The following is a 72,089-nucleotide window of genomic DNA, read 5'->3' as shown; positions in this document are numbered from 1 at the left end:
AACTGTCAGAAGGTTTACAGTGGAGGGATGTGTTGCTAGTGCTTGTCAGTTTTGTAGATCACTTCTTTAAAATGACAGATGTCATTGGCATCTCCTACACCTGCACTTCACTAGCCTCTTTTTAATTCAACACATTTATCTTGACACATCACAAAACATAATTTCTTTCTTTAGCATAATCAACCAAATATACATCAGGACAGACAACAATTAAAAAACTCTGAAAGACCTAGTGCAACAATGGCTTTGTCTCCCCATATATGTCACCTTGTTTTGCAGTGACTACTGCAAAACAAGTACCTGCCTTTATGTTAAGTGTTTTTGCCCACAGAACCAGAGCAGCCCCAGTTTCCTCCGAGGCACATCTCTTACACAAGATTGTCTAACAGAGTCAGTGTGTGGCTGCTGGAAAAACCCAAAATGCAAATAGCTCACCACAGGTAGACAAGTCCCACAGCGCAGTCAAGAGCATCAAGAAACTACAAGAATTCACTTAGGCAATCTCATGCTTTATTCAAGAATTACAAAACACATTATGTAACCTGCTCCTTTGTGTTGTATTATAGGTCAGCTTCCCCTTAAGATCTTTCTGTCAATGCTGTCCAGGTGGTTAAATGACACTTAAAGAGAAATATTTGTATCCCAGATGTTACATAAAACATGTTTTATAAGATGTGCTCTTGTCCCTGCTGTGTCCTGTGATATGCAACACTTGATTCTACTGTGATGGATGTGGCTCTGACAGCTCCAGGTGAGCATGGGGCATAAAAAACAAAAACAAAACAAAACAAAAAAAAAAAAAACATTTGAAAAAAACTATATTTGCACTAACAGCTACAACAACTGTAGCTGTGTTTTTGCTGTGAATACAACTTAAAATATTTGTCTATTGGATTATGTTCCAAAAACAAGCAGGTGACATGACTGGAGCATGTTACTGTCAAGAGGCCAACATGCTCACAGTAAGGACATGTGCTTTTAAAGCAATGAAAATCCCTGTAATTGAATAAATGCAGCATGGCTACGTTTAATGTCATACCATGGAACATTCAAGGAATTCAAGCAATAACATCTATAAGGAAGGAAAAAAAATATTTACATTGACATATGAGGAATTGATTTGGAAAAACAGATAACTGCCACTGAAAAAAGTAATCAGAGGCTTGCAGTTTAATCTTAGAATAGCAATGTTTTCAAATGTATTTTTCTGGTATCAAAATATTATTCCATCTCTGCTTGATAAAACCCAGTAGATATCATATTCATTGAAAATACTTGCAGAAGGTGGTAACAAAACAAAAAATACTTTTTTGGCAATTTTTCAGAACAGAGATATCTGTTTTTGCAATTGAACTCTTCATATTATTCCTTTTACCCTTTTCATTTAGGTTAACTGCACTTCCCTGGCAGTTATATATTTGGTGCTTGCAGTGTAGTTTCCCAGGCATCTGTCCTTGTAGTGACACACAGACAAGGTTAAACCAAAGGCAAACTAACAACAAGCAATAAACCTAGTGTCTGTACTGTTTATTCCTCATGCACCAAAGCCATGTGAACCTGCCAGTGCAGCCTATACTCTGCTCACCGTCCATCTGGCACAAGAACATAGCCGAGCTCCACAGCACCACTAAACCTTCACTAAACCTCACATTCTGCACAATATTTACCCTGAAATGCAAGAGCGGTCACTTCAAAAACCTACACAGAAAAAGACACAAACTTGAAGCAAAACTGTTGCGTTATTTTGTTATCTGTATACTTGAAACCTGTGTGAAGAGGAGTCAAACATGTCAGATAAGCTGTAGTGCTATAATAAGATTTAATTTTATGTTTTAAGTTTCGTTACACATAGAGGCTTTTGTAGGTTGATGCACTTCTAGATCCTTTTGAGTCTAAACATCAAGGTTTGGACAGAAATATGGCAACTCTCACCTAATTAATAAGAATTAAACTAAACACAGCAAATTCAAAAGTGTTAAATTCATGGTGTTGGTGTTGCTGTGAGTAAAGTGAAGAAAATCCAGATGTGTTTCAACATAGTAAAGAGTTATTTCAACTATGACAGTGCTGTAAATTAAGTTTTGAAATATCTTAGTAGCATCTTTCTACTTATAATTCATTCACTTTGGAAAGTGTAGTTTTAACTCATTTTATTGTGGACGCCATATGACATGGTAAAAGTGTTTCAAATTAATAATAAACAAGTTGCATTAACACTCTCGAATTTGCTGTGTACTGACATTTTTGTTGAAATCCAAGGTAACAAGATGTATTTAATGATAATATTTGCTGGTAATATTTTATAAAATGGTATTAAACTTGGCTACCTCCGAGAAGACAAGCAGGTTGCACCATCAAATTAAATTAAAGGCCAGATCTATGGAGAGGCCACCCCACTGACAGTAAGAATGTTCCTCAATGTATTTCTATAGACATTATATAGATATTTTTGTAGAATGTTGTAGAATATTTTTTGTTATATCTCCATGGAGACAAGCAGGTGGTGGACCCTTCACCCTTCAAAGTTACAACAGAGCATCTTCAAGAAAAACTTTTTGAGAATATATTTTTTTTTAATTACAAATTTTGAAATAGAATATATTGCTGAAGAAAACTTAAACGATAATGCTGAAACTAATTTATGCCATAAAAACCATAAAGTAGAATTACCCACAAAAACTATTGTGTAAATATGGTTAAAAAACACAAACTCTAAGAAAGCTCTCCCCTCAAAACTATAACATATAATATATTAAATGATAAGTTAATATAGTATTTATCATGACAGGCTTTTGGTATTGCTTTGGTTCTACTTGGTGATTTATCAACATGTGAGGGCCATGCCAGGATCTTAGTTTGAAAATTGGATTGTGCCATGTTTTGACCCTTTCGTGTTCAATAACATTCTTCTTTAATCTCACGTAACGACAGTAAATTTAAAAAAAATGGCCAGAGACAAGGTGAGAGATGAGGGTGGAAAAGTACAAGGCAGATTATTATTCCCCAGTTGGCTTCACTGCTGTGTATGTGATTGTAAATCCTCTGCTGTTCTCAGTAACACCAGGATTACCACAGCCGGACCTGATCCTAACATCTGTCTGACTCACAGTTCCCCTACATACGAGTGCAGTACAATCCAATGTCACCTGCTATGTATTACATAATTTAATTTCATGGATTTTGATGGAAAACAATAAAAAAAAGGACAGAGAAGGGCGCACTGAGAAGGAATCAACAATATGAATTCAAATCACTCATCTCCCTGTCAAACAGTCGCTCCAGCACAACAGATTAATACCAAGGTAATCCACTAGCATATGGCGTGTAAAATTGCTGCTGCTAAAACGTCAAAGTTACCTTGTACTTGATGTCACTTATTGGATTTCCTCGCACTGTGAGAGTCTAAATGTCAATGGATTATGACAATTCAAAAGGGAAGGAATGTAGGTATTACAGGATATTAAAAGGCAGTTTACACAGAAACAGACAGACCTGTTTTTATATGGTCAGTATGAGATTTGTTTAATTCTAATGGTTTTGCAATGATTCATTATAACTACCTGCAGCCCCCAAAATACCAAAATGAGCATAAAATAACAAATGACTCATATTTTAAAGGCCTGTGTAGATTTACCCAGAGCTTACGTCATTTAGAATAGAATTAAAAGTGCACTATATAATAGTTGGGAGGGAATTTGTTAAATATCATAAGGATTTTGCACTTCTGGAAAAGTTTTAGATTTTTGGCAGGGTGTTAGGTATGGGCCTAATGTTTTTAAAAATCCATGGATACAAGTTGGGGTGCACCCCCTAGTGGCTGGTATATATGAAATTCATGAAATGTGGCTGTCTTTATCTATTCTAATGGGGGGCTCACATTCACCCAATTTGAAAACCCCTGTTGTAGAGTCCATTGCAAAATGTAATAGTCACCAAATTCTATCAGGGTACCTCCCCCTTGCTTAGCAGGGGAGGAGGGTTTAAAAGTGGGTGCCGCCGGGTCTTGCGTGGTGGCTCCAGCCGGACCTGCCCAAGGCAAAGTACCAGGGAGGCTCCAGGAGCACAGCCTGACTAATCTGACCCAGGGAAGGCTCCCTGTCTCTTGGTGTAGAACCAGGAGTGGCCCCTGGAGCATCTCTGGTGCTCTGACCCCAGGGGCTCAGCTTGATTAGTCTAACCCCAGGAAAGCTCACTGCCCCTGGGTAGAGAACCAGGACTCTCCAGCACCACAGCCAGAGTACAAGGCTCCCTGTCTCTGGGAATAGCACCAGGCTCTAACCCTGCCAGTCTGATTGTAAGTGATGCAAGTCACCACCACACAATCTGTTCAGCCTCCAGCCCTCTTGGAGGAAATACAGGAGCCTCACCAGACTCACTAACAGCTTCATCCACCAGGCTGTTAGGATGCTGAACTCTCTCCCCTCTATAACCACCAGGCTGCCAGGAAGCAGGAATCTGCATCTCCCTAAAGAACTTAATAACAATAATAACAAGTTAACAATAAACTTTTTGAATTGAATTGACTAGTCTAACCTAAAGGAAGCTCACTATTCATGGGTAGAGGACCAGGAGTCTCACCCCGCCAGAAGGTTGGGGTTAACCCGCTGGAGCCAGAGTACCAGAGAGGTTCCAGGGGCCCAGCCTGACTAGTCTGACCCAGGGAAGGCTCACTGTCTCTGGGTGTAACACATGGAGTACTCTGGCACCATGGACCAGGACAATGGTCCTTTGGCTCACCACATGTAATCTTTGACAATATAGTTAAAGGTTAAACACAGGTATTTAGTAGATATTTTTTATCCAAAGCAAATTGGCCCCACAGCAGAGAGATGCTCCACTGCTCCAACACGCCCACATAGTGACCTGTCCAATCAACAAAGAAAAGCACCTTTAGAGGTAAAACTATGGGTCTAAGGTCCTGAGTAATATATAAATGTGACTTTTTCAGAAATAAAGACAGTTTATTGTAGTTAAAAATGACTATGATAATAGATTTTACATAAAAATTTACTAAAAATAAGAATATATCAGCATTGATATCCTTAGTAGAAAATTAAAGTAAAGTAGAAAAATTACATGATACAACAATTTAAGACTAAAGGAAGCGGATATATATATATAACGTTTTCTCTTTTTGGCAGGGGCCATTTTGGATTTTATGCACACCGGCCACTAGGGGGCGCACCCCAACTTGTATCCATGGATTTTTGAAAACCTTAGGCCCATACCTAACACCCTGCCAAAAATTAAAAACTTTTCCAGAAGTGCACGATTTTCATGAATTCCCCCCTGACTATAAGCCTTTCCTTTGCCTGTGATGTTCCACGGTATATGACATTTCACTTGTCTATTGTTTATTCAGTTTTAAGTGTTTCCATTGTCTTAATTGTTAGCAGGGTCGCCTCACCACAGATCAGACCTGCAATGTGGTCATCTGCTTGTCTCCATGGAGATAAATAACTTTAAAGGAATTTTGGACATAGGGCCTCATGTTCTAGTGAACCAGAGTGTTGGAGACATGTGAAGGCACTTTTTAAATTATTCCATCCAGTCCTTGTATCTGTAGAGGTCGCTGGTCACTGGTAGTGCGTGTCAATGGCCATAGTTATCCTGCCACTAAAAACAGTCTTACTCACTCCACAAAGCACCTGGAGCAATACAATTATTATGCCAGACTATCAATGTAAACATCTGTGTTGATAGAATAATGTTTGAAATAAAACTAACCTTGCGTCACGTGAATCGTGGCATGTTGCGGGACAATTTTCTCAAATATCTGCCACTGCCAAGCTTTTTATCAAGAAGTACAAATCACTGCTGCTGCTCAGACATAAATCCTTCAAATGCAAGGCTGGTTTTATGTCTAAAATTATTCTATCGACACAGACATTTACACCAATAGTCTAACATTATAATTGTTTTGCTTCGGGTGCTTTGTGGAGTGAGTAAGACTGTTTTTAGTGGCAGGCTAACTATGGCCATTGACATGCGCTAGCCTAGCACCAGCGACCTCTGCAAATACAAGGCCTGGATGGACTATTTAAAAAAGTGTCTCCATACGTCTCCAACACTCTGGCTCACTAGGAAATGAGGTCCTATGTCTAAAATTCTGAACTGTCCCTTTAACGCCATACTAGCATACTGTGGAATATTCCAGGAAAAGCAAAAACAGCTACAATTCTCCATGGAAACAAGCTGCTGAAAGGGATTCTGCCTCAGAAAATTTCAATTGTTCAGTTACACTTTTGTATTAGTTTGTAACAGTTAATCACAATAGTTATATTCATTTTATGGGTAATTGTTGCATATGCATATTAGACTGCTGCCCCGCGGCCCGGCCCCGGATAAGCGGAAGAAAATGGATGGATGGATGTTGCATATGCTGATGCTGACCTTCATATTTCTTGAGTCAGTTTTGCTAAGAAACTCACACAACTGTACAGGCTTACACAACTGCACATTGTAGCGAGACAGCCTGATCAAAATGTAATGTAATTCATGTAAAATGTGGACTATATTTAAGTGCCCCTGCAGAGTGCGCCTCGTTAGCTGCTGTAGATTCGGTACATGGTCGCCCTGGATATTGCTGAGATGTGATTTCAAACCAAAGACACAAAGACTTCATATTGTGCTTTGATCACCATGGTTTTGTTACCTCCTGCAAACCGAATAAGCAACATCCCAAAATGTGCTGAATGTGCTCCTATTGGACCATTTAGTGAAAGACTGGAAGGTCACAAGAAAGATACATTTCAGATATGCAGGTTAAAACAAAGTATAGTGCATTTCCCTGTGTTTTAGATAACCCTAGGATGTTCAGTAATGTTTATTCTTTGTTTTTGTGATTTTTTTTTATTTTTTACTCATCATATTCCAGAAGTTGCTGTGCACACCACCATCATTCAGGTTGTGCTATTTTGTATAGGGCTGCTGCTCTTGTCAGCAAATAAGTTCAATACTGGCTATAAAGAAGTTTTAAAGCCCCCTAGAGAATCCCACAGCTTACTTGTTGATGCATGAACGCTGAACATTTTACACAAAGGAACTGCTTTATGTCATATTTAAGCAGCAGTAGCTCAGTTGATATAGTGTTTGTTCTCACGTCATTATCATCACTGGTTGAGCAATCAGATCCACTGACCCACAGGTTGGCGGCGCTATTCCAGCTCCCACAGATGGATGCTGTCTTTGTGTCCTTGGGAAAGACACTTAACCCATCTCGCTCCCAGTGTTTGTGTACATTGATGTGAGTATCAATGGGTGAGTGGTTCCTCAATGTAAAGGTCCTTGAGTGCTCTGAAGGTAGAAAAGCTCCAAAATAAATCCAGCCCTACAACACTGAAGAGCCAAGCCCAGATATATATATATATATATATATAGTAGTTGGGTGATCAGGATTGAGACCAGGATTAGATCGGAACTGAGACCGTCACCAGGATCGAGACCAGGGCAAGACTAGAACTGAGACTAGGACTGAGATTGGGACCAGACCAGGACGGAATACACTGGAATGCATGTTTTCTTGTGCGTGAGTATTATGGGGCTAGTTTGATGCCATACAACAGCCACGTGTGCTGGCAACACTGACAAGAAAAGAAAAAGCTAATAAAAAAATGTAAACAAATAAGAAAAAATGTGAAAACAAGGCAGAAGCCATTATAATATTTCTTTTGTTGTTGTTGTTTGTTTATGCTGTCTGAAATCACCTCTGATCATGGCTTTAGCAGCATCTATTTGACCATTGAATGCAGACAGTCTGATTTAAGATTAACCCCAATCCTCAGACTTCCATGAAATGTCAATATATTTCCAAGCTGTTCCAAGCTAAGATTTGAGCCATCCTGGCAGACTTGCAATAAAATGTACTGCCAAGTCCATACACTTGACACCAAAAACCAAACCAAAAATATTCATACATTTGTGCTAAGGGAGACCTCTGTGAAACATTATAGTTCTGATCGATGTCCAAAAGATAAGTTACATCTCAACAACACCAGTACTATTGTGGGAAAATGAATACAAGCTATTATGAATGAGGTCAGGTTGTAACAATGTTTTTGTGCTGTCCCTATCAAACATACCATCAAACAGCAACCCCTCAGGCTCAGGTCAGCAGATCAGAGTCTCCTCACCATCCCCAAAAGACCACGTGTTTCTGCTGTGCTAAGACTTGGATTGAGCTCTCACTGATCATCAGACAGACTGACTCCCATCCTTTTTTCAATCTACTCTCAAACCCTTTTTTTCTTTAGCTCAGTTTGAAAGGTTGACATATACTGTCTGTTTTGTCTCATGTTTCAGTGTTTTATAGCAGCTTTAAATTTGTGTAAAGCATATTGGTTTACTGTATTGTTTTCCTCTATAAATAAAATTGGATTGCATTAGAAATAAATGAACAAATGAATAAATAAAACTGTATTTTCCACCTCATTTGTACCCAATTTGTTGTTACCAATCACAGTCTTTTTCCATTGCAACTCTCCCCCCAATAGCAGAGCCATCGGCCTCTTCAACCTCTCCATCTTTTTTTCCAAATTCAGATCTACACTGAAGAAAGGGTCACTGGATTTGCATTTAAAAAAATATATGGAATGCGGCTACATGAAATAAAATTATGTTTAGGCTTTGAAACTTATTTCGATCCCCTCTACACTTATTTTTCTCATAATATGAACTTCACTTTTTCATGTTGATGAAATTTTATCAAATCATGATGAATACGCAGATTTAGGCAAGGCAAGTTTATTTGTACAGCACAATTCCTACCCAAAGTAATTCAATGTGCTTTACAGAATAAGAAATACATTAAAATCATAATAAAAACATAAATAATCATGAAGATTAAAATTAAAAAAGAGAGACATAAATTGGAGAGAAGAGTGCGGAATGAAAACCTTTCAGTCATATGCACAGTTAAACAGAAATGTTTTGAGCCTGGATTTAAACAGCATCACAGAAGAGTCTGTCTCACATGTTCAGGAAGACTGTTCCAGGTTTTAGCTGCATGAACCTGAAATGCTGACTCCCCTTGTTTAGTCCTGACTCTGGGCACCAGCAGGAGGCCGGTCCCTGAGGTCCTCAGAGTGCGAGATGGTTCATATGACACTAACATGTCACAGATGTACTTTGGTGCTCGGCCATGGAGAGACTTGTACACAAGCAGAGCTGCTTTAAACTCTATTCTCTGAGGCACAGGAAGCCAGTGCAGAGACCTGAGCACAGGACTTATGTGCTCGTACTTCCTAGTTCGAGTAAGGACCCGAGCTGCAGCGTTCTGGATGTTCTGCAGCGTCTCACAGCTCGTTTTGAGAGACCAGTGAGCAGACCATTACAGTATCTAACCTACTGGAGACAAACGCATGGATAAGTTTCTCCAAGTCTGCTTTAGACAGTAAACCTTTGATTTTTGCTATGTTTTTTAGATGGTAAAAGGCTGCAGATGTTACTGATTTGATGTGGCTGTTAAAGTTCAAGTCTGAGTCCATTATTACCCCGAGATTTCTTGCCTGATTTGAAGGTTTTAGAGAGAGAGACTGGAGGTGACTGCTGACACTGTCCCTTTGTTTCTGTAGACCAAACACTATGACTTCAGTCTTGTCAGAGTTTAGCTGAAGAAAGTTGTTTTGCATCCAGACACTGATCTGTTGGATGCAGTGACAAAGTGAGTCCACTGGTCCATAGTCTCCTGCTGCCAGAGAGACATAGATCTGAGTGTCATCTGCATAATTGTGGTAGGACACATTATTGCTGCTTATTAACTGGTCTAATGGCAGCATGTAGAGATTGAACAACAGGGGGCCCAGGATTGACCCCTGAGGCACCCCACAGGTCAGGGCCATGTGATCTGAGACACAGTTTCCAATTTCAACAAAATACTTCCTGTCTTCTAGATAGGACTTGAACCAGTTTAGTACAGTACCAGAGATGCCCACCCAGTCCTCTAGTCTCTGTAAGAGGATCCCATGATCGACAGTGTCAAAAGCAGCACTAAGATCTAAAAGGATCAAGCCTGCCTTTGCCTGCATTGGTGTTCAGGCGGATTTATCTTACGTTACTTTATCATGAAAAATTGCCTTTTTTATGGTTTTGGATGGATGCTGAGAACTTTTTCAGGTCTGTGCCTGTGGAAACAGGAATAAGACATGATCACATTATGATGATGTACTTTGCGTTGTACATGGTTAAATATAGTTGAAGCACCTATTATTCTTTAATATGATAATGGACAAGAACAAAATCACAGTTAGATTTGCACATGCAGAAACAATACTCACCATGTGCTGCTTTTCTTCCTCAAAATGCAGTAGGGCATCTGGTATAAAGTCCTCCTCCTGCCACATCACCCTGTAGAAACACATGATAACTGTTCATTAGGAAGTATATTTTGAAAAACTATAATTCTGTTAAAATCATTTTAGTTGGTTTACTTATTTTGTTCATCTGTGGTCTGTGTTTTGTTGGTTCTCAAATATTTTCCTTTTCCTGAAAGATACAGAGATTTTTATTTTGTTAAGTCTTTTTAACAGTCTGTTAACCTCACTTTCAGAATGGTGCAAAAAAAAAAAAAAAAAAAAAAAAAAAAACTACTAACACAGACTTTAACATTCATGAACTTACATGTACCCAAGGCTACAGCAGTGTTCTGAATATCACTTCATTTGTAGATGACTCTGGAAGTTACACATTCAAATCTTAATACAACTGTCAAACTCTTGTAGATGGGCAGTGATGCTAACAATTTGTTTGTTAAATTAACCCACATTTCAAATAAAACACAGCAAACGTTCTAGGCCACAGAAGCATATGAAATCTCTTACCGCCAGATCAGCTCTCATAATCCTCCTGCTCCACACTGTGTGTCCTCTGCTCCTGTCACTGTCCTGTGTCCTGCTACATTTGAATTTTCCTTCCCAAAGTTTTGGAGAGGAGAATTCTAGAGGGAGGAGAGGAGCTTCACCAGACATTAATGTTTCCTGGGCTTGAGTAAATATGCAGGTCTAACATCAGCCACAGTCAAGTGACCTTTGAAGATTTAAACATCCTGAACAGAGAATTGTAAGAAAGTCATGTTATTGTTGTCAAATTAGTGTCACATTATATTGATTATCTCACACTGGGTGCATATTAAATAATCCATATTCGTCAATAGTAGTTATAAGTTCAATGTAACACTGAAATCTTCAAACTAAAAATAAACCTCCAACGATCCCAAAGTACTTCCCATATGCTTCAGCTGTGTTTTCCCTGCTGCCTTCACACCCTTCTATCCAGACACCAGTACCATCTGTAGATTCTGAACACAACAACAGCTTATTTGGCTCTAAACAACTGTGTCATTAATATTAATAGAGAAGTATGATCACATAGAGGAGGATGGAAATGTTTCTAATCTAATTTAGTTTTCATTCAAAGCAGTTTTGAAGTTTTATTTGTGTTGTTGTTCCCCTGTGCAGAGGTATAGCAGATATATGGACTGTGTAAACATAATTCAATTTAATTTGCACAACAAAGGGAAGTTTTATAGCTGCAACATTATGATAGAGATTTGGCATGTTTTTAAAATCCAGTAATCATCACATGTTGTTTTCAAAAAAGGGCACAACAGGATAAACAAAGAATAAATGACCAAAACTAAGCTCATATATTCTAAGAAAAATGTCACTGCTGTAACTATCCATGGGTTTCAGAATTATGAAAATTTAGTACTGTTAGTATAGCAATTCACAACTAAATATTATATCTTTTTAATAGTGAAAAGGCCTCAAAACGTCACATATAACAGGAAGCTGAGCCCAGTGTTAATATCAGTATACAACTTTAGTTTACAATTACAACTACTGTTTTAAGGTATGATGGCCTCTGTCTTGTTATGTTTTTGTTTATTTTATCCATAGATATAATCTATATTCTATCATAGTGTTATTTTAGCTTTTGAATGGGAAAAAGCTGAAACTAATGAATATTATTATAGTCTGCAGTTTTATCATAGATATAAGCCTTTTAGTTTATGCCCTTGTTATGTGTATAAGCTGCATCCCATATTAGTGTGTGTCTGACCTTACTGTCTGATCTCTGTGTGGTCACTGTCCCACTGCAGCCCCCTCCTATGGGACCGTCCCCTCACAGCTCTGATAATCCTGTTCGGCAGCACTCCAGGGCATCCACTGTTTTGCCCCCACAGCACGTAAAGAGTTAAATAAGTGCACGCTGGCCTCAATATGTCACCAGTGCAGCTGACAGTATCGATGACACATAAGTCCAGTGCTCTGAAAACACACTTTGGCTTGGCCCGTTAGATATGCTGGGATAGTTGGCTCGCACTACTGTGTGTTTGAATGTACATGCAAAGAAATACATGGCAACCCACTGGATAGCACACGAACAACACACAGCTTTCCTGCTCAGTCCTGGTCAAAAGGCATGGAAAGCAACATGACACAATCAATTAAGTTTATGCCTAAATGTGTTTTTATGAAACATCTGCTGGATTGGTGATGTAGGCCTACATGATACATTAGTGTTGCAATCTAGGTCAGATTTGCATACATGTAGCCTATATTTAAAATGTCAACACTATCTTGTTTAGGTATATAATGTGTTATTTACTTATAATGACCCTTGATCACTGGTAGCAAACCAAAGCTGAATACTGACTTAAGCATTTTAGGAGGAAAAAGATTGGTTTGTTTTAATTAGTTTTTTCTTTGTTAGCTTGGACCCTGAAGGCACAGATTTGTCAGCCTAGCCTGAATATTATAAACAGTGAACATATTTCGCCCCTGGTTTCCTTTGTCTGTGGATTTGGTATTTTTGTTTGTGGGGGGGTCCGTTCTCTTCCAAATGTCATTGTTCGGAAACACACATAAGTATTTGTCAGTGTTAATGGGAGAGCTGTAATGACTGCGCTTCACTTGAGTCTCATCAGCGCAGTCAATCTGACACATGTTTCTCGTAGAGCGCAGCTCAGATTGGACTGTGCGCGCGCGCGCCCGTGCGCACCTCGGACTATTGTGCCGAGATCAAAGCCAGATGGAAGTCACGCTGGGAATAGACAGGGGGAAATGAGGCAGCCGCGTTTGCACGCACACCCAGAGATGGAGGCGCGCGCGAGGAGACGGCAATGGGATTAGGGTGAACACTTCAGGGAAAGTGACTGCTAAATTGTTTGTCTCTCCGCGCGCTCACTCTGGATTTCTCCTCAGCTCACTGTGTGTGTAGTGTGTGTGTCTGTGTGTGTTTGTGAGGACTTCCCTCCTGAGATATTCACCACAGTGTTGCCTCGGCACGCAGCAAAGCGCTGGATACGTCGGGCAGTTCAGTCAGTGCGTGGCAAGGACAGCGCACAAGACAAGACAACGCTCTTATCATCTTGAATGAAAGGCAGTCTGGACGACACGCAACGGTTTGGACATTTGTAAAAGTGGGACTGTATATTTTAAGAGTGGGCACAAGGCGCAGACGGACGAGGATTAGAGATGCCAGAAGAGAAAACTGTAGACGAGGAGGAAGACTTAAGCATTAAGGCTTTACCCTCTGTTTTGATGACTATTTCAAATAAGTAACAAATATTAAGAAAGACCAAAACAAACTTTATTGAGGTCACACGATTGTCATCTCCTCGTGCGTCGCTCCGGACAGGTGCTCCATGTGCGTGTCAGGACTGAGCTAAGGGTCAGTGATGCCGGACGCGCTGACTCTCATTAAGAACCGCACGGAGCCAGGGCTCGGCCAACTGGAGCACACGCTGCCCACAGAGGGGAGTGCGCGCCCCGCTTGGGTCATTGGCATCTTGGCCAGCGTGCTCATCTTCACCACCGTGGTCGACGTGTTGGGCAACCTACTCGTCATCATCTCTGTGTTCAGGAACCGCAAGCTCCGGAACTCCGGTAAGAGCTGTTTTCTCTGGATGATGCAAAGGCTGCGAAAGTACGCGCGAACTTATTCCAAACGCACCAGGGCTTGTAGTACTTTGATGTAGCGTCGATGTTGAAGTTCAGATTCAATACCTTATTTATGGTTGGTAGTCAGGTCCACTAAGCAAGGCATCTCAAAGCAGTCTGTTATGTTTTTGTTAACTTTGGTGTTTTCTGTAGGAATGAAGCAAACATATTACAAGTCGTCTAATTCCAATTCACAAAAAGGGTCGTTCATAAGTAGGCTATTAAATAAGTTATACATGTTTTTGTCCTGGCCCAAATATTGGCTATTGTTGTAACCTAGATGCCAGACAGGTGCTGTACACTGCCTCATAACCTTGGCTTATATACACAAAAGTGCTTTACAAACTGAAGAGCCACTCACACTGTTTATTAGTGACTCTTTTCATTAATAAAAATATTAGGCCTATTATAAATTTTCAGATTTTTGGATATGTTAAGACCTTTACCACAGACATTTTTGCAGTTTGCAGTGGCTGCATATGAAATTCTGCCTGTGTGAGGTATCTTATGTACATTAAGAATGAGCCGCATCATGTATGAGGATGCACATAACAGCTATTAGAGCCTTCTCTGAAATATGAGTCTTTGTTGATGTGAAATTACCCAGACGGACTCCCACTGGCCCAATTTAGCATAAAGCAGGTTAAAAAAGAAAGCATGCTTTTACTGAATCCTCTTTGTGTACAATTATAGTGAAAGACAGAACATACCACAGCACATGCTTTGGTGCGTTTTAAAACTATGCAAACTATGCAGTACAATATGAAAGTAGAGATAAGAAAAAAAACAGGCAAGTACAGCGCATATTAGTGTATAAGTCAACATACCTTGGAATAGAGGTCAGAAGATCACTTTGGGATTTCTAAAAAAGAGAAAAAAGTAAAAAGTAAAAACAAGACACAGTTGAGGCACACAAATATATTGCTAGAAAGTGCTTCCTGAAAACAACCTAAAAATCCTCTACTGTATGGATACATTTAATTATGAAAACATATAAATATCTTTTTTTCACCACAGATAGAAAATTTTATTATTATTTAGACCAAACCGATAAGGATCAGGGTCAAGACCAAAACTATTGAACTTTCTCGGTCCATTACTGGCTTTTGAATATTTTATATTATCCATCAGTATTCATCACACTAAAACACTTTGTCCAGTGTGCTGATTTCTGAGTTCTTGAAAAAGTGATTTATATTGTGGAAGTCTGCACCATCTAAAATATACAGTATTAAAATGTACAAAGTTGTCTAGGTTGGTACTTCTTGATCTAGTGCTGACCTGCTCTTTTTTACTTTACTTTAGTCAGAGCAGCATTATACATTTGCATATTTTTAAAATCAGCAACTATTTTAACAACCATATTTTTGCTTTCATAAACCAATGTGTGTTATGCTAAAGAAGCAGGTTCATTTCGCTTAGAGACCTTACCATTAACAGGAATACATTTTGAACAAAGAGCATGTGAATATGATTAGCATTTGACATTTGGCATTGCATTTTAGGCGTAAAAGCATTTCTTCGTCTTACCATCTGTTTGTGTTTGGACTATAGCAAACTTTTTGACAAATGCATTGATGGTGTAAAATCTGTGTAGACATGGGTTCATTTGAAGTGGGCTGTATCAAAAATATTAAAAGTTTATATAAATTCTACAAAATAAATGGGATACATCAGTGACTAAAGTTAGACTTAAACTTTATTGATCCACAAGGAAAATTATTTGACCACAACACACATCACAATATAATATAATAACAAAGAGCAAAGATATAAATGTTAATAAATCAAATTCAGTAGCCAAGTAACCAAGACTGGTGTCAAATAAGGTATAATTATTCAAATGTATATGTACAAGTAAAAATAAAATACAGAAAAATAGTCATACATATACAATATGTCTAAGGAGAAACAATGCAAAGATGAAATATTGACTGAAATGACCTGAGGGTGAGTTGTGTAGTTTAAAAAAAAAAAAAAAAAGGCAATAAAGGCAAACCCAAGGGCCGTTTAACATGCATTTTAAAAGTTAAGTGTACAGAGCACTGAAGAAGTCTTTCAGAATTTGTTCCTACATGCACAAAGCTGATTCTGTGACAAAAATGAGGCTAATACAGTGATCTCTTATTGACTAAGATGGCTGCTTTACTGACAAATTTCTCTACTTTCAGACTGAAAAAAAAACAAAAAACACTTTTACAATACGCTCCCAGCTACGTCCATGATTAGGTCCCTCTGTATGCATTGTTAGGCAGTACCATCAGCTTGTGTTGTGCTGTGATTATTTAGCTGTGAGCAGAAAGGTTGGAATATCTGGAGTCAAACAGAAGAGCCTCTAGTGTCTGTAAAAACATGATGGCCAGAGCAGTGGATATTAGGCAGATTTAGACCTGAATTAGAGCTGACCCAGTGCAAACCCCCCAAAGGAGCCGCAGGGTTCCATGCGTATTAAATTCAACATAGTCCATTATAGTATCAGTCTCCCTACTAAGCGGAATAAAAAAAAATGTCTTGAAATAATCTTAAATTATTCTGTCATCTTTTATCACATATTTTGCACAGATAAAATACAAATCATAACAGCAGAGCAAAAAGTAATTTATGCAAACCAATGTGGTAGACAGATGGAGGCTCATCTTAATCAGCCAGTAGGAAAATGTGATTTTGCCGAGTTTTTTTTTTTTTCCACACAAATAATACTGTTAAGTTTATGTATTAGGGACCAGTCATAAACTGTCCTTGCCACTGACCTTGCCCCTCAGTGAGCAACAGACTCAAACTGTTCAAGGGGAACACTATTCGAATAAATAAAATCGACACGGTTTTGTAGCTCGGACAGATTTACTTGGTGTGAGTTTTGTGAGTGAGTTCCTATAAGTCAGAGAAGGCATGTCTAGATGGTGGATGTCGTGTTATGTAAAGCAAATTGTTATGAATTGTCTCGTTAGTTGTTTTTATGCTATAGGTGCAGCTGCTATATTCACAGTTGCTCTGCTTCTCTCCTACTCAGCTGTTACTAAACACACAGCCTGAACTGAGAGGACAGAGGAGAGCTCCCAAAATACTCAACAGTTTGACTCACAATGTTATAGAGGCATGCTGCATAAAGAGTTATGTTTTGGACAAAGTCAAGACACTGACAAACAACCACCGCTCCAAAGCACAAAGTTCAACTACACACAAGAAAGTGGAGGGCAGAACATCATGTCTTTGAAGTTTCAATCTGCTGTGAGTTGACAGACTTGTATCTTCACTTAAAAGGTCAGTGTGGGATCTCAGGAGTCAAACAGCTCCGTGAGGAGGTTTTGGAATTGTGCTGTAAATTGTGCAGAAGCCGAGTGGCGACAGTGACTGAAGGTGGAGGAGATAAATGTGAAGGCACACCTGATGCGAGCTTCCTTTTTAGATGCTCTACTGAAAGCAAATGTCACCAAATGATTTGTGTGGCCAGTAATAAGGAGTCAGTCTGGTTCTTATGCTCAAGTTTCTCAAGTCCTACTATGAAAATGAAATATTCAAAATAAGAAAGTAAAAGTAAAAAAGCAAAAGCAACTCTAGAAAATTATTTCTACTAAAGCCATTACTGTGTCTAATATAGTTAAAAGTACATTTGCAAAGATGAGAATGTATGCAGTTCTTTAGCAGTAATTGCTAAAGTTAAAAGTGCACGGTGTAACTTTTTGGTTGAGGATCTGTCACAGTTTGTTTCTATGGAGATGTCATTACTCTGCCTGGAAAGTTCCACAGTATGATGTTAAACAGCTCTACCTTACATTTATTAACCTCCTGGTGGTTTTATAGCTCAGAAATACCTAGAAAAACATACATTTTGACTGTAAGTGGAGTTGCTTTTCCACAGATCTCACCTGTAACTTGGTCTGGTCTTCATGAAGATAGGAAGGTTTAATACCATATGGTGAAACATTCCAGACAAAGGAGTAGTATTTCCATGGAGAAAAGCATTTGACGGATTCTCCACCAGAAAAGTTACACAATGCACCTTAAAGTGAAAATGACACAGGATGAAAGACATTATAAAGCCTCAGAAGCCTAAACTAAACTAAACTGCTCAACTATAAAAACTGTTAGCCACCCGAAAAGGAGCAGCGAACTCTACACCTATTGTCTAATCTGATTATCAAGTTATTTAAACATTGTTCACATTTGCTGTACACTAGTGTTTGGTGCAGCGCGTGAGGTGCTAAGTGTGAAGTGATGACTAACTCACACCTGCCCACAGTAGTCTAGTACTGCAAACACAAGTTTAGTTCACAGAGATCTACTCATGGAGACTATTACGCAAATAGACTGACTAAACGGGTCAGGTCTCTGATCCATGGGAACTGCTCAAAACAATAAAAATGTGTTTTATCTTAATAAGTCCACATGTTTCACACACTTGACTACAGCCACTTTAAATTCATTGAGAAGCAACAAGTAATTCTGGGTAAGATGAGAATTTAATTTATTTTTGTAGAGCGGAAAATCAAAACAGCTGTCTGTCCAACCAACAGAGTCAATCAAACAGTGTCACCGGTCCTTAAAAGACAAGTACATTGACAAAGATTCACAGGAGACAAGTGAAAATGTATTAGTTCCAAAGTACTAAGATCCTTTTTCAAAACAAAAAACAGACAAGAAACAGCAGGAAAAGAAAAACAATAGTTATGCAAGGGCAGTATGCATTGAGCTGCGCCACTTTTCTCTTTTCTCTAATTAAACAAGAAGGCTTTGCTCTCTGTCTGCTAGTTTATAGATATAGCTATTTACTCTAAGCTTCTGTATGACTTATTTATTCAGGTTTATATCAAATGTATTGGTCTCCCTTTTATGAATTTCCCAAGTTGTTCCTGACCCTGATGGGAGGTCCATTATAGGAGATGTTGTATTGGATTGTACAGCCCCTTTCTTTTCTTGTAGTTGTATAATTCTGTGAAACCTTAATCTACAAGCAAATACCAATAGATTATAAAACATGCTCATCCATGTCGAGTTTCAATGTTTTTTGGGGAAGGAACATTGACTTATTCATTTCTTGGAGACAAACCAAAAGCAGTTACAACTTGCCTAGTGTTAAACTTCTCTGACCAGCCAAAACCACACGCTTTAACATGCTGGGAATGACACATATTGGCGTATATACATTCCCGTTCAGTGTTGGGTGATACCGATTCTCAGTGCTGGAATGTAACAAAGTAAAAGTAGTAAAGTAGTGTACTGTACATTTAGGTATCTATAGTTTACTTAAGTACATGTTAAAGTGGTTACATTTTACTTTTAGTTCACTACATTTAAGAGCTGGTATCTGTACTTTCTACTCCATTCAATTTTTGAACTGGACTGAAAAGTATTTTTTATTGTTGACCTGCTGAAAAGCCAGAGGGTTTATTTTTAACATATTCATAATTTGGGCAAACTAAAATATACAGATAAAAACAGCTAGAAAAATGATCGATTCAGTTGTTTCTGGAAGCATAAATCTTTTTTTAAATCACAAAATTTGAAGCTTCATTAAAACTGAAAATCAGCATGAAATACTTTTACTTGAGTATTTTTTTTGCTCCAGTATTTATAAAGAATTGAGTTTTCCACCATTGTCAATACTGGAACTGATATATAGCCCTATCAAAACTAATCTTTGACTCAGACACATGTTATTGTTTCACTTTCCCATGTGAGAGGCATGAGCAGGAGGCCTGTACAGTGTGGAGGAGGGCACAGGTCTGAGGCGCTGAAGGAGAAGGTGTTGGATCCTTCAAAGAGAGTTAGGCTGGTTAACACACAACAGGCAGTCTTCAAAACACTCTGTTTACATCATGTGCCTCCTCCCTCTGATCCTCTCCCGCTGCACTAAACCCTCACAGAAACTCAAAGACTTCACTTTAGTCTGTGGCTGGAGAGAAGCTCTTTACTCAGTCTGTACTGCTTTATAGTCAGGCCTGGTCTCTCTGTGGTGCTAAAACACAAGACCATACTTTCACATATGACTACTTATGCTGAACTTGTTTGTTTATTGTTTTGGAAAATTAAAATGAAATCAGATTTTCCGATTACAGATAAAGACGCATACAAATTACATCTGGTTCGCACTTATTTGTGAACAGCAAAGTCATCTCCCTGTACTAGTGAATATTTAATATTTTAGAAAACCACCAATATTCAAATTTTGTAGTAAATTTGTACTTTAAGAATAACACTCAAAAAAAACTTAAAGCCATAAAGAAACTAACCAGATGTCAAACATAAAATACAATGAAGTTGAATAATATTAGTGCATCTACTTTGTGATCCCTTCTCATCTTCCTGTCAGTGTGAGGAAGACCATTATGTAATCCTTGTGAGAAACTATAAATACATTTATTCTGTCTGAATTATTCATACAATGTTTAAACAAAAGGCATCATTACCAAGGAGGTTATGTTTTTGCCGGCGTTTGTCTGTTTGTTTGTTTGTTTGTCTGTTAGCAACATAACTCAAAAAGTTATGGACCGATTTTGATGATATTTTCAGGATTTGTTGAAAATGTGAAAAGGAAGAACTGATTTCATTTTGGGGGTGATCCGGAAGAAATCCTGGATTCTGGATCACTTTGAAATTTTAGTTAACATTGTGGTAAATGGGGCCAAAAATTTTGTTTCTCAATATCTCGGTTAATTATTGACCAAACCCCATGAAATTTGACTCAGGGATGGACAATGGGATCCTCTTTCATATTCCAAAGGCTGATCTGGATCTGATCCAGAAAACTGCCAAAAAAATGGGGGTAGTCCTTGGCGGAGGTCTGCGCTCTCTGAGTGCTTTTCTAGTTATTATATGTTTCAGACCTGGTTTAATATTACAGACTAACTTCTCAAATTCCCATTGGGCACATTTAAAATTCTCGTGATCATATTAACAGTTGAGCGGCTCTTGTCCTTTGACCTTTTACCGCTTCATTTACGTATGATAAAGTTTCATAATAAGTAAGTGGGTTTTAATAGGTTACAATATGCCCTTTAGTTTTGACCTCCACATTTCCGTGAGGGCAAATTCATCCAGACTCAATATTAATATATTTGCTACAGTGATGACTTGTACAGGCACAAAAAAAAAATATATATATATATATATATGTGAATACCAGATGCACTTTGGAAGCATCAAGAAAAAATGTGCTAAAATATGGGTTCAAATATCTTTACTGTTTAAAAATTGTGGATGCAAGAATGATAAAACTGGGTGTAAAATTACAAATCTTTTATTTTTTTTTATTATGGAGGGTGAGCATCTGGTTTAAATGAAGCAAATTAAAACAAAAGCAGTGTCAACCTTGGATATAATTAAAAAGTTTGTGTTTAAATTCAAGTATTTCTAGGTCCAGTTGATCCCAGACTATAACTTTAAGGCTTAAATGTGCTGAGTTCCCCAGTGTTCACTTCTCTTATGTACATTACTGATATTGACACTCATCATGAGCCTTTCCCCTGAATAACTTGGTGGGATTTTGTACGTCAGGCTCAGATGTTTTAACAGACATGAAGCTGTCAGTCACACTATAAGGGAAGCCTCTCAACACTTACAGCTCATGGAAGTTCCTGTAGCAACTTTAACACACTGAAATATAGCATTGCTCTCTTTTTCACAATACAAAACCAATTTACTTAATATCTGTGATCATAATGGTCATAATATTATTGTTTAAAGGTCTCATATTGTAAGATATTTTATGATCTTTGTTATAATGTTGTTTCCTCATCAAAAACAGACCTGGAGTTGTGTTTTATTTTATTCACACATGTTAAAACAAAACCCCTGCATATTTAGGTGTGTTCCACCTTGTGATGTCATGTGGTAATGTTTGTGTTTTTAAACTTCATACACCTTCACTAGAATGATTTGAATAATGTCAACACTCTCTACTGGACTAAAGGTAAAAGGCAGCTGTTAACTTGAAAACTATAGCTTCATGGCATCATAAAGTGGGAAAGGTTTGCTTGGAAAGTTTCACAGTGTGGTATTCATTTCTGTCTCAAAGATACCCTGAACAACATCCATTCTTGTTGTGTGTGGGCTAACCTCAACACAGAATGGGCCAAGGGCATTAGTGTTTGGTCTCAGCTTTGGTAGGGCATAACTAACTGATAACACTCCAGATAACAAATAACATTAGCCTTAAGTGAGAGGAGCTTTCATTTTTCAGTTTGCAAAATGTACAGTTTGTGTCCATTGTCCTTCTAAGATGATTCTTTACCGGATAACAGCCAAGTTTGTAGCAGATTTCCCTTTGCTTGTGAGGTCACGTCCGTACATTTTACATTTATCATTAGAGTCGGACTGGTCATTAGAGTCGGACTGCTAAAAGTGCACGAGTAGGACTCCGTTTGGGAGGTGCGTTTGGTCGATAGTTGCTCTTTTTCCATGGTGACTCATTATAAGGCAAGTTTAATTGAAGAACTGAAGAAAAAATAAGTAAGTTCCTTTTGAAAAGTTTTTCAAAGTTTGGTGCACAGCATCTTCACTCATACCTGTTCAAGCCGCTATCTTCAGGTGCGGCCCTGTCCTGCCGCTTCCCCAGTTTAGGCTCCTGGCTCCACTAATGACATCACTCTGTTGCAGCCAATGAGATAGCAGCAGGGGTAACCCTGTCATCATATCACTGAATACATCTCAGAACTACTAATAAACAAAATGTGAACTAAAACATGGTAAATTAATACTACTGACTTTGGACAAATATTGGAATAAATTAATATTTTTGTTTATCAAAATAAAATGGCAAATACTGGTAGGGACTATTTTGTCTCCCCTGAGTATTGGTTGGTCTCCACCGTCCCTATGCAAACCTGTTAATGCCATACTGTGGAATATTAAAAAGCTAAGCAAATGCATATCCATTTGGGTATAGGCCTGCTTTTGAGTAACTAAATCACCCAGAGGAAACCAATGCAGACCCAGACAGAAAAAATAGTGCTAAACATGAAAAAGCAACAAACAAATCAAGACTTGGACCTGTGCACTCAGTCTAGAATGAGGTATGTAAAACATTTAGCAATCTCTGACCTAGAATGTTTGTCGCTCTTATTTTTCACCAGAGCGGTGCATAGGACTCCTTTACCTGCCCACACTTGGAATGCTTTTTATTTGCTCAACCTTGTCTGATGCACTTGTCGAAGACTTGCAGGTTTCATGCTCCTTCTCTTAGCAAAAAGTCAAGGTTTTTGCTGAACATCCACAATAAAAAACATGAACAAACAAAAACACAGATTTTCTCTATACACCCACCCATAATGTTGCACTAGGGTTGACAGCTGTTACATCAACCACCACAAATATACACTGGATATAAGGTATTAGCAGTAAGTAAACAACGCTGAAAAAGACACTCTTACTCAAATAATTTCTTCAAATACACTCTTAATTAAACATATTTAAAGAATGTAAAGCCTAGCACTTGTAGGAGGAGTATTAGCAGAAGCAACTGTATTGACTGAGTCCATGTTCCACTTCAGTGATAATTCCGTCAAAGTTATTTACTTGAAAGTAAATGTAACAGCTCCACAATGGGTAATATCATGGTTTGTATTTGAACATTTCACAGATTTTTATCAAATAAATTGCCTCTGTCAACTCTGAAGGCAAATAAAAAGAAGTAGCTCCAAAATGATAGATTTAAACAATTTAGCTGTGGCGTTTTCCAACCATTTCAACTGTTATCAATAATAGCACACAAATTGAATTACATGGCCATGCAGCGGGGCCATCCCATTGGTGTCACAGAGCAGCTCTGTGCTACAAAGAGACTGCTGTATCATCAGCTTGGACAGAGAAGGAGGCTACTTCAGCAACTGAGGAGGGATGAAAGACAAAGATGCTATCTGTGGGAATAATGCAAAGACATGAAGGAAGTGTGTGAGTGAGAGGAGCATGAGGAGAGAGAGGAAGAAGGAGGGAGAGGAGTCATGTCACCTGTGCAGGAGAGATAACCAATATACTTAAATCTATAGCAATGTCAAGTACCCAATGTCAACTTGCAAACTCAATATTGTATTTGTTAGTTTATAATTGGCACCCAAATTGTGCTCTCTGTAAAGCAAAACTACGTATCATTATGACCTTATTAAACATCTTTGTACATCCATGTGATGGTTAACGATGTCTTTGAGCCTTGCCTTGCAATATGATGGACACAACCCAAAGAGAATTCACCTGGGAGACCCTGGCGATTAAAAAATAAAAAATAAAAATTAAAAAAATGGCAACATTATACATTTTATATGTAATTCTAGTGTTTTATCTCAAAAAAAAAAAAAAAAAAAAAAAGAAAAGTAAAAGTTGCTGTAGAGTCTGTTCCCTGACAGTGTATTCTCATAAGGGAACTGCAGTGGAAGTTCTAGCGCTGAAAGTGACTCAGTTCTACTTTAAAATATAATGCTATAATAAAAAACCCAACTACATGATTATGAGTAAGTGTAAGTGAAGTCTTGCTTCTGTGTTAAACTTCATCTCAAAATGTTAATACTAAAGAAAATGTTTGATACCAAAACCAACTTTTATACCACAATGATAATAAAAAAAAAAACTTTTTTAGGCAGTACAATGTCATAAAAAAAAAGAAAAAAGTTTTATACTAGTTTTATACTAGCTTAAATCAATTCAAAGACTATTCAGAAAAAGTCAAACTCGTTCTCATTTTTGCAAGTAATTTTAGTATTCATACTTTGTTTTTACTATGTTTTTGCAGCCCTAGACATATTTTAGTTTTGACTCCCAGAACTCCCAGCTGTTTAGCAAAGCAAAAAAGTGTTCATACATTTGCAACATCAGCCATAAATAGTGCAAATAAAGTTCTCAGACCTTGTCACTATTTGACAAATCAATAGAGTCAAGCAAACTTCCAGGCACAGTTGACCAAATCCCTCGACACATTAGAATACATATTACATAGCTAAATATTGCAAACATACTATACTTTTATCCTCTCAATTGTGTAGCATTCGGCATGTTGATGGAAAGTTGTCATGGCAAAGGATCATCCAAATACTCTTACAATACTTTAAAGCTATTTTAACATTCCACACACCATTTTAAGTAGTTATACTATTTGTTCCTGCTGTGAACCTGTAAGCATATTAGAATTTTTTACTTCTTTACTCTAGTTGTAATGTAATTTATGCTTCAGTCTTCAAGTATTTTTTCTTTTTGGTTGTTACTGGGGCACTTGAATGTGTGATTCTAATTTGTTAAAATCAAAACATGAAAAATGCCAGCGGAACAGGTTGTCAATCAAATTTTGGATTTCATCCTAGAGCGAGACTTAGGTCTATCTGGACCATGGATTATACAGAGGGAGTGAGGATGGTCAGACTGTTTATAAAAGTGGCTAGGAAATTGGCCTATAGACTTTAAAGAACACATATTAGACTTTTTCAGATATATAATTATGATCTATGATGTACATAAATTATTCTTTTACATTTCTTCCAATAAAAGACAATATGGGTCTAAAAGAATGTATTAATAGAAAAAGGTTGACTGACTTCTTGCACTGGTTCTCGCATTCATGGAACATCACCCTGCATGTCATCATCATCAGAAAAAAAGTCCTCTTCAACTACAACAAACTGATTTCCCCTGTAGGTAGAAAGATGTTTGGTTTCATGTGAGCATGTGTCAGTCGCTGAACTGTCTCTCCGAAGTGTCTCCTGGTCTTTGGGATGTGCACATTATGAGCAGCTGGTCTTTGCCATCCTGCCTGTAGGACTGCCATGTACAGACTGTATCATGTATACATTTTTTAAGAATGTGATGTGACCATCTCTAATCATCAAGTGTGAGCACAAGAGGATCAAGTGTTTGATAAAAGTCACCATAGCCTTGGCATGGGACAAGAGATCAATTCCACAAGACAATACAGAATATAGAATACACCAAGATCATTTTTACAACATAAATAAAAACACATACATTTTATTCAAATTTGTTTATAAATTGTGCTTTCATATAAATTATTTCCAGTATCTTTCAGTAAAAACATTGGTTCCATGTCAGATTATCATTGGGACTATTGCACTCTTCAGCAGTAATGTAAACTAACTTCTTTAGATTAATTTCAGATCAGATGAGAAATATCACAGGATCATTCTCCTGAAGGTCTCTAATCATTTTTTGAGATGTTGTCCCATCCCCAGTTACCAATAAACTAATTTCTATAGCAATGTGAAAAACACTAGGTAACAAACTCTGCAACTCTGATCTTCCCATGGGTTAGACATGCATGTATGAACTTTTCTTCAAAAGACTTTTCTATCTAACAATGAAATGTATTGATTTAATATGGTGTGATGTATTTTAGATGGTAGTCAATGTCTTGGCTTCTCTGAGCTGCCTTCACTCCTGCGTGAGATTCCCGTTAGCCCTGGTCCCTTGGTTCATTAATTTCAATGGTCTAGCTTCATCATTAACATAGAATCCATAGGGGAGATGTCGTTCCCACTGATCTATAATGCATGCAAGTGAGTTTCTACTGTATGTGGCTATGGGGGATTCTCTGCCTGTGCATCAGCCTTGCAATTCTTTTAACATCTTCACTTTTTTGTCTTTCAAAATTTAAGTGAAGGATGGGCACGACTAAAGGCGCTGTTTCCAGACGCTTTAAATACTTGGCCTAGTTTGAACTTGAGCCTCTGTTGAGACTTTGGTCTTTTTTGTGGCTTTTTTGGAAGGTACATTGAACACAGTGGGAGAGAAGAAGAAGCATAGCATGAGTGGAAGACTGGGAGACGCTAAACAGTCAGAAGACAAGGGCAAAGGCAATAGAAGATGTGTGCTCAGACCTATCAGGACTAACATTATAGCTGTTTATGTGTGGAGAATAAAAGCATTTTTACAATACCAGTGGCATTTTAAATATAATGAGGTTCACATCATTATAATATTGTACCAGGAGACACGAACAACACAAAGGCGCACTATGTAACTTGTCTAGTGGAGGATACACCTATTGCTTATCTTTGTGTTATTGCTTTTTATGCTACAGCATGAAAATAAACTTATCCATCTCCATGGAGACAAGCAGGTAATGCCACCAGGCCAAATTACAGGTCAGATCTGTGGAGAGGCGTCCCAAGCCACAATAAGAATACATGTTTTGCAAGGTATTTTTGAGCAATAAAAGTAGGTATGTATGGCAGTATGGCTTAAAGTATCTGCCGAAACCCGATATCAACTGATACCAGTGCGGAGACTGAAAACAGCGCTTCCTTTATACAAAAAATAAAATGAGACAAAACTGATCCAAATATGTTATGTTGCTGTTATTTACCTCTCAAGTAACTACAGATCAACTAGTAAAATAATTACATTTATATGTCCAACCAATATTGGCTGAACTGTTATTTGAAAGCCGATACTTGATATCCAGCAGATTTTTTGGGTATTGCAGCGATATCTTATACCAGTATCAGAACTATATGTCACTAGTAGCTGACACCCAACAGAAAAATTTGACTAACAGTTAGAAAAACTTAACTACTAGGGAAGGTAACTCACAGTAATTCTTCCAAAACTGTGCAAAAACACTTGTAATATTGGAAATATCCAGATTTGTACCTATAAAATCTATGTCGGCTACGTAAAAGAAGTGGGGTAAAGAAAGACAACTATGGTAGCATTGACATGACATAAAATTGTCTTTTACATAAGGGTGAGTTATTGCACAGTTGGAGTATTGTATGAATGTAGACATGAGTGTTGCTCACTGTGCTAGTCGAGCGGTAGAAGCCTGTTGGAGAATGAGCTCTTTTGTCCTTCTATTGTCCAGTGAGCAGGAGTGTGAATTATGGAGGTCAGTTTGTCTGGTGTCCTCCTGTCCCTTACTGTCACAGTCTCCAGCTCATAACCATCATGTCATCATATGACCAGCTTCATAGATCAGCCACATAATGACACATAGAGCACCGTCAATTTATGTGGGTAATTCTTTTCACTTCTTATTACAATCTTATAGCCACTGTATAAAAGACGGATCATTGCAGTGACGGAAAGAATACTTTAAAAATTAATTTAGTTACAGAATAATAAATTCCTGCATTAATGTATTTCGTAACATGTTTCAATACATGGTCCAATCATAGTACTGCATTCTGAATACTTGGAATACTTCTACATCGACTTGCATTTAAATTATATAGTGTAAAAAAGTAATATAAGATTAAAAACGGCTTTACGTTTGTTTCACCATTTATTATGTATTCCCTGTCACTAACAGGAGAAAGAAAAATTATACATGCAGTCACCATTTTTCTCACTAATTTTGTGCAGTTTGAAGTAGCCAGTTGAATGTAACTATATTCTGAATACCACCAAATGAAAGAGTAACTGTACCAGAATACAGTTACTCAAAATATGTATTCTGAATAAGTATTCTACTTCCCAACATTGGTGATAATTTTATACCTGTCACCTGCAATAAGATCTCAAGTTATTACAAGGCTGATTCACTTTGCTTTTGTTTGTATATATCTTCCCATGCACAGAAGTGACAAGCCCATCTCCTCTAATCTTTCCACAAGAAAAAACAGATCTGTTGAACTTGTAAAAACAAGTTATCCGTAACAAGTAGTGATTCCTCCCTTTTGTCCCATCTTCTCTGTTGCATCTATAAAACATGCATTTTGAACTCCATGATGTGAAGCAGGTTACGTAACAGTTTTCTTCAAAACCCTTTCAGCACCAATGGTTGGAGAGGTGACTGAGGTAAAAGAGGGTAGAAAAACATAGCAAATATATGGAATGGAGAAGCAAAGAAATCTAGTGCAATCGAGGATGTGAAAGACAGGAGATGGTGTCACGGGGACGGTACGCACACAAGCATAAAATAAACACACAATTACAAACACTATCAGAGAACAGGGCCTTACTTATCTACTCACAATGCAACAGTACAAAAACAATGATGAAAGTTGTAAATGATGTTAAATGAGTCCCCTGTGAATGGTTGAGAAAGGAGACACTCTTACTGCGTAATTATTGGCTCATTTGTGCAGTGATGAGATAACCACTTGGATAACCGTTAAATGCTAACTCTAATGTGAGGTAATATACTTATACATAAACTGGTGGTACAAATGAAAGTTGTAAAAGATTGTTTCACTGTTGTTGGATGAGAACCATGTGGAAGCAGGGACAGTTGTTTTTATAAAGTTGTTTTTATTAAAAAATGCATTAATCAGATGTAATAAAGCATAAACAAAAGATTAGTTCATTATTAACAAATAGTAAACATAGTTGTTTTTTGTTTCATTCACAAATGTTTAACACATCCTGCATTTAGGCCGTGTTCTTCTCTGAAACTGAAAACTTCCACTTTGTGATGTCATGTGATAATACAGGAAGTGCTCCTCTGTGTTTTTAAACTCCATACATCTTCACAAGAATCATTTGTATAATTTCAATCTTGGAATTGACAATCTCTACTGAACTAAAGGCAAAAGACAGCTGCTGACCAACATTAAACTAAAAACATCCTTGGTTGAGCAGGAAGATCCGTGATTCTAGCTCCCACAGATGAATGCTGTCGTTGTGTCCTTGAGCAAGACACTTGAACCACCTCGCCCCTGTGTACATTGCTGTATGTGCGTGTGTGTAGATAGATGAGTGGTTCCTTGTTGAGTGCCTTGAAGGTGGAAAAGCACTGTATAAAAATGTGACCATTTACCATAACCATACTAAATGACATCACAAGGTGGAACAGAGCATTTTAATCTTTAGAGATGTAGACAAACTAATCAGACAGCCTTAGTCAAACATGTGTGAATTAAACAAAATACAATTCCAGGGTTACATTTGATGAGGTAACAACATTCTAACATGGCTTAAGGCCCACAAGAGTCAATTTTGCATAATATAGGATGTTTAATTAAGGGTTTGTTCATTATGAATTAAGTCTTTGTTCATCCTGTATTAGGCTATTGTAGTATATGTATTATTATATTATTATTATTATTATTATTATTATTATTATTATTGTATATGTATATGTATACATAATAACAAATGGCAGCATGTTCAAAATTGCATGGGGAGCTTCTGAAGTGGCAAACAGTCTCCTATATAAACAAATGACTGTATGCCAAGAGGTAAATCATTTGTTGTACTAGTAAATTAGACAAAATGCATACATTTGAGAATATTATTGCAGGTAACTGAAAGTCTTACAAAAGTGGTTAAGGGCAGATAGTTATAATTTTATGGCAGATTGGTGCATGTGCAGTTTATCTAAGGTGATGTGAAAAAACCCAGGGCATGGTCTCTCCTGGGGGCCTCTCTGTCCTTTACCTCCTCTGCTTCTCTCACCACTCCTGATCACAGCATGTTTGTATGGCTGCTAGGACTTGGCAGGAGGGGTGTTGCACAGTTTGAGTACTCAAAGCATTGGCCATCCAAAATGTCAGGTTTTCAGATCAAACATGCAACGCCCAGAGAAATTAAAGCCCTTCAAAATCTGCAGTTGGCCAATGAGAAGTAATTCAAATGAGTTGGGAAAAATGCATGCCAAGTCATTTACACAAGCAAAATCAGTAAAATCACTTGTATCACTTGTGTCTTTGTTTTGTGCACTGGTTTATTGGAGCATGTTAGTGGGGTTATAATGATGAGGTTAGACAGCCTTCTGATTTAATCATCTGTTTTTCTTTACAGTTCAGTGTGCGCTTCAAAGGTCAATCTCTCACCACGATCCACACTTAATGTGGCTTCATTCACAGGAACAGCTGCTAGTCCAGCCGTTTATCCATTGAAAAATAACAGCCTTATTCCAAGTGACACTCATGCTCTCCACTAATTTGACCCCTGGTTGTGAGGTGACCATAGAAGTTTACAGATTTCAGAATAGAGATGGAACAAGGAATTTCATGGTCTAGGTCGGAGGACTTTCTGTGCATAAGATGTCACAAATACAATTTAAACATGTACTTTAATGTCAAAGATGGGGATAAAATCAACAGCAAGTACCACCACAGTTGGTAATTGATTGAAATGTGATCTCATACTTAATCCCCAAGTAATCCAGCTGGGATCCATAGTAAAAGAAAGATTGAATTCTGTCAACTGGACAAAAGTTTTCACCAGAATTGAAGAAGTCGCTTGGTTGAGCTGTGAAATGAGTTAACTCAAAAAACTTCTTCAGAATTTCTGTTGCTCTCTCATCCTTTTTTATGATTCATTGCTTTTGTTGCTGCTTTATGCCAAAAAAAAAAAAAAAAAAAAAAAAAAAAAAAGCCTTGTGATTTACCTAATCACAGTGAAGAGCAGAGAACATGAGTGAGCACTTATAAGCAACATGAATAGTGATAACATCTAAACTGTGATATTTTTGTCTCGGCATATCGCCCACACCTAGTTGTACAATGGGGATAAACCACTAAAACAAATAATACATTAATGTTGTATCGCTTTTCCAGAGTCTAAATGATCCAACTCTTGGTCCAAAGTCTGGGTTTAGGGCCAGAGCGTGGTGCTGTTCTAACTCTGAGTCCAGCGGAGCTGTCAGCCTGTGTGCACAGAGGAGTCAGAGCTCTGTGTTTAATACAAGTGAGTGGAGGGGAAACAGCACAGGTCTGCTACTGCATCCGAAATGTAGAGCAATACGGTGGTTTGGTTGGCCTCAGGCACACTGTGCACAAAGTGAATCTGGAATGTGGATGGGCTTCACTTGAGTTCATTTTCATGCTTGGACAAAACCTGACCAACAGAAAGTTCACAGAATACATTATACAATCTAATATAATGCAAGAGATGTTGTTCTGTTACCCACTGGACACTGTTCAACCAGACTGATCAGGATAGAAGGAAAGATTAAGATGGGTTAACTACACCATCTTTGTGAAACATATCATTCAGTTTCAGCATTTTCTTCTGTCAGTAAAATAATTAAATAAATATATTGTATTTTTTTCTTTGCATATGATTCAACAAGAGAAGCTGTTGTAGCTGTAACTACTGCAAACACCCTGCCTAATTGTGTTGCATTGTCTGAATTATTAATTAATTTTGGACCAAGTGCCTTTTCTGATCTAACTTTAAAGTGGTACAGGGAGCACACTGGCCTCCCTCGATTCAAAATACCACAGATTATTTATCTAAACATTTGCCCTCGACTTTGGTTACATAACAGGACATCGAGATATTATTTAGTGCAGGGCAATATCAGCGTCCTCAGATCAATACGTTTTTCACTCAGAGACACAGGACACAATGGAGAAAGTCAGCTGCTGCGTCAGGACAGTAGGTGTCCTCTAAAAAAGCCCCTTTTCAACACACTACCTCAATTCAAGCTTCAACACTTTTGTAGCACCAGAACTACCTCTACTAAAGTAAAAGGCACAGCTGGTAACACCCTAAACAGAGCTTTGATGGACAGCTCTAGTACTATTAAGGACACAGTCATCAGGTGGTTCTAGTGTTTTAAGTAATATCCTTTTATGGTGTAGTGCCATGAACTATCCAGGAAACGCATTTTCATTAAAATTTTTTCATTTGAAAATTAGGCTGAACATACTAAACATCTGAGCACCTTTTCATTCTGTCTTCTTTTGTGGCATGCTACATGAATGCACTCTTGCCTCACAGCGAGAAAGTCACAGATTTGGCCTGAATTTCCCAGATCCACAGGGCAAACAAGGCCTTTCTATGTGGACTATGGGTTCCTCCAACATAATAGGCCAATCTGGCTTTTCCTGAACTACAAAAACTGTAGCTCAAGTTTTGGAGATGGCACTGCAGTTGCCTACAGCCCATGACAGTTACCCCAGCAGCATGGGTCGAAGCAGAAGATACATTTTCTTACAGGGACAATAAAGTACTAGCCTGATTCATCAGCCGGCTTCACTTTGTGGAAACTGTCTGACCTCGCAGCATTAGAATTTTTTCACTCGAAGGTAGACGATTTAACCAATTGCTGCTATTTGGTCATGATGTATGTAATGCGCCGCTAAGTGGGTTAACTGGTATATTAGGGCAATAATGTCTTTCCCCTTGATAAAATTCAATAAACATTCTTTTTGTTTCGGCTTTAAATCCTTGATCTTGGGAATCGTTGCAAACACAGAATGTACGGCTCTTCGCTGATTGGCTGGTGCCCGAACTCGCACTTCTGGGGTTCTTGCAAACCATCTAGTGTATTCTGATTCCTGACCTAGTCGCTGGAGAAAAATGAAATTGAGCGAAGTCACTAGGTGGTGCCAGTCTGGCTAATAAAGTACAGCTATATCTTACAATGTGCTCCTATAATGCATCAATGAATGGAAGGCAAATACAGACTTGTTGTCATTCATACATTTTCCTTTAGCTGCATGGGAAACACTCTGTTCCTTTAGGCAGATATAGCAGTGAAAATACTTTAAAACTGTTAGCCCCTTGAGGCAAGAGTGAGAACTTCTTCACTTTATATTTAGAATGCATTTTTCACAGTATATTCATCTTCACAAAATCAAAGAGGAAGATCTGTTCATTTTTTCTCAGCAACTTATTTGAAGTGTTAAGACGTTACCAGTGTATTATGTTAAACTGTATCTCAGTTTACAAGATCAATTTCGTTCTATACTAGAGTAAGAGCGCTGATTGAATCGAGATATAATAATACAGATTCAATAATATAACAATCTACAGTAAGCACAAAAGCAATATCAGAACCACACTACATTTTATTTACACATTTCCTTTATACCAAATGCACTGATGAAATATTGAAAGCTTTATACACACCATGAGGACAGATTGAATTTCAATGAGCCCTTCAATGAAATGTCTCATCATTAAGCTCCAACTAACTTTGTAATATAGGTGATAATGAGGAATGATGAACATATAGGATGTTCCCATGATGTCAGAAATAGACAGCAGTTAGTAATTAAAGACTCAGTTAAGGCACTGGGGCTGAGTTAATGATATATTCCACTAGTATTCTTTTCTATTCTTTCAGTGTGACATTCCCATTACAACACAAATGATAATTATTACTTTTCACTTTAATTAAACCTGCTGTGTTTGCAGGGAAAAATATAATTGCCGTGTTATTGCATTTCTGACAAAAATTTTATAGTTTTTAATCTATATTGAATTCACAGCACACATTTGAGAGAAGATTGAACTTAAAGGTGCACTATGTAACTTTTTGTTGGGGATCTGCCACCTGCTTGTTTCCATGGATATGTCATTGCTCTACCTGGAATGTTCCACAGTATGATATTAAACATTTATTCAGTTACAGGTGGTTTTATAGCTTAAAAATGCCTAGAAAACAGGCATTCTGCCGTATGAGCAGGGTTGCCCCTCCACAGATCTGACCTATAACTTGATCTGATTTGGTCTTCATAATGATAGAAAGATTTAATACCATACTGAAAAAAAAAATGTCATTTTTCAAACATTTTTTTAATTATGTTGCAATAAATATCTACTACTTAGTCTACTTATGTAACGATGTAATGAAAATTATCTCATACATGTCTATAAATATTAAAATATTTAACATGTATAATATTTATAAAGGTATACTTTGTACGTTTTTGCTTTGTATGTTTTGCTTTTCCATCATCATTTCAAACCTCACCTTAATATATTTTATTTGATAAGAAAATCATGATTGACCGAGATGAGTTGTATTTAGCTATACTGTGAATAGAAAATATAGTAAAAATATGCAGAAGTGCAGCTGAAGGTTGTTCATGTTAGAGCTACAACAATGGAAGAATAGAGGATTGCCCGTTGAATGAAATATGAATGTACCTATTGTGCAAAAGTCTTAGGCAGGTTTTAAAAAGAGGTTAAGAACAAAGAAAGGTGAAAAATACAAAACACACATAATAATAGTGTGGGCTACCGACAAAAATTAAATAATGTTTTAGTGCATGAATTTTCTAAATATGTAAATAAAATGCAGTCTCCTGGGTAGAAACTGACCTGAAGGTTTAATAAGAACAATAAAGTATGACATTGTCAACATGGATGAGGAAGAGACCACAGAGAACCAATGGGCTGTGGTGCTTACAGGCACTTTCCATTCTTTTGTCGTCTAAAACTACAGTAACTTTCAGTTCCTGTGGGGAGTGTTATTTTCTCTGGATACTGTTCAAAGTAGACTACTACAGAAGACGGAGAGTACAGGGGGTCAGAGCTCTGGACCAACCCAAATACACAGGTCCATGTAAGTACAAGACAGGCTCAGACTGTGGTTCAGTAGATGCACTTCAAGATGGGGGGTCTGTACCAGGTCCCAGCCATTTTCAATTTGATGGTACTGGCATGAGGCACTAGGGGCCCGTCCCATCAAACTGAAACTGGCTTCTGAATGGAAGATGAAAATGGCTTGACCACAGCTTATACGGATAATCACTATTGAAACCTTCTCTATGCTGAACCCATAGCCTGTATAAAAGAGGTGGACTAAGTGAGTGTGACGTCACCCACAGCCTTCAGCTCCACTCAAATGAAGCTCCTGATGATAATGGTTACAGGAGGGAATTTGGAGCCAGGCTCCATATTTCAAAAGCCAACCGCAATTATCATAGCAACCACAAGAGCCAGTCATGATTGAGGTCATTAAATGTGCCCGCCTTTCTCACCAGAGAGTGGTAAATACTCTGCTCTCCACGGTTCTGCACGGACTGCAGTTTGCCATTTTTTTGTTTTTTTTTCACCTGAACATGGATGTGATAGTTACATTGGGTTATTCTACTACTACGTGTCCGTACAGGTTATTTAACTTATAAATCAATTACCATCAGTTATATTACTTGCTGGAATCGGGGGTCTTCGCATGTCTATTAGCACAACTAAATACTGAACAAGCCATGATGAACTGTAAATGAACCTATATCCCTATATTTTAAGACTAAAAGAACTAATTAAAAAGTACTACAACCCAAAAAAAGTCTAACAAGTTAAAGTTGTTAGATGCACTCCGTGATGAACAATCAGATAATCCACAAACAAAATGGCAGGAGTCCATTGTCCCCAAAAGTGGAAGGGGCAGGAAAGCAGGAAGGAGGATTACTTAGCAACGAAACGCTCTAGCTGTCAATCAAACCTGTTGCTAACGCTAAAATAAAAAATTCAGGATCATGTAGAGCGGGTTAATATGAAAATTTAAGACCAAAATGACGACAAGGGCAGCAGGTACAGAGAGAGGGGCCACAAGCTCCCAGTGTAAGTCAATTGGAGCCAGGGTCAGGAGGAGCTGGAAGAGCCTCCTGGCACACTTTGGTTTTGGTTTGGAACTTGGTGGCTAGCACATCAGTCATGTCCATTCATATATACGGTCTGTGGTTAAACCACTCCTGGACGAATGAGAAATTACACCGTCTCATTTCCAGCAACATCTAAATGTACAGTAAATGTCTAAATTTCCATAAAAGCCATACAATTATTTTGTGCTCTCAATATAACCTGCTATTAGCATAAAAGTCTCCAGCGTGCAAGGTTTTATTTCATCAGTTGTGAAAGTGAGTTCAATAAGCACTTATAGAAAGGCTGTTGTTCAAACTCATTATGCAAATAGTGAATGATCTGACCTGCAGCCAGTGACTCATACTGACCATTATAACCAACACTTGAACATACCAACACATCACCCTGAACTCTTGTCAAAACTTCAAAATATTATTTTCCCTGAAATATAATTAAAAGGACAATTCTTGAACAGATGTTTGTGTTGCATCTGGTGAAACTTTAATACATAACATGAAAATCCAATTAGGTTAACAACAAAATACATACTCATTACCTCCCTGAATTGGCTAGAACTTGAAATATATATATTTTCTAATTTCTGTACAATTCCAAACTTTTCCAAATCCTTGAAACTTGAGTGATCGATACAACAGTGACTCTGTCTGCCTCTTAAACTTGTGGATTTCACAGATTGTGGTCAGATTGAGATCTCTCTGCTCTTTGTTACTTCTCTCACTCATTTGAGTCACTTTCTTATATGAACATATGCGCCTTGATTCTGTGCAGTCTGGCTGGCATTTTACCTGTGTAATACTGATAAACTAGAAGCTGTTACACAAGTCTTTTCATATAAAACTTTTATTCTCATTTATTCAACTTGGCATTGAACAAGAAGGCATTAATATTAACACTTTAAAAAAAATTATGCATGTGAAATTGCATAAATTGCTGCACTTCACAACCTTTGACTGGTGATTTTGGAGACCGTTGCTTTTTATTTGACACACAAATAATGCCATTTATTTAGAGAATGGTCACTGACTTGTATCTTAAGTTTGTGTACAGTAACTGACTTGATGAAACAGTGAGATTAAAAGAGTCAATCCCTCATCAGGCAGGCAAAAACAGACATGATTTTAAAGTTGATTACACGGTTTAGCTGACAATGTCATTATGAAATAATAAGACCACATAAAATGCCAAATGAAAAATACATAAATATGGACAGGCAGTCCAGTGGTGGATTAATTCCTTATTGCCTTTGTAATCTGACCATCAAACATTTGTCCCACGCACATCCATTTCTGAGGCAGTTTTACAGATTGTTTACTGTAACACATAAATGCTCATTGCCTTTCATTAAACAGGCTCCATTAACATCAAGTAACTCAATGATCTCCACAGTCTTAAGCAACTTGCTCCAAGGCACGCTAATGCACTGTAATGGAATGGGTAGCACATCTTCACAGTAGGAAATATAAATATATGTCTAAAATGAAGGACATTGGACCCACAGTGTGTAAGAATGGATACTGCAATCTCTTTACAAATAGCAAAGAAGTAATAAAAGTATAAAACTTTATGCCGACAGATGAACAGAATTACAGATAATCTCCTCATCATTCAGTCTGTTAAGAGAGGGGCAGGGGGTTGGTCAATTGTGCATAGTTTAAAATAGGGTTAACCAGCAGCAGGTGGTCAGTATTGTTTGACTCCTCTGTGTAATCCTCTGTCATCCAGGAGAGCTCAGCAAGGGTTTCAAAAAGTTCTGCTTTGAATTTCAGTAAGCTTGAACAGGGTAATTCTATAAACTTTCAGAGGCTCACAGGTAGAGCTAACCACAACCACAATACCTCTGTCAACACTAATTAGCAACCACACTGTGAACATGCAGTGAAGATAAGATGGTACTGTTCTGAATCATCTAATACAAGGAACTGATTCTTGGCTATGCACAGACACAAAAATAAGGTAAATGCATAAAGTAAGCTTCAACACAACAAGTAAAAGGTTTTGTTGATAGAGCTCCTCCTTATAAAACAAAACGTTTTGATGTGGAAATAATGTCTCTCAAATTTACATTTAGGAAATCTCAGAAGTACGGGTCACATGTTTATGCAATTCCATCCATCCATCCATCCATCCATTTTCGTCCGCTTATCCGGGGCCGGGTCGCGGGGGGAGCAGCCTAAGCAGGGACTCCCAGACTTCCTTCACCCCAGACACGTCCTCCAGCTCCTCCGGGGGGACCCCGAGGCGTTCCCAGGCCAGCCGAGAGACATAGTCCCTCCAGCGTGTCCTGGGTCTTCCCCGGGGCCTCCTCCCGGCGGGACATGCCCAGAACACCTCCCGAGGGAGGCGCCCAGGAGGCATCCGGAACAGATGCCCGAGCCACCTCAACTGGCTCCTCTCGACGTGGAGGAGCAGCGGCTCTACTCCGAGCTCCTCCCGTGTGACTGAGCTCCTCACCCTATCTCTAAGGGAGCGCCCAGCCACCCTGCGGAGGAAACTCATTTCGAGCGCTTGTATCCGCGATCTCGCGGATATGCAATTCCACTTAACTGTTATATCTGTCAGATGTACTTTTGCACTTGGACAGAAATAGAATAAAGACACAAATCTTTAGGTTGAGAATATATAGAAGTAGTATTCTTTACTAGTTCCAGGATACAATAAGATGCCTCCCTAGCTGACACAAAAGGCCTCCGCTGGCAAGATTAGGCACAACTCTAACTACCACATTTCTTCTTTTTTTTTAACCTATTTAATGTGCAGTGTTTTGATATGTTTTATACATTCCTGAATCTTGTCTTGATTTATCCAGGTTGGGGCTGGTACAAAGGAGTACAGAATTGTGTTGGGTTTGTTTTTCCTCTACTGGCTGTGGGGCTGTCTTCCTGATGCTAAGGTAATCTGAAGAGTGCTGAGCTCCGAGAGTTTGTACAGACTCTCAGACTCAGATTCAGATTCTGCTCTGTTCTGTTCTCTGTTCTGTTTTCTGTTCTTCTGTCATTGGAGACTTGTGCCTCTGGACTGTTGCGTGATGAAGACCACATTATTCCTGCTGTCACCTGTAGCGCACAGTGGCTGACTGTGTGTAAACATAGGCATTCATGTCTCCACTCAAGCGATCACAAGATTAATTTGGAGTGGTAATTAGAATTGCAGATGGCTACTGGCATGGTTTCTAGACTTGACATGGTTACATAATCATTTCATCATACATTTAAAGCATGCTTTGTTTGTTTGAAAATTTGTAATCATTTTTTTTTTTTTTTCAAATGAATGAGGCAATGATTGATTTGAAGACCACCCCCACCCCCCACCCCTTTTTTTTTTTTTTTTTTTCTGAAAAGAGCAACAACAATCTGCCAGGATGTTATTATTTCATTTTACATGTTTCAAATCATAACCACAAGGGGACAGAAGTTAGCCAGGCTGGCACCACCTAGTGCCTCCACTCAGTTTCATTTCTCTTCAACTGCTCAGGAACCGGAAAACATAAGACGGTTTGCAAGAACCCAGGAAGTTGTAGACCAGGCACCGGCCAATCAACGAAGAGCTGTGAAGCCATGACTGGGTCCATTTTATGGTACAGCACAACAGTAAACAAAGCGGTCGACATGGATGTAGACGAAGCCAGACATTCTATGTTGGCAAAGATTCCCTAGATCGAGGATTTTAAGATGGAACAAAGAGAATGTTTGGTGAATTTTATCAAGAGCAATGACATTATTGCCTTTCTTCCTACGGGATCTGGGAAATATAATATACCAGTTAGCCCCGTTAGCGGTGCATTACATATGTTACGACCAAATAGCAGCAACTGGTTAAATAAAAAAAAGTACCCACGTACCATCGAGTGAAAAAATCCTAATACTGCGACATCAGATGGTCTACACGAAGTGAAACCGGCTGATGACTCAGCCTAGACAGAAATAACAAGTCCTCACAATTGTATTTAAAGAATCTCTTTGGCTTTTTTGTCATGTAAAAAATGGTTAAGCCGACTTATTAAGTCTGCACTAATGATGGCCAAAGGGAACTGCTGCAGTTACCTCTGTAACAAGGGCTGTTTTGCTCAAGGATAAATTAATACAAAATGTAAATCAACACTGGAGGTGAAATTTAATTTAAACTAATTTTGTCAACATAAAGACTGGTTTAAATGCACAAAAGAATCATACAAGTTCCGCACTCATGTATGAATGTAACCTTGACTGATTGTAGACCATTACAGAGTCTTTGTAAAGGGACTGTCCCCTGGGTGGATGAGGAGAACATGAGGACAGTTGGCGCGGGGCAGTGGAGTGAGGAAGACCACAGCAGGACGCCCCAGGAGCCCAGGGCCGTGCTGCATGTGCACACAGTCACAGTATGGCTAATTGGACTGAGGGAAAATGACAGACTTTTTCTGTTCTGTCATCTGAGTTTTTTCATGATGATGCTAGCAGTCTTCTCCTCAGTCCTGTTTTTGTTAAAGTTAGTTTGAACTACTTTCATTTTACTTTATATATATATATATATATATATATATATATATATATATATATATATATATATATATATATATATATATATATATATATATATATATATTTTTTTTTTTTTTTTTTACAGCAGATGTGAGGAAATATTTGAGTATCATTGCATTGAAATTTGCTTATCTTAGGTGCTTAATGCTTGAAAGTCTCTTGTGAAAAACACATAGGACTGAGAACACTATGTTTGTATAATATTAAAGTGTTTTTTTTACAGCTGTATTTGCACTAATACAATGAACTTTGGTATTCCTCAAGAATTCCATATTTGAACTTGAAACAGTTTGTTCTCTTTCAGGCAGAATAAAAAAAACACATTTAAATGCTGTATATTCGTACATTGCATTAAATATGAATATGTATTCAATTTGCAAGGCTAAATTTAAGATTTTTAAGATTTAAGATAATTACAGATATGCCATTGCTCTGCCTGAAATGTTGCAGACATTAAACAGCTCGACCTCGCATTTATTCAATTACAGGTGGTTTTATTGCTCAAAAATACCTAGAAAATCAGACATTCTGACTGTGAGTGGGGTTGCATATCCACAGATATAACTTGTAACTTGGTCTGGTTTGGTCTCCAGAAATAAAAAGGCTTTATACCATACTGTGAAACATTCCAGACAAACCAATAACATCGCCATGGAGAAAAGCATTTGACCAACCCACCATCAGAAATGTTTCACAATGCACCTTTAAATTTACACATAAACTTTTTATTTTTATTTTTTTACTACAGTTAATTGCATTATTTTTAGTTGAGGATATAAACCTTACATTGGGTAACTGGTGCATTGTGTAACTGTTTGAGTGGAGGGTGCGTCAAATACTTTTCTCCACGGTGATGTTATTGCTTTGTCTGGAATGTTTCACAGTATGGAGTCATGAAGACCAAACCAGACCAAGTTACAAGTCAGATGTGTGGAGAGGCAACTGAGTTCCCAGTCAGAACTTTTCTTGGTTTTCTAGGTATTTTGAGCTACAAAACCACTTGTAATGTAATAAATGTAAGATAGAGCTGTTTAATGTCATACTATGGAACATTCCAGGCAGAGCAATGACATACCCACAGAAACAAGTAGGTGAAGAAACTCCAACCAAAAAGTTACATAAATTTGCTAATTTCACTCGCATACGATTTTGAAATGCGACCTGTGGCATAATCCATGTGATACTAAACAGATGGCCCCGTTTCTCAGGTGTGTGCCAGTTCACCTGTGCCGTAAATTCAACATTAAAACTGCCGCAGCCGATCTGATAATGTACCTTGTGGAAAGGAATCATGGCTTCAGGAGATTCCAGCACACAACTCCTCAATCTTTCTACTTTTCCTTTTCCTGATGCCACAGCAGTGGCCAGAAAACTCCACCAGGGGAGTCCTGAGCTGCAGCATCACAAGGAGGATTTCCCTTGTAGATGTGCTCATTAATCATATGGCCATCTGCTCGGCCTCATAACCATGTCCAGAATTTATGTCTGGAAAACTGAATAACAAAAAGGCCCATCCCTTTAATAATCCAAGTCAATATGAGCCGCTGCCAAGTCCTCCAGAACTCAGCAGCGTTACTCCAGAAACAAGATAATAGAGAAAGAATGTGTTATGTAATGCTATAAACTAATTATTTCTTCAAACTTTCATCTTTAGATATCTAGCTCTTCTTCGTTACCTTAGCAGCAGAATAAACTCTCTCTCCTCTGCCCAGTGTCTACACCAGCACATAACTTACTGGTAAAATGGTAATATAGTTCAGGACAATTTTGTATAATTGATTGTTACAGGACAATAACAAAAGAGTTTGATTTCATTAGCTGGAAACAACGTCAAAACTATTTTATCACTGACGAGTTGAATGTGATAGTTAATTACAGCAAAAAGGGAAAACTTGCCTGAACACATGCTTTGGTGATGATTGGTAAAATAATTAAAAATCATACTCACATGCAGCTAAAAAAAAAAAGTTCTCAGATTACTTTTATTAATTCCACAAGACATACCACTGGTCCGTGTAAAAAAAAAAAAATCATCAGAAATCCAGCAAGATGAGTCAGCTGAGAATTAGACGATAGGTGAAAAATAATTAATTTTGTATCTGTCATTTTCAATAAATCAATTAAAATTTAAAAAGGAGGCAGCTACATTGGACATTGGAGGCCAGAGGTAATAGATGCTATCATCCTTCTCAGAAAGTTAATTTAAAAAGGCGATTACATTTAAATTATATGATCTGTCGTAAAATAATGTATTGCCATGGAAAGTTGTCCGCTGGCTACGAAAACAGTTTTTCTTTTTGCTTCTAAAAGTGAGGATTTGGAGTAGAGAAAATGATGAATTCCTACAAAGATTAACAACACTTTTTACATTTAATTTGACTTTTTGGCCTGATAACTCATAACTAAAATATGACCGTGCAATGGGAAGTAATATTTTTGTATTTAAAGTTATAGTATATATTATAATAAGTATATGTTGAACACATACCAAACAGCCTATTTTCCACACACAAATCCAGATAGAGCTCAGCTATCAGCCTCTGTTATCATTTTGACTCAAATTGGTGCAACAATTTTCACATCAAGGCAATTTCCTCTTTATATAACATGTTTATGCATGGAGTGACACCAGCTGACTGCTGTGTCAAACAGAATAACATTAGTACCTATAGCTGTACTTTTACTTATATAGTATTTGTCACTGTAGATAACATTGCACTAATGAGCAGAGATGGAACCAAGTTGTTGTTTTGCAAGTCTCAAGTAAGTCTCAAGTCTTTGACCTCAAATTCAATTCAAGTCCCAAGTCAAAAACACTTAAGTCCAAGTTGAGTCTCGAGTCACTGGCCCATAAGTCCAAGTCAAGTCCAAGTTGTCTGCTTTGAGCTTTAAATCATTTCAAGTCTTTTAACCAAAGTACCAAATATAGCTTTGCAATTTATACGAATTTTAAACTAAACTGTACTTAAAAAGCCATGGTATATTTATATATGAGTATTTATATATGAGTATATATATATGAGTTGTAGAAATGCTATTTTTTCCTTTTAAAATGTCTTGTCATGATCTTAGTGTAAATTATTATGGTCAGAACAGAAATACTTAAGATTTAAAAGTGCTTAATAATAGTTATTTTGTCATGAAGGTTGTCATTGAAGTTTTGTTACGCTAATGGCAAAACTGTGTCTTGGAATATGTGAGAGAAACATTAAAGATGTACAGTATGTTCGTTTTACATATTGTACATTCTCTTACATTTTTAGAATATTTCTGCTGTCATGAAATTCAGTTAGATGAACTGTGTAAATGACCCAACCCAATTACTGTATGCACATCTGAAATACGGCAAGTAAAAAAGTAAAAAAAAAAAAAAAGCATCAAGCTGCATTTTTTTATCCACTTATGTCATCTCTTTGTAAGACATTTTAATTTTCTTTTAGATTTCCAGCTAATCACATTCACTATTATTTTTTAGAGCTGTTAGTACTTGTATGAATGTATTCCTGAAGAAAAGAACTCAAAATGCATTATTGAGTATGCACTTTGAGTGGGACTCTCATTGGTTGTGATTACAGGAAACCTTATGTTCTGTGACAGTTTAATGATGTGAGGTAAGTGGAGCACAACATTCTCCAGACCAAACCACACCCCGGGAGAGACAGGCAGTGGCAGGGCATCCAGGTACTGACAGTTTCAGGTCAATAGCCCCATGTCAGTGTCATGTTGACACTTAGAGGAACGTTCGATTTTTATTTATTTTTTTTACCTCAGAAACAAGCTAAAAGATAAAAGATGTGTTATAATAAAAAATAGTGGTCTTCCTGTTTGAATGCTATAAACTAATTTCTTCTGATAAATTCAAACTTCCAGCAAATCTTTAGTTTGCTACATTTTCTGTGTTACCTTAGCAGCAGAAACTTACTGGTAAAATAATAACAGCTCGTTCTTAGTTTAGGACAATCTATACATAATCATTTGTTATAAGACAATACCAAAGGTGATGATCAGTAAAATAATAAAAATCAGCCTCACACACACACACACACACACTTTAAAACCTGTTACTTCCAGAAGACATACCACTGGTCCATGTAAACTGAAAAAATTAGATTGGAATAGCTATCAGAAACTCAACACTTTGACACTTGAGGAATAGAGTTTGAGAAGTTTTAGGAAAATTTTGAGTGCAGTAATATAAAATAGTTACCATATCTACTGAAATTTGTTTTCAAGGTAGTTTTGAGCAATGAAAATCGATTCTAGATAGATGCAGTATGTTATATTGTGTGAACATTGCAGGAGACAACCAGGTGACAAATCCTCCAATAGGAAAGTGAAGCAGTGCATCATTAACATATCAATACCATCAACTACTTCTGCTACAAATGAAACTGCAGGCCATCCGTAACTCAGTGGATATCTCTGATAAGATAAAAAAGTGACTGTTATTTGCAGAGACAGCTGAACTAGGGTTGTCAAAATAAAGTATATTTATTTTAATAACAAAAAATTGCATGAAAAGGACAAAGGTGGAACTTGCCTAAAAAGTTGTTGAAAGGTCTTGGTCCCCTATATCAGAACTAGTATAAGACTACATTATGTAATATTTAAAGGTGCACTGTGCAACTTTTCTTGCAGATGGTCAGTCAACAGCTTCTTTCCATGGGGATGTTGCCTTGAATATTCCACAGTACTAGTAGTAGTAGTTTATTCAGTCATTTTGCAGCACTACAAAAACAAAACAAAACACAACAACACATAAACTACAACTCCACTGATCATGACAGAAAGGGTTTAAACTGAAGTAAAAAGTACTTATAATGCCTAATCCTATTAAACAATGACAGTATTCCAAGAAAGAAAAGCAGCGTATGGAAAGCAAGTTTGCATTTATAATTTCACATGACTTACTGCAAAGACAAAATATAAATAAAAACAAACAAAAATGAATGCATAATTCATTCTTCATTCATGCCAGAGCTCTATATCTTTCAAAAAATAATGCTTTATACTCTTTTTTTTTAAAGGCTTCTACAGTGTTGGACTTTTTAAATCACTCAGGTTATTCCATTTACTAACCCCTCAGAACAGAAATATAATTACTTTTTTTCTTAGTTATTACTTTAATGTTTTTAAAGATGCCTGTTCTTCTAAGGTTATACTGACTCTCTCTGCTTGAATAACTCCTTTATACAAGAAGGAAGCAGATGATTATAAGCCTTGTACATCACTATCGCTGTGCTCAGGTCAACAAGATAAAAAACTAAAAAAAAACTACTAAAGCTTAAAGTACTTTTAGCTTAACAAAAAGAGGATCTGTTGGTGCAGTTGGTGTAATTTGCATGGTTAATAATCCTGATAACTTTCTTTTGGAGTACAAACATTGTATTACTATTTGATTGAAGTATTCCCCCATATTTCCACACAGTTATATAGTAAATAAAGGGAATTTTGATTACATTTTTGAGGGAATTTTTTTGGAGTCATTATAGCAACAGTTTAAGCTGTCTGAATTATACTTATTTGACTTTTTCATCTATATGAATGTCCAATAACTTATTAACAGATAATCTTTCAATTTCTATTTGATTTCTTTTTCTATTAATTTGAATATGAGTTATAGATGTTTGTTACAACACCAACCTGCAGTGAAAGTCAAGTCGTCACAACATCCCACTTTGTCAAATACAGTACCAGTACTTAAATATCTGAATTACATTTTCAACATGATTACAGCCTTCAACTAGCATCTATTGGAGAAAATGTCACTCTCTTTCAATCATTTATACTTAGAATAAATGTAAAGGCCAAGGAAACATACCTCTGTGCATAGTTGTAATGCGCTTTCTAATTTAAATCACTCAACTTCAGAGCGCTGGAATGAGAGGATTAAAAGGATGGCATCTGCAGGAGTTAGAACAGCTTAATTAGTGTGTGGGGGTTCATACAATGTGCTTGAATGAATAAGACCTCATTCACTTGTTTAACCCACTCAGCTTCTCTCTCCTCTCTGTCTCTAATGTTTACTCATTTGTTGTCTCTTACAGGTAATGTGTTTGTGGTGAGTTTGGCCTTTGCTGACCTGGTGGTGGCCTTCTACCCGTACCCCTTGGTCCTCTACGCTCTCTTTCATGACGGCTGGGCACTGGGGAACACACAATGCATGGTAAGACATTTGGCAACAGAAAAAACTAGGACAAGTGCATAAGAGAAGAAAAAGTCTCTTGTACACTATATCTTACAGCACTTTATTTACAATTCAAGGCCTAAAACGTGGCTATTTTGTAAATAAAATCACTGGTGCTGAAAGAGACACTTTTTTTTTAAAGATATTTGGCAAAAAGTAAGTAAGGCAGTGATAACCTATAAAATGATGTATATAAAAGACAAACCACTGAACTGTGGGCAGTGTAGTGGTGCAGTGGTTAGGGCTCTCGCCTCACAGCAAGAAAGTCCTGGGTTTGATTCTGGGGGCGGTGCAGAGCCTCTCTCTGTGGAGTTTGCATGTGCTTCTCATGCCTGTGTAGACTATTAATAGTAGTTCTGCTTTCACTCCTCACTTCTATTGTCTTTCATTGTTAATGTTTTAGCATCTGCAGAGCCTCCATATTTCGTGTTTAAGAAGCTCTCGTTAGCGACAGCAATTAGTTGCAATCTCCTCCCTTTCCCCATTTCAGGTTTTTAAATTAGGACAAGCATCTGATATACAAAGATACTTCTCCTGTTACTCCTTTTTTGTTTTGTTTAGTTTTTCTTTTCATACTATTACATAACATGCCTTTTAAAGAATATCACATTACATATGACATGCCTAGAGCAGTATTTCACAGTAACAGATTGACAGACTGTCCCTTCTTTGTGCTGTTCGCAGGTCAGTGGTTTCCTTATGGGACTGAGTGTCATTGGCTCCATCTTTAACATCACAGGGATTGCAGTGAACAGATATTGCTACATCTGTCACTCCTTCTCCTACAGTCGCCTCTACAGCTACCGCAACACCCTGCTGTTTGTGGCCTTAATCTGGCTGCTCACCATAGCCGCCATAGTCCCCAATTTCTTTGTGGGCTCCTTGAAATATGACCCCAGAGTGTATTCTTGTACATTTGCCCAGAATGTTAGCAGCTCCTACACTGTGGCTGTGGTGGTGGTCCACTTCCTGGTGCCCATTGGCGTGGTTACCTTTTGTTATCTACGCATCTGGGTGCTAGTCATTCAGGTAAAGTTATTACATTTTGGTAGTCAAACCTTATCCTCTGCATTTTCTACTCTTTCACTACATAACATTTTTATGATCTGGCATTTCTATACAGCAGGATCTTTCTTTTAGTATATCTCAAAATAACCCCAATATGAGGGTAAAGAGCAGGCGAAAACATTCAAAACATTGCAGAAGATGATTGTGCTGCACTCAGTATGGCTTTATTTCAAACATTTTCCAAATAATCAACATGATCTGTCACTTATATGTCTAACTGACGTAATATATCTGTGACCAAGTGTGCCTTTGTCCTATTTCAGTTCATTCATGTCATTTCACACAATTGTTCATTTACCATATCCTACCTAAACTGTTTGACATAACAGTTTGATATAATCCTGGGCTTTGTTTGTTCAGTTGAATTATTACACAACACAATGTTCATTTAAGTGTACCTTAGATGCCAGTTTCAGTTCAGTACATTCACAACTTACCTGTTTCTCCCTCCACCTGGTCCAAACAAAGAGGCCTTAGATCGTCCATTTTAAAGCCTATGGGGGAGGTCGTGGGCTGAACCTTGTGAGGGGTGAACTGCATTGAGTTCCTTTTTGCTTTATGAGTTTTTGTGTATTTGGTTTATATATTTTAGTGTTTGTAGTTTATTTTAAACACTCTGTTTGATGGTACTTAGGCCCTCAACACAACTGGATATTTAATGTACTGCTACAGTTAAAACCAAATCATTACCTGTCAAATGAATATGGTACTGTACTTACAGAGGTACTTGTTGCTGGGGAGTCTAAAAGTCAGTCTGGTTAGTTGAGTGCACATGGTTGTTCCGTTGGATTTAATTAAAGTTACTTACTTTCTGTTTATTTGTCTTAACAACGGAAGTCTATTTTAATATTTTTTTTGTTTTTAGTCTGCCTCCTACTTGACCACATCGGGTTTAACAAACTATTCTTGTAATTCACTTGTCAGTGTCTGGAAATACAGATAAAATAAGAAGATAAGAAAATAATAATAATATAGAGTAAGAAAAACAAAGTAAAGTAACCACAGTTTTCAGACATTGTCAACTTAACAACCAGCGGCCCTTACCAAAGCCTTATAATCATAGCTTTCTTCTCACCCTAAACTCTTTATTTGAACTACCTGTAATGGAGCTCTTAGTTCTTATACAAACTGGGTCAGTAACAGACAAATGGGTTTCCTGCTATTGTGACCTTAAATTTGGGAGCTTACAAAAGTCCGTGGAACATTTAAATGCCAAAATACAATGACAAAAGGCACTGCCCCATTAAATGACACAAATCACCATTTGACATTTCCCATTTGAGCTTTTTGTCTCTCTGATATTAAGGAACACTGTGTAACATTGTTTAACAATTTAGAATAAAATGAACAAAACACATGACCAGTCCATATGCAAATGGATATCAAATGGCAAGTTACCACCATCTCAAATCATCCTTCATCATCAAAAATACAGACTTGCGGTGTCAATATGTACACTCAATTTTACAAGCTGCATGCTGTCAATTGATATTGCTCTTAATAAACAAACAATAAAACTGTCATCTCATGTGTTTAAAAAGCTTGGCTGTCTCCATAATTCAAGTGTGTTGTGGGTTTGTGTTCTAATGGTGTGTCTGTTGTGGTCCAGGTGAGGAGAAAGGTGAAGACGGAGGAGAGCCCTCGCCTCAGGCCCAGTGACATGAGGAACTTCCTGACCATGTTTGTGGTGTTTGTGTTGTTCGCCATCTGCTGGGCGCCTCTGAACCTCATTGGCTTAGCCGTGGCCATAGACCCTCTCCGAGTGGGCCCGCGGATCCCAGAGTGGCTCTTTGTGGTCAGTTACTTCATGGCCTACTTCAACAGCTGTCTCAATGCAATCATCTACGGCTTACTGAACAGAAACTTCCGTAACGAGTATAAGCGCATTGTCACCTCGGTGTGGGTGACTCGCCTCTTTGTGACAGAGACGTCCAGGGCCGCTACAGACGGGAGGAGTATGAAGAGTAAGCAGAGTCCCCAACCAGCGCTAAACAACAATGAGTCTCTACGGGAACGCACTAACAAAGACTGAAGAGATATGCTTTAATTTTAAATTGTGTTCCTCAATAATGCGACAAGAAGGGTATAAAAGGAGTATGAAATTAAATGATAATGAGATTTTAACTTAAGATTTGAATATCTGAAGCTGCAAACATTTCATTTTAAGAGAAACACATAATAAGGTTTTTGTCATCTTTTTTAATGAGTTATAAATGTTGATGTTGACACTACTCAAAAAGGATTTGTTAGTGCTCTGATTCAGGTCTCAAGATGTATGCAATCTTTTTGTAAATCCCTTACTTTATAATTATTTGTCACAATTTTTAGGTTATAGTATGTAAACAAATTTGCTAGATAGACAGAATGGACATAAAACTGAGATTAAACAACCAGATGTTGGCGATGGCTAAAGGCTGAAGTATAGTTCTGCGTCAGCTCAACACACACTGCCGCCGTCGCCTTGTCGCAGTTGTTTTTGATTTATGGATCTGCGTCAAGGTCTATGCGTCGCGAAGTAATTCACCACCACAACACTAGGAGGCTAGGATTTAAAACTGGCGTTCGTGTATACAAAATTAAGCAGGAAAGTGGAGTACCGGAAATGTATATATATGTATGTTGAGCGGATGTAAAGAGGACCTATCACAGCCCTTACTGTCTGCATCAGTTTGAAGCATACTTACAACATTTCGGAGGTGCATGTTGGTCAGTGCAGATGCTTGGTCGAGGGGGTTCAAGATGATTTGACACATTACCATAAATTGGGCTTAAGAACCTGCATTGTTTAAGTAAACACCAGTACTGACAATTTCAAACTTTAATACAGTTTGGAGAAGAAAGGACAGTTCCTGCACACTGTCACACTCTTTTTTATTTCTTTTATATCTGATGACTTATACCTGATTATGGCCAGTCGGCCAAAAGTAATAAAAGACATAAAACAGAGTGAGTCAGTGTGGGAGCTTTCCTTTTACCTGTTCTCTTATGCACCAGTCGCCTACTCAGGAGTGCAGAGCTCTTCTTGTACCGTAAAACTTTAAAATAGACAGAGCAGAAGACTAGAATACACAATTGCACATGGTCCCGTACATATAGAATACACAGAGTCAGTGAAACAGCACACAAGACACTGTCAAGTCTGACAATATGCCATTTGCCAGCATATTCTTGGCCTTTGGTTTTTGTCATTGCAGTAAACAAAAGCATTTGTAAGAGTAAGCAGTTAGTGCACAGTCATGGCTTCTTTACTTTGATGTCATTTTGTCATGTTTGAATTCTGCCATGTATTGTAGCTTCAAATAGTTTGTTTTAAAACCATTGTTATATTAACATGAAAATGTGAAATCCTTTAACCGCTGTACACTCAAAGATAATGTGTGGGAAACACTGGTGAGTGAAACACTCTTTAGTAACTTCAGAAGCCTCAAACCCCCACACGCCTCACCTGAAGCGCAACATTAGCCCAGGGAGATGATCTGAAGTCTGTCATATACTAGTATGTGTGATTGGGCTAGGCACCATGACAGCCACTTTATACAGTGAGCCTCAAACTGCAGCTACTGCTGCTACTGCTGCTCCGCCTCGTCTGCTCTCTGCACTGTGCTCTAAACTTAAGTAAACTTAGTAAGTTATGACTTCAGGGGCTTCATACACAATCAATTCAGCTGTTTCTGTAGTAAGTGGCATGTGATGTAAGTTGCATCAGACGGCAGTTTCAATCTAAGAGCCATAACATTGTATTAATATAACAGCCACAAAGACTTGAGATTTACATATTGTATTGGTCATTTAGGCCATAAAAATCGAATCATTTATCAAACGTAAATGGAGAGTGGGTGATAAAACATATGTAGATGTATGTATATGTATGTGTGTTAATGTAGCAACTTGCCAAGCTAGTGCTAATGGGAATGCTTTCAGTGAACACATGAAATTAGATACTGCCTGGTGCATTTAACTGAGGTTAAAGCAAATGAGGAACCAAATCACAACTGTACATCATTTGCTCCGATGTTTAAAGGAGGATGCAGCCACACACTGAAGCTCAGTGGTGACACTGTGTTATAGGCATTTAAGCCGCAAAAGTTTGACTTTCTATGTCTTTGCTTCTAAACTCCAACTCATATCTATACTCCCATCTCAGGGTGCCTACAGTAACTATATAGTGATATAATGGTTCAGTACAGTTTACTTAAAACATTAAGGGAGAATGAAGATACACTTATGGATTATATTTTGTATATTAGTGTTAGTGTTGTTTTTAATGTTCTACCTTTTGACTGGTAATGTACACTGTGTGTTTTGATATTGAAACAACCCAACGACTGGGTGGAACATTTTGAGGTTTTCAGGGTGAAATGTCAGTCATTTTTGCAACATGTTCTGGAAGAGGCACTATAGACACACACACACAAACACACACACAAACGTTAGTGCCACAAAAATGTTTGAGACTGTAAAATGTAATGTATTGTTTTTGGACAAAGAAAAATCTTTTGAATTTCATATTTCATAGGCTGCCATTTATGTCACTTTTTCTTTGAGATAAAAATAAATGGCAATAAACAAAAAGCTTTCAAGATTTCAAACTACATCATAATATTTTGAGTTCTAGTAAAACAAATCTCTCTGTTGATGGACATCCTCTCTTTCACTTCATCTGAACAACAACATTTGTCTTTACTGTTAAAGGAAGCTCCATACAAGTGCATCTAAAACTTAAAAAGGCTAAGTTTGAAAAGTAAAGTGAAGAAGTGAAAAAAGAAGGCATCGTGGTGGGAGTACAAGTTATTATGTAGCTTCTATGAACTTTGTACAAACCAATTGTATGGACTACTATATTTCTAATAATATAATTATAAAGTTGCAAAGAAAAGCTTTAGATGCACTTGTGACTTGTGTATGAAACAAATCAAACCAAAGACATGGATAAAAGGAAAGCAGAACATGCCCTGTGTACACCTTAATGTTTCATTCAAAGCCTTACAGAGTATACAGCAGTGTCCACAACTATATTTGACAGCAAGTGCCATATTTATTTATTTATTTATTTACATTAAAGGCTATTCCATTCAAAATATATGTTGTTTGTGTATTTCTTTCTTATTTGATTGGTAGGCCTACTGCACAATATGATGATGGACCTTTAGCAAAGCAAATATATAGTATCGTCCTGTTGTGTTTACTTTCTAAAATGATGTGGGCTCCTTTACTGTGTGCTACTTCCCCCTGTAATTGAATAGTTTGAGTTGACGCTGCACTCACAGCATTAGCACTTGGGGCAGTCAACACATATCCCAGTGAGGTTTCAGCTCATTACGACTAAATCCTTAGAGCCAGTTATCCTAATTATTTGTCTTTACTTATTTTATTTTATTTTATTTATTTTTGACAAAGAAAAGCAAACAGGGCACATAATATTAAAAGCAATAAAATGATATAATAGACTACATATGATCAAGTATAGCTCTTCTTCATAAAAACAACACATGAGAAACACATACAGAGCTGAGTTACTTCAATATCAGATTATTAACACAATAAAAGTGACAACTCCCCACTGTTTATCTGAAGAGGTCATGTAAAGCACACTCTCCAACAGGTTAAGTGTACATACATAAGTAAAAATAATGTTCTAACGATCTGTATTAGGGTTATCAAAACTATTGAAAATCAGATACTAATCGACACTAAACCTAATATCAAAACTAGATACTCATTTAAGCAAGTATCGATACAAAAAAAAAAAAGAAAAAAACATAACTGGATCAAATTTTGAACAGTTTTATCAGCAGTGTCAAGCAGAAAGCAAAATAAACTCCTCACTTTGCATTGCCACATGTAACAATTAAAATCAGTTTGCAATGAACCCAAAAAACCTCTAGTTGCCCATGGCAGCTTTTGGCATCCAAAATTCACTAGTGAATCCAACCCTAATTTTACCTTTAATTTTTCGAGATAAACACATTTGAGTTTCACTATTGCTACCAGTTTTAAACCAGACACTATGAGAGACAACAGTATCATTTTAGTTCAAACAGGGAGCCTGCCTGATGACGTGCGTGGAAAAAGATACTAAATAGTGGCTTCAAAGTACTATTTCGTTCCCATAATATGGAATTCGTTCCCATGTTTTAGCTAAATTGTTCCCACGTTTTAGCCAATTCGTACACATCACTACGAGGTCAGCCCATTGGTCCGAAAGCCTGATACAAGTGGTCGAAATGAGTTTCCTCCGCAGGGTGGCTGATAAGAAAGAGACAAGAAAATCTAAAATCTAAGCCATGTCATAAGCAGATTATAAATATATACACCACAACCGTCAAGTCAATCGCCAGGAGGACTAAACCAGGACTAAACCAGGACTAAACCAGGACTGAACCAGGAGCGCAGCCATCGAGCCAATCACCTCCGCTGATGGTTTTATGTAATAAATACACTAAACTCACTCTCTCTGCCTGATCTGCCATTGTTCCAGGGAAAGACCAGGAAATGGAATTTGTTTCCAGGGCACCGGATGCCCTGGATGCAATGAGTGCATATGCATGCACATCATTATCCCGGTTATGATTGGATTTTTTGAGTGTTCCACTCCTGGTTTAGTCCTTGTTTATACCTGGTTCAGTTCTGGTCCAGTTCTGGTTTAGTCCTCTTGGTGATTGGCTCAGTGGTTGTGGCATGTATATATTTATAATCTGCTAATGATACAGCATAGATTTTCTTGTTCTGGTGTTTGTGGCTCCCCGCCCCAGCGTGGCTTTCCAAACGCATGAAAATTTCATCCACACTCCAAATTAAGAACGGTTTATCCGCAGCACATTACAAGTCATCCATGCATCTCTGCTTTGTATGGTCGGACTACTGGGCTTTCGGGCCAGTGGGCCGACCCTGCAGCGATGTGTACGAATTGACTAAAGTGTGGGATCGATTTAGTTAAAACGTGGGGATGAATTAGCTAAAGCGTGGGAACGATTTACATATTGTGTGAACAAAATGAGGCCACGATTTAGTGTCTCCTTACAAACATACATGGTAAGGGGTAATTGAAAGTGCACCCATGTCAATAAGAAGTGGCACCCAAATAAAGAGCGTGGTGAAGGGTCTCCCACTGTTCAACTTTGGAGGAGGATGAAAGCCTGTATCTACAGCTCAGTGGTGCTGCACTCAAACGCTCTGACACACTCCCAAATGTCAATACGCCGAAGGTGCGCCCTGCCTCGCCTTCACCAAACCTCCAGAGACGCTTCATTTGAGCTCCAGATTCAGCTTTTGTTTTCCCCTCTGTCTCGTGTGGCCTTTGATACTGCTGTGTGGGCAGTTATTCTGCCTTACGTTTTATTTTTCTATTACAAGGTTTTACTACTTGACTAATACATGGAAAGCTACATAAAAACGTCATAAATAAATAGCACATTTTATCTCTGTTTTCACTGTGTTATAGGTTTGTATTTGAAGAACAAATAACTTTGGATAGTTATAATTATTCACAACAGCAACTGGTACAACAGGAGTCTACACAATATGTTTGTGGTCAGACATTAATATTATATATTTTTATTTTATTTATATACATTTTATTTTATCGGGTATAGGTAGGCCAACAGAAATATGTTAGTTTATATTCAAACTTTTCACTCAATGCTTGCATTTAAAAAAATTAAGAGTTGAATTAAAGGTGTGTATTTTGTGTTTTGTTTCATTCACACATGTTAGGGTTAGGTTTAGAATAACCTCCAAAGCTCAAAATGCTTTGTTCCACCTTGTGATGTCACCTTTTCAGAAGAGCTGGAGAATATAAGGGCTAAAATCATCCATGATTCTAGTGAAGGTGCATACCAGGGGTGTCCAAACTTTTTTCATCAAGAGCCACATATCTAAACACAGATGAAGCAGAGGGCCAATCGAGGGCCGTAGACTGGTGCTCAACACAGTGAATAATTGAAATATGTGCATGTTTAACACGTTTAGCATGAATAAATACTGATGGCTCATGCTAAGCTCCTTAAACCCACACACTAAATATTAAATATTCACTTTATCAAGGTAGCTTTTCCAAAAGCTTGCAGTAAGAAATTAATTTTATAATGGTGTAAGGTAATTTGGGCCAATTCACCTGGAAGCCTGAAGGCCAAGAAAAATTTGTCTGAGGGCCGCATTTGGCCCACGGGCCGTAGTTTGGACATGCCTGGTGTATACAGTTTAAAAACACATTAGAGCACTTAATGTATTACCTATAACTATACCTAGAACCTATTACTATTACCTAGAACTATGCAGGGTTTGTGTGTTAACGTGTAAATGAAACAAATACAACTCTGGGTATGTTTGTGATGAGGAAACATTCAAATATCGATCAGAAAATAGGATAATATGAGCCCTTTAAGAAAAATCAATAAATAAAAACAACTTATCTATTATTTGAAAATGTATTTATTTGTTTAATAGGGTTGAGCTCATCATACAACTGGATTTGGAATCCAATTCTGGAGCTGGCCCACAATGAATGTCCTCCTTGTGTTTGTTTGGCAATAAAAAGAGAGAGAAAAAATAATAGTCAACTACCACATGAAAAGAGCTGCAATTAACTGTTTTAAATAACAAAATTATCTGTTGACACATTCAGCATAACTAATTTACCTTTGATGCTTAACAGAAAAAAGTTTGCTCTGTTCTGACCACCTACTCCTCTGCCTCCTCTCACTTTTTAATCAAACTTGAATATTCTGTCTACTTTCTCAAAGTACAACAGAGTAAGCAAACGGTACATATGAGTGATATTTGTAATGAGATCACTTCTTTGAAAGACAGATGCATCACTTTCTAATAACTACACTTTAATTAGGGATGTACCAATACCAATACTGGTATCAGATATCAGTGCTGATACTGAAAATTTTGCTGGGTCAGGTTCCATGATATTGGTGAAGTTGATATCCAGGTTGGCCTTAAACTGGATGTGATTTTGTTTATGCTTTTATTAAGTTCTTCTGTAGTGATTTGAAGAATAAAGGTACATCAGTAAGGTACATTTAATATTACAGATGGTTTATGAACCACGCAAGAACCACCACTTCCTTCTTCAGTCAGATGATGGCCTCCTTCCACTCCTCCTCCTTGGTTGCCAGGCTGTTTGTTGAAAAAATGGTCCATGAGTGAGTTTGTAGTAAATTTAAATAACAGAATTTGTGGGAAGTGTATCAGCTGTTGATTTCTCTGGATTCTAAACAACTGGCACCAGCATTGGCCATGAAAAAATCATATCAGTGGATATGCATAATATTTACAATAAAAATGACTGAATCTTGATGCTGATTCAAAATGTGGCTGATCTACAAAAGCACTATCCACTCTGCCATCTCTAATCTACATCCTACTTTTAAATGACCTCTCCAAAAGTGCTCTCTGTAAGTTTATTTAGTTCCATAACTTGATTCTCTCAGTGGTGACTTCTATAATCATTTAAAATAACAAGTAAAAAGGCACTGAATCTAATGAGCAGATTAACTAAAATATTATCCCATTTTTAAATTCATTTCACTAATCCAGTTATTGTCCCAGCATTTCATTACACTCAAAGCAGAGATCGTACCCAATTTTCTATAGAACTAATATCTACTAACACTAATCAATGTTGTATAATTACCATTTAATTCAGTCTAAATGGGGGTTTATGGGAGTAGGCTATAGACATATGCTGAATGCAGTGCACTGTTAGCACAATGACCTTTTCACATTTTTGGAGGTGCGTAAGGCTTTCATCAGCAGTGAGTCAGCAGCCAGTAGTAAAAAACACAAAATACAACATCAGCACAGCTCCACTGAGAATACCAAATACACTAGTTATCCACTCATTATCTGCACTACAACGCTAGCATATGAAAGGGGATATGGTCATTGAAGTCAGCCTGTAATAATTCTATAAAGCTGTTGGATATGTGGCTCTCAGAAGCATAAAGTACTCTCCCACTGAAGTGAAATGCATGTGATTTGAGGGTTTTGGAATAACAGCTTCTGAAGACAAAAAATAAATGCACTTTGAAAGCATCATTACATCATTACTAGTCCATTCAATGGGTAAAAATGCTTAAAATTATAAAAAGCAACAAAAGGCTTTCAGGCTTTCAAGAACCCACCACAGGTTCTACTTGAAGAGAGCTGAAGAGAGTATGGGACAACTTTGCTCCTTGATGTAGTAACCCATGATGACAGACCACTAGAGCGCCTACAAAAATACATTATTGCACTGTGTGACTGTGTGTGTGAGTGGACTGTTCAGTGATCATCAAATCATCAAATCACTTTCACACAGATTTGGCTGGTTTAAGCCAGATGCCCTGTTCTATTCCCAGCTTCCATGTTTAAAATAGCTTGCACGGCTATAATTCCACTACATGACTTGACTAAAGCTGACAAAACTAATCTATACATTTCAGGAGACACTTTCTGTTGTCTACCCTAGTACAGCAAATCACAGCCGCTTATTTGAATCACATATCTCATTGTGGAAAATATTCTTTTCAAATATTTTTGTATCATTCAGAGCAATATCATTTCTTGCACCTCAGCTTAACAGTGCTTAGTGCTCTTTGACACTTTGATACAAGTGTGTGTCTTCCCCCTTTGTGTAGTTGTTAGTTGATCATGGGTTTCTCTAATGACTTAATCACACCCAGAGTAAACGTTTTTGTAGTATATAAAGGTTTATCTTATATCTATAGCCAGAATCAGCAACATTTACAAATAACACATTTAACATTGAAATAAGCAGCTAACACTGAATTCAAAATTTCTTACTTTTTGCATACTTCTGTTTTGTATATTATTAGCTATAACTTATTTGGGGGAGCATCCTGTCTGAGCATGGCAGTGTCTTCACATCTGTTTGTTTATTGTGAGAAAGAGTATATAAAACATCCCCTGGTTTTACCACTGCACCATCTGGAGCTCTTGGGGAATACTCTAAATCCCTCTTAAATAATTTCTCATGCTGGTAGTAGATGCTTTAGAATTAAAAGGCAGTAGGGGAACTATACAGAGAATGGGGAAATTGTATTTAGCTTTGTGTTATTAAAAGGTATTCATTTGACTAGGGTATCCAGTTGCTTTTGTTAAGGTTAGGTACACTCTATTGTCCCCAGAAGAATGCCTTTATAAAACACTTTATACTCATTATACTATACTATACTATACTATACTATACTATACTATACTATACTATACTATACTATACTATACTATACTATAGTGATTTAACCTGGTAGAATTTAGTGGGGGAAATGAGAAACCACCAATCTTCTGATAATCTCTAATTAAAAGAGTGAAAACTTTTCCATTTAGTGTTTTTAACCCAAACTCAGATGAGCGTTCACTTATCCAAGCCCTAATTAAAAGAGTGTACCCCACATCAGTTACTTCAGACCACAGTTGGGTCCTGTGCCGTCCACATCAAAGAAAATGATGTATCCACAGGCCCTTCCTATTTGAGTGCATTTATGAGTTTTGATTAATTATGTTTTGCAGGAGGTCCTAGCGCAGGAAGGACACCTAAATGCATCACTTTGAGCTCCCTACAGCTTTGAAAACTTTTGACAGATTATTAATTGCTGTTTTCAGAACCATGAGTGGGTATGGTAAGTTTATAAGCCAACAGTAAAAGTCAGCGAGGGACTGCAGTGTATATATAAAAGGAAATTTCACCTAAAAAGAGAGTATAAACATTCCCTCACAAAAAACAGGATTTGAGCTCATCTGAACATTTTAGTGCCAATTAGTTTTCCTTGTGTTTTAGCCTGATTCAAACTGCTTCATTCCTTAATGTGCGAGAAGTTTTGGAGGAGGAGAGGAAAAATACATATATACAAATCTGTTTTTTGGGTTTTTTTTTTTTTTTTTCAGTTTTAGAGTTTTGTGGATTAAAATGGTACTTTCACATTTCAGTTATTATGTATAACTTAAACCTCAACCACAACATTTAGGTGGGTTTTAGCAGATTTAGAATGGATTGCTAAAATGTCATCCCATTAGTCATGTGTTAATCCCCCAAAATATTGATATATTCATTCATTCAATATTGCCGACATCTATATTTCAAACTACTAGTCAAAAAGCCATTGAATTTGATAATGGAGTTGTAAATAACATAGCATATGGTGCCAGTCAGACTCTGCTGACCACAGACCTGAGAGACCGCTGCACAGCCCTGAGCCTCTGGACTAATGTGTGTGGGAGTGGAGACAGATAACAGCACACAGGAGACCAGCCATGTTTACTGTTACATAACCAGCGTAAAATCATTAGCATACAGCCCTATTCTAATGAAGTTGGATCATAGTAGTATTTTATAATGTTTGTTTTAACAGAAGAATGTTGGGACAGAAGAAGTACGCAGTTATTTTGCATAATAGACTAACTGCCTACAGATTGTAAAAAAGACAAGTAAGACAACATAGGGAAATTATAAAATGTTAATGCAGCTAATACTAACGAGAACTACCATGTTAAAGATGCACTTTCTTGGAGGATAAAACATTTTATAGTTAGTTGCAGACACACAGACTACCCTTTGAGCTGATTATATAATAAGTCTTTAAAGGCTGAAACAACTAAATCAAACTTTAGTTTTTTATTAGCATTACTTAATTAATGTAAATAATGCATATATGGTTTCTGAAATGCCTTTCTGAAAATCAACTAGAATAACTGGAATATTGCAAAGTAAATGTGTCTTTGTAATAATTAAAAGGACCAATTCAATCTCAGTAAGACCAGGCACGGTGTACGAATGAGGAAGCTTTGATTTGGGTCATGGCCTTCTGTTTCTTAACCCCTCACCAGATGGAAAACTCCAATGAAGTTTTTGAAGTGTGAAAGTAATATAGTATTTTCCTCAGGTTATTTTGATCTACTGTGTTCATGCAAAGTCATTTTCAGTGGTTCGTGCTGCTCTCTCACAGGTGCTGGATTTGATCATTTTTTTCATCATATTAAAATAAAAAGTAAGGTCTTTTATTCCTCACTATAAAAAATCTAGTTAATTTTTTTTACTTTCTTCTTTTCTTCATGTCTGTCTTACATAATTTAAGTTTTTATAGAAACATTATAATAAAAAGCCAAATGTTCCAAAGTTCAGGAAACTGCATGACAACTGCAAACAGATTGTAACAAACTTGGCATTTGTAAGATGTGTTTTTGATTAACAATTCAAGCAATCTAAGAAACTTCAAAGTATGTTTTTATTTGTTTTCTCCAATATCCAAAACTATATTTGTGAAATTTCACAGTTTCATTACAATAGCAAACTTGTAAAAGTACTTACTCTTGTTTTGTACAACAACTAGGTCTAGAACCTTATGAGTGTGACTTTGAGGCCCTGTATCTGATTTTTTCCCACAAGCAAACTTTGTCTTACCCCAGTTTGGATGTGTTATATTAGCTACATGCTGCCTGCACCTATAGCATTAGAAAATATTTTATTGACCGGTAATCAGAAAGTGCAGAGTAGCATGCCAGTTGTAGTTAGCTTTACTGTCACTGCAAACCTTTGCTCTCATCTCTGAGAGTTGTGAAAAGTGCTTATAAACCACATGCGGTCATACTGGTTTGCCAAAGCCTGATCTCATCAGATCTCAGAAGCTAAGCAATGTGATGCCTGATTAGTTGGATGGGAGACCATTGGGAAAATAAGGTGCCACATCGCCCACATTGAATGTTTTGAAAGTGGTGTGTGCATGGTTGTTTGTGGTGATCAGAGGAGTCGATGCCACAGATTGGCTCAGGGCAGCTGTGGCTTCAATGGTAGCTTACAACTGCTGGATGTTTCAAAATCCGCTATATAAATCCAATGCATTATTTTTATTTTTATTAATCTCATTGTAGTGAACAATTATGATTCTTGGCATGCATAAGGAATAATTTTGGACTACTGCAAACAATTTTAAACTAGAAAAGCACTCAGAGAGCGCAGACCTCCGCCAAGGACTACCCACATTTTTATATAAATTGCGATAAAATCAGTCTTCTGGATCAGATCCGGATCAGCCTTTGGAATATGAAAGAGGATCCCATTGTCCATCCCTGAGTCAAATTTCATTGGGTTTGGTCAATAATTAACCAAGATATTGAGAAACAAAATTTTTGGCCCCATTTACCACAATGTTAACTAAAATTTCTAAGTGATCCAGAATCCAGGATTTCTTCCGGATCACCCCCAAAATGAAATCAGTTCTTCCTTTTCACATTTCCAACAAATCCTGAAAATTTCATAAAAATCGGTCCATAACTTTTTGAGTTATGTTGCTAACAGACAAACAAACAAAAAAACAAACAAACAAACAAACAGACAAACGCCGGCAAAAACATAACCTCCTTGGCGGAGGTAATAAACTAGGCCCGTGTTCTGAATTCGTCAAATTGCTCTCTAAGCTCCTTCAGTCAAAACCAGATGTGTGTCACCGTCTGCCATGATAAGGACAGTTCAAATCATGTGCTGAGTGAAGAAGGAGTTAGTAAAAAGAGCCCGCATGCATCCTTTCATAGCTCCTTCAGCATAGGAACATCCCCTAAGGTTTTCTGAACCTTAGGGGAAAATGCACCAAGTTTGTGATGCTGTAAAAGTTTCATTGCCTCAGACATTATACAAAACAAATCTGGATAAACCCAACTTTATATAAGAATGAAAACAAAAGCTTTTAATGGCATCACAGCTTTACATTTTATCTGGCATCTACATAATGACATAAGGGAGGCTCTGCACACATAAGGTGGCCCTAACATAACTGTAGGGTCACGTAGGATGCTGGGATTCTCCAAATGCAGTTGAAGCTTTTTCTCATATCTGCCTAGAACTTTTATGATCAACCCAGTGACATAGCTCCAAAGGTAAGGGAGTTAGGAGTTAGGAGCTAGGAACTAGGAACTATGATTTGACATATTCGGAACTAGCCTGGTTCTGTTTTTCATGTTTTTTAAGACAATAAAATAAGGTACATTGCCTTTAATGCCAGATGCCTCTAGCCTCTAAACAAAATGTTTAATCCATTTCATTTACATGTATCATGTACACAGTGAAGCTTCTCTGGTAGAGGGTCTGATGCTTGCTTTGTCAGATTTTTCCTCAGTAAACTTACCAGGTAACCAGGTAACCCCACCAGTCCAAGTTACAAATCAGATCTGTAGAGAGATTTTTTCTAAGACTTAAACACTTGTAATTGAATAAAAGTAAGTTTACTGTCATAGTGTAGCACAATCCAGAGAAAGCAAAAACAGAGAAAAGGTGGCAAGAAAAAAGTCACATAGTGCACCTTTAAATTTAAAATAGTTACACTTAGACTTACTAGTTCTTTGGTTTTGATATTTTGCGAAGCCTTGAACTAACTATCTAAAGATACGTTTGGTGTACACATGCTGAGATGTATTTTGATTGACAGCCGACCTGACACTCCTGATCTAAATGTGCTCACTGACCACAGTCCAGGAGGAGTGTATCAGTCCAGGAGGAGTCTGTGCTCACTCACTGAATCAAAACATCATCTGACATTTGATCATAACTCTGACTTGGATAACATAGAGAGCATAGAGGGTTTTATAGGTTTAAAGAGAAAGAACAACCTCTGGAGTGCAAATAGTCCAGCCCATTGTGGGATTTTAATACTTAAAGATGCATTATGCAACTTTTCTGGTGGAGGGTCTGCCACATGTTTGTCTCCATGGAAATAATTTCTTTGATTTGAGTGTTTCACAGTCTGCCATCTAACTTGCGCATAGCATTTACTTAATTAACAAGTGTTTTTGTTGCTCATAAACAAATTGAGAAACATGCATTCCTACTGTGGACTTTTTTTTGTAACCATGAATAATCCTAGTATGAAAATGTACCTTGTTATTTTAAGCAGAGTTCGACCTCAACAAACAAGCCTCTTAATAAGTCACACAGAGTACTTTTTTATCAACATATATGGAATGTAGATGAGAGATGAATTTAAACCACATCCAGAGCATTGGAAATCGCAAAAGCCATGTAGTAAACAAGAATAAGCAAGACAGTGACTGGTATCAAAAATTAAAACTCAGTGAGCTCTAATTTTGAGTGAAGACCCCAAGAGTCACCTCAAAAATTGATTTAAATGGGGGCAAAAAAAAAAGAAAGACTAAGGAACCCTGTTTTAAAGCGCTACCACCATTACCTACACTTCTGTGGGGATAAGAAATATTAGTTTCACATCTCTACTTAAAATGGTCTATAAAAATTTGGTTCAGTTTACCTGAATAATGAACAGTTCAGTTCATTATTCAGTGTGGATAAACTGTTAAGCAGCCAGCTATATTCATTCATATTGAAATTCTCATTCTTGTGTTCTAACAAAGCAACAGTCATCTAGTGTGTCCTTGTTAATATCCAAAGTATTTTAGAACTTCAAAAACCCTCTGTGCTAGTAGTGCATTCAATACTGTCATTTGTGAACTGAGAAAGTGTGCACACTTTACGGTCTCTCTGCATTTGATTGTGGTTACTGTGTTTATGAGGGATTCTCTTGCCCAAATAAAGGATCTCTACTGACCAATCAGGATAAGACACCTTCTATGGACACATGTCCCACCAAAATGAGCTGAGTGGCAAAGTGTGAAAAGTAAAGCAATCCTATCTTCTTAATAGGTGTTCTTCATCACTCCGATATGGAAGAGAGCATTCCAGCTCTGGTGACTCTTGCCCTCATATAAAGTCATTGTAAGTATCTCTCTTGTTGCATTTCTAACAAAAAGGGACACCAGTGAACACTAAAGTGTGTTTTTTTCTGGTGTCCCTCAGATTCCTATGGTCCTGCACCTCTTGAGGCAGCAGGTTGAGGGCCTGCTGTCCTCTACAGCCACTACTGACCACATGACCAGGACAGTGCAGAAACTGGCAAAGAGGTCCAACCGTGTTCAAATGTGGGACTTTGAGATGCAGGGGAAAGGTGAAGAGGAAGCCAGACCTCTTCTGAATTTGGTAAGATGTTTAATCTTTAAACCCAGTCCCATGACAGTCCTGTGCACTAATGCTGGTTCTCCTCTTTGTCTCAGACTTGAGATGTTATGAACACACTCAAAAGGGGGAGACAATGTGTTTGAGGCATGTGTCCTGAAGACGTCCCTGAGAGCTTTCTGTAGGTCACACCACTGTTTATTATCATGTCTGTTTGAAATTAATGTTTAGCTCATTTGACTTTGTCTCTGTCACCAGTCGACCCAAAGTTTGTCCATCTGGCTCGGGAGTTTTCAGACTCTTTGCCTGAGCAGACAGGAGTGTTCCTGTCTGCTCCAGCCCAGGGATGTGGTATTGGCCATTGTACCAAAGGTCTTCCACAGTCTGTGGCAGCCTCCAGCAGATGCAGACTTGTTCAGCATACTGTCCTCTGACCTCAGCATTCAGGCCATTGGACTGACCCATCGTGTGCTGGATAATGTAACTGAAGCTCTAGGAAACATGCTCCAGAGAACATGTTTCAGACTCCATGTAGGACCAAATGGTTCTCAAGATTAGTGAGAACCCATCAAATGTTTTCCCATGAAGAACTGAAGGAGCTTGTTTGGTCCTGCGCCAGCCTGCTGGAGGCCATCACTGACCTGATGGTAGAAAAGAGCTGCACTTTCTTCCCTTCTGAATCCAAGGAGCATGAAGACCCCAGCATAGATCTGGAGTCTGCTACACCCGTTCTTCCTCCTCCTGTGGACATCATTCAAAAAGCCTCAGAGAAACCAGCAGGAGAACTCAGTGCACACACACCCACACTCAATGTCACTTCAGACCAGCTCATAGAGAGTGTCCTCCATGAGGTAATCTCCTCTGACCCACAGCCTGTGGAGCTCACTCATTCTGCTCTCCAAGATCCCAGGGCTTGAGGAGATCCCAGGACTCAATACCCGAACAGGACTCAAGGCTCTCCTAGGACTCAAAACCCTCCCAGGATTCAAGACCCTCCCAAGAAAGCCCTGGACTTTTGAGGCCCTATCAGGACTTGAGCAGATCCCTAGACTCAAGACCCCCCCCAGGACTAGAGGCTCAAAACTAGAGGAACTCACATTCCCCTATACCTGTACATTAAAAAGCTTGTGCAAAAGTTTGGTGTAATGCGTCACCATGTTTTATACAAAATATGTTATTGTGGTGTTTCTATTTCTTCTTCTGCCATTTTATCTGGACTATAATTGATACATAATTACAGTTTACCATTTCAGTCTACCATTAGCTTCCCATCAGTGAAGCAACTAGACATCATGAATGCTGATTTAGTGTTTAATTAAAACTTGCTGAAGTTTGAAAAGGCTAATCTCTAAGTATTTTGTGATGCTGATTCACAGCAGTTCATCCAGAAAGTTCAGGTCCCAATTATCAAATTAGGATTTTAAGGTTTATTAAACAAAATGAATGCATCAGTTATCTTTTTAAGATTACAAATTAACCAAACAGTTCTTCATATGGCCAATACTTGATGAATAAAAAACATGACAAATCACTAAATAATACCCAAACTCATTGCAGTGGTTTAGTCCATTATGTATGTCTCAGAGAGCACTGGCACCACAGACCAGTATTTACAGTATGACTACTGCCTGTAACATTTTAGTTTGATGCTTGATTCTGTGTTTTGGTGTTTTAGCAGATTTACATTACATTAGATACATGGTTCTCAACCTGGGGGTTGAGGCCCTTGTGAAGGTTGAAAAATCATTTCAAGAGTCACCAAATGATATGGGGAATTTTAAATGAATGCAATAGACTCAAAGCTTGACACCCAAATGCAGTAATGACTGTAGATTCTCATTTTAAAAATTGGACTAGAGGAGGTCTCTTGACTCGAGGAGCTCACGCTCTAGTAGAGCCTCCTGTCCTCATTCACTGTTTATCATAAATAGCTTGTGCAACATTTTGGTGTGATGTGCCATCATGTTATTTACAAAATACAGTTGTGGTGTTTTTTCACAGTTTTTTTTTTTTAGATTTTGGTTTTCTTAATCATTTCTGCATGTTTGAGTGATATTGTGATCTCTCACTGACACTATTCAAACTCTCTGCCCATAATTCTATATAACCAGGAAGTTTTCTGCAGCTCTCCCCATCCTCCCACCACACAGCCCCTTCCTGCTCAGCCCTCCCCTGGCAGAACAACCAGCGACATAAAACAAGACATTAACTAATTAAACATATAAATACTTTGTTAATACCTCAAATCTGAGGAAGAGTACATAATAATGATTTTAGAAACAGCTTTTGCACCCTTTATTTGCCTTTCTTAAAAGTCAATTCAAAAGAAGACACTTTGTCAGATTGTTCCCCATCACAAATAAGCTTCCTGTCATTTGTTTAATTTTAGAAGGTGCAAAGCGACAAAAGAAATTCATTTGGTTGCTGGAGATATTTTACTGTATTAACTGTTCTGTTTATGTTCAAATCTCTCTCTCTTTATTTATTATAATTTTTATTAATTAGCAAAGACTGTGTTAGTTGCACTTAGAAATGACAATTCAGGGGGTATTTCAGAAAACAGCAGAGACAAACAATGAGCATTTGCAAAAACATTCAAGCAACACTTTAAAATAAGGTTGCTTAATAAAGTATTTATAAGGCATTAATAAGCACTTGTCATTTGTTCTTATTACCATTAAGAAGTCATTAACAACAGAACAAGTGTAAGCATTAATAAACTGCTTGTTATATTATTATCAACAACCAAAGTTATTTCTGGGTTGTATTTGAGCCCCTAAATGGTTGAGTCTGTCTTTTTGCTTTTTTTTTTTTTCTTCAGTTAGTTTTATAGTCTTTTGGTGCCCCTCAAGATTGGTATTCCTCTTTAATGCTTTCTGTAGCTATTGTTTACATAACTAGTCCAGTCATACATAATAGAAGGCCTTTAAGATGATTCATGTTTTGAATTGCTGTTCAAAATTTAAATGCAAGATTATGTGTTTGCTTTAGTATCTGACAAATCTCAATAAAAATCTGTTATGCAAATGGCATCCCAACGGACGCACTTACACACAAATAGTGCTACAGGGCCCTACATTCACAAGAGAATTATCTCATATGAAACTGCAAAAGAAATGTATCTTATTCTCAGACACCATTCAAAGTCATGCATTTGAGAACTGGTAAATCTAGGGTACTCAACATTATCCAACAGTATCCAATCCTGACACGTGGACAGTTTTAGAAAGTTTTCAAACGCTATTCTGCTGTTGTCCCAAAATGTCATCTTTTTTTTTTACAAGTTTGGGTTTGATAATGTTTAATAATTCGATGCGTCTTTTACAGTTCTTTATAGAGCGCAGAATATAAGGCAGAATTAAAAGGAATTGGGAAGGATTGGGAATAGGAAGGCTGTATGGTCTCTGTATAGTATATGCTGATTGGACTGGATTAATGACTCCAGATTTGCACTGTGTGGGAGGAAGGATAAGATCAGGAGATTGAGCTGTGAGTTTGTGAGTGAGAATGAAAAAGCAGTTGCTTTGGTCAGGACTGTCATAAAGTGGATTTCTAGGTGGACAAATACTAATTATCAAACTTGTTTTTGTCTCATTCAGCAGCCTGCAGGGAGAGGTCAACAGGAACTTGGCGCACGCTATTTCATCTCTCAATGACACCATTTTTTGTTTTATTTTTTACCTGAAGTGGTTGTGTTTTGGCCAGCATTCTGACTAGGCACATGTGGCAAAACCAACTGAACAATCACCTTGATTATAAATGCACTAGACCATTTCCAAGGTCCAATTCATTCTGTTCACTATTTTTCAGTTTCTATTCAGCAGTGAGGCAGGTATTCACCACTACAATGCTTTTATGTAGCCTTCACCACTTGGTTTTATTGTCCAAGTCTCAGCTGAATAAAGTAATTTCAGTACAGAATTCCATACATAGATTACATTTTATTACACAAATCCCTTCTATCTGCTTTTCTTTGGAGACAAAAACCAAGCTACTCTTGTCATATGAGACATGCACTGCTCCTATTACACAGTCAATAAGAGTGCATAAAAACATGAGCTTGCTAGTATTGTTGAGAATATAGGAACATAAATGACAGTGCAGTAAATATAGGAAAATAGCCATTTTGTCTCCTGACCAACAAGTGGACACATTACGACACTGGAGCTGGTCCTAATGTTGAAACCCATTGTTTAAGAATTTAATTTACACTTCAATTTTGTGCATTATGGCAAAATCATGAACAAAGACCTCAGCGTCAGTGAATTTTCCAAACGGACCTTTCCTGCACTTGAACAGGGCCTTAGCACCAACTTTTGGCCCCTGGGTACAAATAATGTTGGAGCGTCCTCATTATATGTTGTCTAATGAAGAATGCACATTACAGACTTTGTGAGGGTCCATCCCTGCACTGGGCCCTGGGTAAACAGCAGCATTTTCCTCCACAGTGCGACGCCCCTTCTCACATAACACAGGCTACTTTCTTTTTACTTCTGCGTGCGTGCTGTGTGACGAGACCGTATTCTCCCCTGCTGTCTTCAGTGATAGGTTTTTATGGTTCAGTTTGCGCAGTGAATGGCGCATCAAACGTCTCAGATCAATAACGGTCTCTCAGCACTTATGGTTTGCCCACCTAAACAAATAAAGAGCCCTGCAAAGACCTCACAGAGTTAAATCTAGAATATCAGAGTGCATATTTTTAATGACAAATATGTATTTTATTTGATTATCTGTGTTTTATATAATGTTTGGGATCCTGAGAAGGCACTGGTATCAGCAGTTTTGGAATAATAAAAGGGTAGGGAGTTTTTCTGTGAGACATCGCCCGTAGTGTTCTGCTCCAGTCAAATGAGGCTCACGAGGCTAGCAGTTAAAGGAGCAAATTTTGAGCCGAGCTCTATATTAGGAATAGGAATTTATTTATGGACAAAATTGTGAAATAAAAACACCAGGGGCATGTTTTATTTAATACACACATGAGAGGCAACGTTTTCTCAATACAAAGTCAACTGGAGCCAAAGTCAATGAAGTGCAGCTGCTAGCAGGTTAGCTATGTCCATATATATATATATATATATGCACACACACACACACACACACACACACACATATATATATATATATATATATATATATATATATATATATATATATATATATATATATATATATATATATATTTTTTTTTTTTTTTTTTTAAACCTTTTAAACATGTCCCGGATCATTAATTAACATTAACACATTAACAATGTTAACACTGAAATATGAATGGCTATGTAATGCTATAGTACTTACATTTCATACCATTACCATTACCATTTTTATTCAAATAACTAAACACAGTTTTTTGCTGTGTGCAACAGAATCCCTTACTTGAATAATTGCATTATGATTTTCTTAAAGTGAGTTTGACTGGGTTTCCATCTTGCAGCCCAACCAATGGAAGAAACATTATGCCTGCAACTGAATCGCAGATATTACCTCATACACGAGAGACTGATAGGTTGTAGACAGCAAATTTATTTGAATTTAATTTTAGCCAAAAACAAGAAGCAAATTGTGATGGCGAGCTAGACATCCCTGTCAAATCATCTCCAAAATGGGAGCTAAGTTATCATGACAGATGTTTCTGGTCTGTAATGGCCATTATCGATCCAAAAGTGTCCACAGAATAAACAGCAGTGAACTGACAGGTGATGCATGTGGGATGTGCAAGATTATGGTCCAGTCTGACAGTCTCCTGGAGCTCAAATGACTGGGTCTGAACCACAGTGCTGCATACGACTGGGTAGGTGGTCGAGGTGGGACGAGACACAACTCCACAAGACGATATATAAGATTTGGTTCATGAAAACGAGAAGAGACCAGGTTTTAAAAACATCTACATTTCCTTCCACCTGGAAAACAACCAGAGTTACTTCTCTTTTTAAAGGAGGATACCGTACTGGTGAGCAACTATCAAACAATTTCTTTACTTGCGCAGTTGCTAAAATATTTGAAAAATAGATATATTTTCCATCAGTTATACAACTGTTTAAATGAATTTAATATTCTATCCCCTTTTCTATCTGGCTTTCATGCTGGTTTTTCTACTACAACAGTTCTGCTAAAATTTACTAATGATGTATTCTCTTCTTTTGATGGTAATCAGTGCGTCTGTTCCATATTTCTTGATCTGTCCAAAGTTTTCAGTCTAGCTGATTTATTATCATATTATCATTACTTGCTCCTAGACAAACTGTATACAATAGGTCTTGACACTAATGTCATTTTGTGATTTAACTCATACCTTCAGAATAGATGTCAATTTGTTGTTTCACATGGTGCTCAGTCAGAAAAATGCATAATGGATAAAGGAGTCCCTCAAGGTTCCACCCTTGGCCCACTTTATTTTCCGCAATGATCTTCCTCAAATAATTTCAAACTGTTCAATAAATATATATGCAAATGATACTTTAATTTATACCTCTAGTTCAGATCTTTCTGTGCTTTTCCGTGCTGCAGTTACAGCTTGATTTTAATAAAGTTCAAAGCTGGATTTATATCAGTTAATTTTAAATATGAAAAAATCTAGTGTTTAATGTGTAATGTGAGTTAATCTAGCATTTTGTGTTTTTTGGACCCCCTCGAAAATGAAATGGTACATCTCCAGAGGCATTCCAATAAAATAAATAAATTTTAAAAAAAAGAATTTATATTAGAGGCACAGTACGCACAATAACTTTATGAAGGTGGCACATCATCTGCATGATTCCATGGAATTAGTTATTCAAAAGTTAAGACAAAACCATACTCCGCAACATTCTTCATGGACACATATGTTTTATGCCATATAGTGGAGCCAAAGGAACAACATTTCTCTGAAGGAGGAAACCCTCCTTTAGTTCAAACAAAAGTCTGATTAGTGGAGATGCAGAGTTTTTCAGTGCAATAAACACAACCAAATTGAAGTATATTTTTGACCACAGTGGCTTTAAATAAATGGTGTGGTTCAGCTCACAATTTTGGCCTCACTTTTTCTGCCATTGTAGCTCAGTCTTTAGGAACTTGGCTTCTGAAAATGTGAAACTCATCAGCCAAATGTGAGCTTTTTTTTTTCTTCACAAAACCATTGTACACATGTGGCAATTTCATCTTGCAATCCCTTCAAACATTTTTATACACAGGTGCTCACACTTATCAGTGTAGCCACA

General features: G+C 37.6%; 1 protein-coding gene across 1 annotated transcript; it reads left to right on the top strand.

Annotated features, from left to right (window-relative positions):
• Positions 1–12,893: 12,893 nt before the first annotated feature.
• Positions 12,894–49,968, top strand: mtnr1bb (melatonin receptor 1Bb). Its single transcript, XM_020922910.2, has 4 exons — positions 12,894–13,886; positions 46,729–46,847; positions 47,553–47,897; positions 49,546–49,968. Exons 1-4 carry the CDS (start codon positions 13,679–13,681, stop codon positions 49,966–49,968), a joined length of 1,095 nt encoding a protein of 364 aa, XP_020778569.1. The 5' UTR covers positions 12,894–13,678.
• The last annotated feature ends 22,121 nt before the right edge of the window (positions 49,969–72,089 follow it).

The sequence above is a fragment of the Boleophthalmus pectinirostris genome, unplaced genomic scaffold (assembly GCF_026225935.1).
Source record: "Boleophthalmus pectinirostris isolate CB_2022bp ecotype Guang Dong unplaced genomic scaffold, ASM2622593v1 HiC_scaffold_12, whole genome shotgun sequence".
In the NCBI taxonomy this organism is placed as follows: domain Eukaryota; kingdom Metazoa; phylum Chordata; class Actinopteri; order Gobiiformes; family Gobiidae; genus Boleophthalmus; species Boleophthalmus pectinirostris.
The sequence above is the reverse complement of the archived record's forward strand: the minus strand, read 5'-3'. Positions and strand labels throughout refer to the sequence as shown.

Excerpts from the sequence above, each read along its gene's own strand:
- mtnr1bb (XM_020922910.2), top strand. The coding sequence starts at position 13,679 with ATGCCGGACGCGCTGACTCTCATTAAGAACCGCACGGAGCCAGGGCTC. Across the intron at positions 13,887-46,728 it reads CCGCAAGCTCCGGAACTCCG|GTAATGTGTTTGTGGTGAGT; the intron begins GTAAGAGCTGTT and ends TGTCTCTTACAG. Across the intron at positions 47,898-49,545 it reads TCTGGGTGCTAGTCATTCAG|GTGAGGAGAAAGGTGAAGAC; the intron begins GTAAAGTTATTA and ends GTTGTGGTCCAG.